Source organism: Canis lupus, chromosome 3 (assembly GCF_048164855.1).
Source record: "Canis lupus baileyi chromosome 3, mCanLup2.hap1, whole genome shotgun sequence".
Lineage (NCBI taxonomy): Eukaryota > Metazoa > Chordata > Mammalia > Carnivora > Canidae > Canis > Canis lupus.
Window position 1 is genome coordinate 61,683,746 of NC_132840.1, and position 72,089 is coordinate 61,755,834.

General features: G+C 39.1%; 1 long non-coding RNA gene across 13 annotated transcripts; it reads right to left on the reverse strand.

Annotated features, from left to right (window-relative positions):
• Positions 1 to 1,364: 1,364 nt before the first annotated feature.
• Positions 1,365 to 57,553, reverse strand: LOC140630868 (uncharacterized). Of its 13 annotated transcripts, none has more exons than XR_012028550.1 (10): positions 57,395 to 57,553; positions 52,647 to 52,808; positions 48,415 to 48,481; positions 27,005 to 27,149; positions 24,697 to 24,804; positions 23,974 to 24,182; positions 17,350 to 17,513; positions 4,305 to 4,421; positions 2,821 to 2,969; positions 1,365 to 1,901 (listed from the first exon to the last, which is right to left on the reverse strand). It is a non-coding gene; the product is annotated as an uncharacterized lncRNA (long non-coding RNA). The 13 variants fall into 13 exon arrangements; XR_012028556.1 differs by lacking the exon at positions 57,395 to 57,553 and adding an exon at positions 55,039 to 55,225; XR_012028555.1 differs by lacking the exon at positions 57,395 to 57,553 and adding an exon at positions 54,649 to 55,029.
• Between the last annotated feature and the right edge of the window lie 14,536 nt (positions 57,554 to 72,089).

Sequence of the window (72,089 nt, forward strand, 5' to 3'; positions counted from 1 at the left end):
GAGAGTCTTGACAAAGTTCTAGCTTATAGTGTGTCTCTCGGATCAGTGGATTCACCCAGTGGTCATTTTTTTGTTTCCCAAATGAGTAATTAAAATACTTAGCAGTTGGTAAAACCTATACTGTGATTTCTTAGCCTTTGAGGTAAAAGCTATGAAATGGAGAAGACAAAGTCAAAGACTCTGAATCTACCTCCATCTCTTCAACCAGAATAGTTAGTAGGAAACAATGTCCTGCTCTGGAGATGTCAGAAATGAGGTGCCTGGAGAAAAATTTGCCCGCACCCTTTTCCTAATTTACCCTGCTTCCCCGGCTTCCTGTCTCTTTCAGCTTGCTCCCTGTAGGGGTTTTTGCATCAGTCGTTTTTTTTTTTGTTTGTTTGTTTTGTTTTGTTTTTTATATCAGTCTTAACCCTCTTCACGATACAACTAGAGTGATCATTCTAACACAAATCTTATCCAGTCATTAGTCTTCTTCAAAACCCAAGCATGGTTTACTTCTGGATTAGGTCAGAACTATGTGACCTGGCACATTCCCACAGCATGCACTTCTGAGACCTCTCCACTCACACGTAGTTTGTACTGCATGGTGTACTCTTTCATATCTCTATAAAACTCGTCGTCATTGTGTACGGTAGCTTATCCATTCCCTCCGGCCTTCCTGCCCACACTACATGATACCCAGAGGCAAGGAGCTATGTCTTATTGACCTTTTTTCCGGTACCTTACCTAGTGACTGATACAAATCGAGGTGTTCAATACATGTATGAGCGAATCAATGTGAAAATACCCAGCACGCATTAGAAATAAGAGTCAACAATGACTAGTTAAATCTGTTAGTTGAGTGCTGCCAGGAGGCAGAGTTGAGGGAGCTACCAGAGTAATATTTGCTTCAGGGATGCGGGATTGGCTTGTTGTCTTTTTGCAGAATGTATTTGCTTTCATAATTAATTTTTAGCCTAGGCTAACATTAAAATTAGTTGTTATCCCTAAGGGCACAAAGAATGCCAGTAAATGATGTCAGAGTTTTCTCAGAGCAAAATCTACAATAATACTGCAGTTGATAATTCATATGCAGATACTGTAGAGCTGGCTGCCATAGCAATGCTGATCGATTATAAAAAGCATGTTAAGTTCTTTTGCTCTTCTGTGCAGATGATAGCTGCCCACAAATTCTTGCCAAGTCAGGATGCAGAGAACATGTTATAGCCCTACTCTAATTTCGAAGTCCAAAGGTTGGAAAATGACTACCCACCCCTCTGTTATGCAGTGGGATTTTCAGGACAGATAGATTGTTCTCAATCTATATCTGCAATCATAATTGAATTAATTCATATTTCTAGAGTCAAGTGTTAGAAATGGAAGGTTTTTTAATATTATTCTCATTTTACCCTGTCATTGCATAATCCAGTAAAGTTGGTCAACAGGTATTCTGTAACTCTACCCAGAAGCCTGCAACCAGGTAGTGTTCAGAGCCCTCAGGCATATTTTCCTTCACTGAATGATGCCACCGTGAGTGGTGTTGCCTTATAGGGTCTTCATGGGGTCTGATTTAGTGAAGCGCAGATAGCCACAATGTTGTCAGAGTGGGTCACAGAGGTAAACTCCAACAAGTGGCCCAGTTCAAGTATGTTCATTTGTGTGCCTCAATTCAGCCAGACATCATGTAAAACTAGACATTATAAATTGTTCTTTGGAACATTTTCCCCTTTAATTCTATAGTGTTTTTCTTTTCTTCCTGAGAGTAGAATCTGATGCTCCTTTACAGGGCTTGGTTATAAATTTTTAATATGTTGAGATTTCAGGGAAAGATTATTCATTCTTCTAATATGCTTCTGTGGGTAAATGAAAGCAATTCCATTCCCAAAGTATACTAAAAATATCATTCAACGGCATGTTTTAATCTAGGGAAAGCAAAATAAGTTCAATTAGAATTATAAAATAATGATAAAATTTCAGTACTAAAAACTGGTTTCTTAGGGCACCAGGATGGCTCAGTCTGTTAAGTATCTGCCTTCAGCTTGGGTCATGATCCCAGGGTCCTGGAATCAAGACCCCTGTTGGCCTTCCTGCTCAGTGGGGAATCTGCTTCTCCCTTGCCCTCCTCCCACTCCTGCTTATGGTCTCTCTCTCTCTCAAATAAATAAACAAAATCTTTAAAAATAATTTTTAAAATATGTAAAAACTGGTTTATTGTCAATGAGTATTTAAAGGTCCACTATATTTTTAATCTATAAATTAATATAAAAGGATGTTTTAATTCCAGTAATATTCAGTTTACATAAAATTAATGAAATATCAAAGAAAATTTTATTAAAGAATTTGTAAAATAATCCTCTTATCTATGAATAAACAATTTGACAATTGTAGTGTGAAACGGAGGACCTTAGAATTCATCTCCTCCAGCTTACATTCCCTCCTCTGTTACTTCTCTAGACATACTGATCTGAGATACAGCAACTACCAGGAACTACTCTCTCCATACAATTGCAAACAAGCAAAATTCTAAGAATGCACTGGTTCATTAAAATTTAATTTTCTCTCTCCATCTTCTATCTGAAACTGGCCAGAGCAGTGTGTTAGGTTTCTAGGTTTATTTCTAGGGAGACTCTAAAATTCTGGGAACTAGACAATATTTTGGAGGCCCAACACTTGTATTTTTCAAAGTTTGTCTTTCAAACATAGAGAATAATATCTTTATATATATATTGAAAAACTACTCTTCTTGCCCTCCAAACATTGTAGGACCCACATAGTCAACTATAGTCCATGGCATTTCATGTGAAAAAAAGATTCATAAATAAGAATATAAAATATCTATACCCTCAGGATTCTGGCTCCCTGCCCCTTCCCATTGTCATGGAAGACGGCAGCTTTACTGCCCAGAGAGCTTGAGGACACCAAGTGCAGCTGAGTGCAAGACAGATGTGCCTTACCAAGACAGGGCACCACCTCCAAGTTCATAGGTAAGACTGGAAAAGAGGGAAAATAGAATTTAAGGTCAGTTGTGCTGTTAATGAGCTACTGCACCAGCTACTTTCTGATTTCCCATACATCCAAAATCATTACATGTCTCCAATGCTCAGTCTCCTCTTTTCTTTCATTTCTGAACTTCCAGAAACACAGTCTAGCAGGTGTTTGTTACCCTAATCAGGACAATAAAGAACTGTTCTTTGGGAAATCCATTCAATAGAAAATTCATTGGTGCTCTGCCTCTCTACCTGCCCTCCCTCTCTGCACCCCCACCCAGTCCTGGCAACCACTGGTCTTTTTCCTTCTGTATAGTTTTACCTTTTCCAGAATGCCATGTAGCTGGAATCACAAAGTCTTGAGCCATTTCACATGGACTTATTTTACTTAATAATGTGCATTTAAGGCTCCTTCATGTTTTCCCATGGCTTGATAGCACATTTCTTTTTAGTGCAGAATAATATTCTGTTGTCTAGAGGCTTTACCTCTGGTGGAAGGGACTATAAAGTGGCAATGTTAAATGCATGGATGCAAGAAAGGGAATCACTGGACTATTTTCTTTCTAAAATTTCGAGCCAACCCAGTTAATTTATCTTTGTCACTCATTGCTTTTCTTTTTTAAAGGTATGATTGACATACAATAAACTATTTAGAAAGTGTACAATTTTATAAGTTTAGACATATTTATATACTCACGAAACCATCATCACAATCAGGATATTGAATATGCCATCAGCTCCATAAGGTTCCTTTTGCCCCTTACAATCCTTCCTTCTTATATACCCCACACCCGTACCTTTTCCCAGGTAACATCTGACCCACTTTCTATCACTGTGGATTAGTTTGAATATTTTAGGATTTTATGTAATCATAAAACATGCATTCATTTGTCTCTTGCATATTTCACCAAGCATGGTTATTTTGAGACTCCTCCATGTTATTTTGTTTATCATCAGTTTATGGTTTTTGTTGTTGACCAGTAATTCATCCTACTACAGGTTGTTCATTCACTGGCCTGTTGATGGAAATCTGGGTTGTTTCCTGGTTTTGTCTGATATATATATAACATCACTATGAACAGCCTTTTCTGTGGGCATACTCTTTCGTTTACATTGTGTGAATACTTATAGGTGAAATGGATGACTCCATATCCTTCATAACATTTGGTTGAGTTTGGTGGGGTTTTTTTTTTTTTTTTCAATTTTAAATATTCTGACTGCCATGTGGACATAGGTCATTGCAGTTTGCATTTCCCTAATGACTAGTAATCTGAGTACCTTTTCCTGTACTTTGTGTCCAAATACTTTTTTTTCCCTTATATAATAGAAATATCTTACCATTCTAGAGGCTGAGAAGTCCAAGATGAAGGTGATGGCAGGATAGGGCTCATTCTGAAAACTCTTCTCTGGACCTGTAGGTGCTTACCATCTCCCCATGTGCTTCACACAAGCTCTCTGTGTGTAAGGGGCAGAGGGAGTGAGCTCATTCATACATGTTTTGTAAAGAATCTATTCAAAATTTTTGCCCAAGATTCAGTGTGATTTTTGTTCTTTTTTAAAAAGATTTTATTTATTTATTCATGAGAGACACAGAGAGAGAGAGAGAGAGAGGCAGAGACAGAGACAGAAGGAGAAGCAGATTCCCAGCAAGGAACCCAATGTGGGACTCAATCCTGAACCCCAGGATCACACCCTGAGCGGAAGGCAGATGCTCAACCACTGAGCCACCCAGGCATACAGGGTTTTTGTTTCTTACTTTCTTTTTTTTATATAAATTTATTTTTTATTGGTGTTCAATTTGCCAACATATAGAATAACACCCAGGGCTCATCCCGTCAAGTGCCCACCTCAGTGCCCGTCACCGTCACTCCCACCCCCTGCCCACCTCCCCTTCCACTACCCCTACTTCGTTTCCCAGAGTTAGGAGTCTTTCATGTTCTGTCTCCCTTTCTGATATTTTCCACTCATTTTTTCTCCTTTCCCCTTTATTCCCTTTCACTATTTTTTATATTCCCCAAATGAATGAGAACATATAATGTTTGTCCTTCTCCGATTGACTTATTTCACTCAGCATAATACCCTCCAGGTCCATCCACGGTGAAGCAAATGGTGGGTATTTGTCGTTTCTAATGGCTGAGGAATATTCCATTGTATACATAAACCACATCTTCTTTATCCACTCATCTTTCGATGGACACCGAGGCTCCTTCCACAGTTTGGCTATTGTGGACATTGCTGCTAGAAACATCGGGGGGCAGGTGTCCCGGCGTTTCATTGCATCTGAATCTTTGGGGTAAATCCCCAATAGTGCAATTGCTGGGTTTCAATGTTCCTTATGTATTCTAAATACAAGTTTTTTTGGCAACTACGCATTGGAAATGTTTTCAACTGGTCTGTGATTTTCCTTTTCATTCTCTCCACAGAAAATTTTAAGAGCAAATGTACTTAATTTTGATGATATGGGATTCATCACTTTTTTCTTGTATACATTTGTGCTTTTAAATTTTACATAAGAAATCCTTCCTAACTCAAGATAACAAAGACTATCTCCATTTTCCGCTAGGAATTTAAGTGTGTTTTAAGTTTATACTTCCATCTATGATCCATTTTGAGTTAACTTCTGTACATGATATGAGGTATGGATTATAGTTCACCAATTTTTGCATATGTACATCCAATTGTTTCAGCATTTTATTTTGAAAAGACTATTCGTTTTTCACTGAATTGTCTTTGCATTTTTGCTAAAAATCAAGCCTTTTATTCTTTAATCTGTTCCATGAATTTGCCTAATTTGTTGCATTGATCTGCTTTGATGCCAACATTACAATCTTCACTACTGTAGCTTCTATAATCTGTATTGAAGTCAGGTTTTGTAATAATCACCCAACTATTTTTTTTCAGGTTGTTTTAACTTTTCTAGATCCCTTGAATTTCCATATGAAAAATTAGAATTTTACTGCCAATTTTTGTATAACAGTCTGCTGTTTTGACAAAAATTGTTTTGACTAAAATTGAACTGTGGATCAATCTGTGAACAATTAACATCTTAACTCTATTGAGTCTTCTGATCTATGAACGTGGACTGACTTTATTTCCATTTATTTATCTTTTCTTTAATTTCTCTTATCAGTGCTTTGTAATTTTCAGTATTAAGGTCTTCATATCTTCCATCACATTTATTCATAAGCACTTTGTATTTTTTATATTATTACAAATGCTACTTTTTATTTCTGATTGTTCACTGCTAGTATGTAGAAATACAACATATTTATTCTGTATTGATCTTGCATCTTGCAAATTTCCTAAATTCACTTATTATTTCTAGTAGCTTTTTTGTTGTTCTTTAGATGCCAGTGAATTTTCTACATAAATGATCAATGTCATTTGCAATCAGAGTTCAACTTCTATCTTTCAATCTGAGTATAGGTTATTATTTTTCTTGCCTTAGTATATAGGCTAGAACCTCTGGGACAATGTTGAACAGATGTATTGAGATTTCCTTGTTCTTTAACTTAAGAGAAAAGCAATCAATATGTTACAACTGAAAGCATGATATTTTATAGTTCAGGTGGGTTTTTTTATATATATATATTTTTAACAGGAATGGACGTTGGATTTCATCAAGTGTTTGTGGGGTTTTTTTTTTGTATTTATTGAGATTATCATATGGTTGTTCTTTTTTCATCTGTTACTATGGTAAATTATACTGGTGAATGTTCAGATGTTAAACCAGCCTTGCATTTGCTGGGATAATCTCTGTATAATAATGATGCACGGTTTCTTTTATACATATATTGGATTCCATTTATTTATTATACCTGTGTTCATGAAAATTATTGATCTCTAGTTTGTTTTTTTAATAAAGTATTTTTTCTAGTTTTGTTGTTAGGGTAATGCTATCATATTGAGTATTTGGGAAGGGTTTCCTCCTCTTTAGTTTTTAGAAGTCTGTATAGAATTGACATTACTTCTTCCATCAATTATTTAGAGTAGGATGTTGAAATCTCCAAATATATTTGTAACTTTATCTATTTCCCTGGCAGTTATATCTTTTTTTATCTTTGTGTATTTTGAAGGTCTGGTACTGTATACAAAAATATTTAGGATTGCTGTATCTTCTTGATGAAGTGACCCTTCTGAATGGTGGGAATGGGCAGTATTCCAGGCTCTGTATGAACTATAAATATCTCCTTCATCCTTCCCAGTGGCCCTTTCTTCAGCTTCAGGAAAATTTCTCACACACATGTACAGGTCAGTCCTCTCCTGCAGAACCTGAGACAGACCTTCTACATATTGTCAGGGGTTCACCTTCTGGTACTGGCTAAGTGGACTTTGGCTGCTTTGGCCTCAGACCTCTCAACTGTCCTCAGCTCTACTGGAATGCCACACACTATACTTATTCTCACTCACCTAGGTTGGAAGCTAGAGCTGATTGCATAATGTTCTACTTAAATTATGCTATTTTGTACTAAGGTCTGAAATTTCATTTTGAATCATCCTTATAGTCTTTATTTAAGGAACAAGATGTCATAATTCTTTTTCAACAAATTATGTAAAATAGAAGGATAGAAAAACTAAAAAAAATGATAGAGAACATAGGAAATATGAGTAACACCATTGAACAAATTCACTTTTCTGGTGTCAGGGAGAAAAACTTTTCACAAGCACTTTTGCCATCTAACTGCTCTTCTTACAGTGTGATGTATTGTCACCATGTTATAAAGAGAAGCAAGTATGAATAATCATTTTGTGGAAGATTATTACAGATGCATGTGCCTTAAATAGAACAAGGCTAAAGAACATTTTGTTCTTGTTACTGCTTCTCCAAAAGTCTGGTGGTTTCATTTTAGTTCAGACAAACCCTTTTGATAGCTGGCTCCTCAACCAAGCTCATACCAAGGATGTTCAGATGCCTTGAAAACCTCCTGTTCCTACCCTCTTCTTGTCACCTCCTGTGTTCCCTTCCCTGACCTCCCTCCACATCTGATAGGCTTTCAGTAAGGACTGAACATGAGAGGGCCAGACTTCTGGGCTACAGTTTTCTCTCTCCAGACATTTCAATTAACATTCCACAGTGTTCTGATTTCACCAAGTCAGTAAAACTCCCTAATGTTACATTCTTTAATATGTCCCTGCTGCTAGTCCCTACATCTTTTTGGGACTTTTGACACCCTCTTGATGTTTAAAACAAAATGTGGAAACAACACCATTTCTTATTTTGTCCCAAGATGACCTCAAAATAAGATATTGCTGTAAAGATTTGGATGGACAAATATAGGCATTTATTCCAAATTAAATGAATGGTCTTTGAATTGAGTGTCAAACTGTGAACCTCAAAGGATAGTTAATTATAAAGATCAGCAAAATTCCTTTATGAGAACAGTTACATTGTCATGAATACGAGCTTTTATATCCTGAGAAATCAGAAATAAGTTCTATGTTTAACCTTTCTTAACCAAGATATCTGTGAACCACCATTACAGGCAAGAAATTTTTCTTAAGATCTTAAAGCAGAATGTGCTCAGAAAACAAGGGTGGCATAAATGCCTCAACTCCTGTGTATGCTGTGCCTATGGATATTGATTCTGTAGTGATAGATTAATATTATTTAATCTTTCTCATCAAAAAAAATGTATTCCAAATATTTAAACTCAACCTTTATCTTAGAGATAGTGAACTAAGTAAAACGGTGAGCACCAGAGAGAGACAAACATCATAACTCTAACTCAGCTATGATAGTGAGATGGAAAAATAATGTTCACCATTACTTTATTGGGTCTGGGAAATGTTACTTTTGTCCTAAGGAGCACACAGGGAGGCTGTAAATGGTAGATATGGTGAAAGAAGATACTGACAGCATTTCTGGGAAAAAAAAAAATAGCTTGGGTCCAAACAAAAGGGGTCCTGTTGAAGATGCATTTAAGACCCTGTTCTCTTATTGTTAGAGCTCCATTAGGACTTTTTTTTTTTTTTTTCCTACCATCCCAGGACTGTGGCTGTTTAGCTTGGTTTCTATTATAACTTTTTTGGCGCCTTTTAGGACCACTAGTACATCTCATAGGACACTGGCGAAAGACAAAGACAACACAAAAATGGTATGGCATTCCTCAGACTGCGACTGTTTAGAAAGACTGTTTAGACTACCCAAGTCTTTGGAAGAATATGCCAGAATAAGGGCACAGAGGGAAACAGATGATTGCAAGGATGTCCCACGTACAAAGAGCAAAGCACTTCATTGCATTGTTATATAAATATTAAGAGGGTCAATATATCAGTCCTTTGAGGGGGAAGAAGTGTTCTTAATTCATTTGCCTCTTATACCTCTCTCCTACTTAGGCCAGTAGACACAACCCGTTGGCACTACAGAGATGGCCTATGGAAAAGAAAGCAGTACATTCCTTGGTGGGTCAGTAGATGGCAGTGTGTCTGAGTCTAGTATTGTAGTGGGGGAAAGCTTTGCAGCATTTTCCAAGAAAATGAACATTTTGAAAGCTGTGAGGCAGCATGGGGCTAGTGCATGGGCCAGAAGACTTGATCTTTATTTCTGGCTCCACTCCTGAATAAATTTATTTGAATAAAAGGGGACCAGCCACTTAACTTTTGTATTCCTTACTTTCCTGAACTTGAAATTGGAAAACCTATTCTGCTCCTCCCCATCTCCCTTACTAGGACACTGTGAGTTCAATCAGACTTCAGGATCATTTCCGTCCTTTGAAGAAAGACTCTTTATGAATTTGCTGTGCTATTTATAACGTGGGTGGCAAAACTGATCTGTGTTGTTTATTGGGAGTTGAAGTAAATAAACACAGAGACAATTGGCAAGAAGGGTCTTCTGTATTTCCGTGCCATAAATGTGGGCATATTTTGGTTTTACGTAGCAGCATTGAATCTCAGGATGCAAAATGACTCCTGTTACTTGGAATTAAAACAACTTCCTCAATGCCATGAAACTTGACAATTATGGAATGAAGCCAAAGGCCCTTGGCAACTTCCCAATTTAAATGTCAGCTGTTCACTGCAAGTACAGATTCAGTCAGATACAATAATTTTCGCTTGTGCCTCCTATTGAACATGAGAATTTTCACTTTGGCATTTTAATCCAAAGCTGGCAGTATGATATATGTGAGATGAAATTATAAATTTGAAACAGCACTGAATGATTAAATGATGATCATTTCCCCCACTGTGACTTGGCTGTGCATGGGGGTGCCACTTGCACCTGAGGTTAGAACCCGCAACCAAAACACACCTGCAGTCACATGGCACCTAAATGGGTCATAATGAGATCATGTTAGGGCAGAACAGACTATGACATCTGTTCTACCAAACTGGCTCTGGCTGTGTTCACAGATAAACTTCTCTGCGGGAGCCCTGCCATTTTGAAGCCGACAACATGGGTGAAAAGGGGATAAAGTCTGTAATACTTTTCAGGACAGGTGGATTCTGATAGGGAGGGGTAGGATGTACCTAGCACAGACTCCTATTCCATCCAGTCTTCCAGGAAGCAAGAAATTATATTGTGTGATTTAGCCAGAAACTTATTTGCCATACAAAAAGTAAAATCATACAACTAAATGGATATCATGACTTGAATATGCACCATACCATCATTTCTAGCTGGCAGCCATTTCATATATAGACAAATATTGGAAATTAATTATTTCTGTATAAGAAGCTGTCAGAAAAGCTGTGCTAATATCAGAATCCACTATCAAAATGTGAGCAGACAACTAGGCTTTTTAGAAATCTCTCGTGCCATACGTATGGATTCAAGACAGGTGATTTTTGCTCTGCGTCATCTTATTTGTCAGACATGTCTCTCTAGTTGCATGCTGGGTGGCTTGTTGGTTTGAATGTCAGGAGTTAAAATTTTAATTTAAATATGCATAAGCATTAAAATGTATTCAAGAGAATGTCACATCAACCTCAACCTCAAAGTACCAATTATGTTGTTTGGGTTCCACATTTGACACTGTTCTGACTAAACTGGTATCCCCAGCTCGGAATTTCTAAAAATGCTTAGATCTCACTTTCATAATACATTCTATTTAAAGTAGAAACATTAAGAAGAACGGATTTATAGGAGCATTATTTCATCGTTTCAAGGACACGAAAGTCAAAGCCAGCAGCTTGCAGCTAATGAGCAATTCTAGAGACATACAAGCCTGACACTGTCTATTAGCGTGAAGATAGTGGAAATACACCTGAACAATCTGTACCCACTCAGCAGGATAGATCCCACACAAAGACAGTTTTAAGGTGGGAGTTTCATTAGAAACACTGATTTGTAAGTTGGATGAGAACATGTAACTGTTTTTAATCTTTAGCCAGTAAGTTTCATTTTCCCCTTGAAGCCACTTATTGAAGGAACACCTAATGCAGAAGAAAGAAGAGAAATCACTGTTAACTGACATTCTGTGTATATTTATAGAGAGAGCTTAAGTGGGAAGAACTGGATGGTAGCTCCATCATTGAAATAAGATAAAACTTAATCCACTAGGCAGTCAACCAGAATTCTCCATTAGGAATCTCGTTATAAAATTAACAGTAAAAGTCTGATACATGTTTGCTGATGCTCTGAAACACTTATCAATTCAAAATAAATAAATAAATCAGAAATTGAAGTGCATACAAAATGCTTTTAATATTATGTATGCTTTATTATATTTTATACTTTTGAATATTGATTATTCATACCCAACTTGTGGTAATCGTATGAATGTTATTTTTGGTAAGTTGTAATACTCCTTTTCAGATCATTATTTGTTTCATTATATTCTGTATTAAAATAGTTTTAGACTTTGGTACAATGTTTATAGATAGTTGCTCTGACGAACCCTGAATCAGTTTAGTAGTTACGTAGAGTCAGGGAATATACGGATGTGTTTCTGCATGCTAGCTGCACACATCCATAAAATAAATGTAAAACAAAGTGAAACTAATAAGGTGGCCTAGGAACCTGAGGGGCTGAAAGCCCATGGAGATGGACTTCCCAAACCCCAGAAGGAAAGTAATAAAATAAAGGGAAAAAAACAAAGCAGTGACAGGTAAGTGTCAGAAATCCTTGAACTTAAGTTCTCTCAGGTGTATGGTTCCTAGATTGTGCCGATAAACTGGGTAGACAGTTGATAAAACTACTGATTTCAGGTACCTGGGTGGCTCAGTCCGTGCAGCATCTGCCTTGGACTCAGGTCATTATCCCAGGGTCCTGGGATGGAGCCCCGCTTCGCTGCTCCCTTTCCCTCTGCCACCTGCTTGTGTGCTTCTTCTCTCTCAAATGAATAAATAAAATCTTTAAAAAAAAATAGACTGATCTCTGCAAACAAGGGATCTGAAAATTTGGGAAGTGAAATTTCACAACCTCGTGCTAATAAAGAATTGCAAGTAGTTGACAAAAAAGGTGATAGTATCAGTCAGGGTCCTTCCTGCTCAAAATGATCAATGATTATACTTAAATGAAATTAATACATCTGGGGTATTGCTGGCTAATGTCAATGAACAGTGTAGTTTACTTAGGAGCTAGGATTGTAATAAGCAGCATTTCCCTTCTGCGCTCCTCTTGCCCCTGGGTTGGCTCAGCTCTCATGGGAGGGCTTCTGCACCCCGAAGCTGGCAGCAGCCATCACATCCTCCTGTCGCCTATTGCGGAGACGGCGTTGTTGTCCAGCAGGCCTGGCACATGGGACACATGGGACATATGTCTACAGAACATGCATATGGGACTGCATGAAATTACTGGGCAGGGCCTGAAACAGCCTGATGGCCAGGGAAATAGAATGTGGCTGCTGGCTGAAGTCTGTATTCATCTGCTAATCTGTGAACTCATCCAATCAATTAATCAATATGTTAAAACCCTTCCTTGACCTCGGTCACTATGGTCCAAGGGAATGAGCCATGCCAGTAACACCCTAGGCCATACCACCAGAATTGCATAATTGGTAATGGGGAAGTGGTAGTTCCCCAAACTACTCAGAGCAGATGGGATATTGTTATCGGAAGGGAGGACAGTGGACTTGAGAAACATGTGCCTCCAGGGGACCTAAAGCCTGCTTCCAGGACCCAGAGCCCAGGGGGAGCGGGGGAGCTTCTGTATTCCCAGGGCTGGCTCAGGAAAACAGGATATATAAGAGTGATGGCCAGTCAGGTGCACTGGTTTTACGAGTCCAGGTCAGAGCTACATTTGTGAGTTCGTTTACCCTCACTGTGTCCATTTACCTACTCTGCATCACTGACGTGTCATTAAGCTTCCTTGTGTAACGGAGTCAGTCCTGCCTTTCAGACAACATGTGTAAACGGTCACTTGTCTCTGGAGAACCTTCCTCATCCTATAAGAGCCAGGCAAATATCCCTGTTCCTGTGAAGGCTGAACTGAAACACCTTTGGGGCAGCCACAAGTGTGCCCGGAGCCCACACCATCTGCTGGACGTCCTTGTCTTGCTTCCTGTCTCCTCTACTCAGCTCTGAGCTGTTGGATGATACATCACCCGCTTTGTCTCCGGGGTGAGGCACGACAGGACAGAGTACTTAGCAAAGGCTTGGTTAAAACATACATGCATAATTTAATGTCCTCATTCATCATCTCAAATCTCAGCAATTTTAGGTAGGAGATATCTCAAGATATGGTGCCTAATACATAGAAGCTGTGGAAATAATAAATAACTTGGATTTATTGCATCCCGGTTAGATAGTTTTATATGTTTTCCATGCACAACATCATCCCATCCTCCCTACCCATGTGCTGGGTGGGCACTGCTGCCTCTGCGTAGAGGTTCAACAACCTGCAGCAGGCTGCCAGTTAGTCATTGGTGGGAGTCAGATTCTGCTCACACCCTCTCTGACTCAAATGCCCGCACATTGTCTCTAGCTCCTCAAACTTCCACTGGCAAGGATGGGGGAATTCCCTAGCAAAGAAGAGAAACATTTTAATCCAATACCAAGAAGGAAAGTGAAAAACTCATGTAAATGAAAAATCAGCTGTGAATCTGGAAACTAATCATATATAAAAGGAGCTTTAAAAACCCAAGTAACCCTGAAAGCGTGTTTGTCACACGTTATGACGGGTTTATTATTTTTCTTTGAGGTCCTGTGTGTGTGAGCTGTTGACTTCTCATGTTCACATGGGTCATGCTTTGCTCAGGAGAGCTGGTCTGTTGCTTCAAGGTATGAAAACTTGAACATGTCCAGAGGATAAGCCCTAAAGAAAATCATGAAGGGATTGTTTGTGAGCTGCTTCACATGGGTATTCACAATGCTTTAGTGTCTATGGACCTGGATTGATACAAATGTGGGGTCACCTAAGGTATGTGTCCAAAACCCAGGCAGCCAGACTCCTCAAAGGTCAGCGTGAGAAGCAAAGCTGCTTCATGTCGCTTTTCTCTAGAAATCATGTTGATGTCTTAGGATTTGTTTCAAAAGTGACTTTATGAGAAAAAAGTGGGGGGAGGAGGATTTTATGTGTTTAGACCATGGGCGGGAAGGCTGCCTGTGCCCAGTGGTAAAGGGCAGCTCTGTAGGTTGCTGGACCGCCTGGGGTCCCGCAGAGCCCGGCCAGGGTGCCTTCTCAGGACAAGCCCCCACTGACTGCGGCCTGAACCCCCTCTGTGCTTGCACTTCCTCCAGACAAGCTTGTGGGCACCTGCGTCTCCCAGCGGGCATGGCCCAGCCCTTAGTCAGCCTGGGGCCTCTCAAGGCATGTGTCCCCCGACTCCCAGTTAACTTCATACGTTCCGATCTTCCTAACTGCTTTTCCCCCCTGAAAAAAAAATGGCAAAACCATTTAAACTTCTTACTGACTTGTTGACTTTATTTTCAATACTCTGACAAAGCAACTTTATTTCTTGTGTTCTGTAAAGCCAATCTAGCACGAGGGAATCAAGAGAGCCACCACGTCCTAGGAACTGTTAGGAAGGTTCTTCCTGGCATAGTTTTGGGACCTTGGACCTGGTCACACTCTGGGAGTGTTGGTGGGAAAGAAAGGAGACCTGACGGGCCAGCGAGCAGCCTGGGAGCGCCTCACGGCCGGAGCTTCTAGCTGTGCGGACGCAGCTGCCTGACCCCTGCGGAGGCCCGCCCGGCCTGGTCACCGGCTTCGGCTCTCAGTGCTCACTGCTCCTCGACTGGCGGGTTAGCTGCGGCCCGAGACCCCGGTGAGACTCTGGGGTGCACTGGGTGGTGGGGGGAGCCCGGGGAGGGAAGACAGAAGTCCAGTTGTGAGGATGGAGGCACATGCAGGGGTAAAGACAGCAAGGGCTAACTTGCGGGGAAGAAGGGACACTGTGACCCACAGAAAGACGCCCCAGCTCAGCGGCAGGTGGGCGGCCTCGCGCCAGCTCACCCACTCACCTCTTCACGGCGGTGAGACCTTATGACACTGAAAACTGGCTAAAGGATGAAGAACCGGAGAAGGCACAGCCAACAAGGAACAGGAACTTGTACATGCTGGAGATACAGAGTCAGGACTCGGTCCTTTGGGGCAGGAAAGAGCAGGCTCCAGTGGGAGGTACCGCCAGAGAAAGGGTCGGTCTCAACAGAGAGCAAGGCCAGCAGCCCTGTCTCCTAAGCCTTAGGGGTGAAGTTGGCCGAGAGTAGAAGGTGAAGGCCCCTAGAACGTCTTTATTTCCCACAGAGATGAGAGGCTCCGTGTGGGCTCGGACACAGAGCATCTGACACTAAGGAAATTGGGTGGGAGTGGGTCCGTGCAAATACATCACTGCTGCAGCCACTTACAAGTCGGGAGGAAAGTGTGGCTAGAATTACATCTGTAAGCGTGTTCTCAGAGACTTGTACTGGCATGTGAGAGTGGCCTACAAAACTTTTGTAGAACGTCCAGCACACACGAGGTGTGAGGGGAGGCGCGAGGGCTCATTCTTTTCCATGGTGGGTCTGCAGGAGGACAGCTGGCCGGGAAACTGCTGCACCACGGGGTGTTTACACCTCGTCGTAGAGCAGATTCTTCCCTGAGTGGGGAAAGGGGTCACTTGGCTGGTGCTCGGTCTCACTCAGGGGAGAGGTGGCTTGCCTGCCAGGGCATCAGCCCTCGGAAACACTTCGTGCAAATGCTCACCTGTCCCGGGATGTCCCCTGTGCTGAGTAGGGAGAAGAGGCTGAGGGCACAACACCCGCCGCACACCTGCAGACTCGCCCAGGTGCCAGAGCAAGAAACCAGCAGGAGCAGGATGGGAGGATGAGGACAAGTGTTTGCAGAAAGAGGGGAGGAAGAACTGTCCTGCATCTGGTGTGCGGGAAGGCTCTGTCACAGCGTCGGGGGCAGCCTTTGTCCAGAATGGTTCAAATACAGAAAATAGACTAAATGCTGGCTCTCAAAGCAAGCTCCCCAGTCCGTACCGGATGTCTGTGAATATCTCAAAAGACACTATTCATTTCCTCTTGGCAGCAGCCTATGAAAAGAGGGGGTAAACAAGTTTCCACAGGCCTTTTTTTTTTTCTATTGCAATCTAAAAAGTTATTTTCATAAATTGTAAAGAAGAATGTTTGTTCCATATCCTTCCTGTTATTTTCAGGGCCTACCATTTAAGGGGAAATAGTGCAATTTTGTAGTTGTAAGAGACGTATTAAATATATTTTTTTATTTTTTTAAAGATTTTATTTATTTATTCATGAGAGACACAGAAAGAGAGAGGCAGAGACACAGGCAGAGGGAGAAGCAGGCTCCATGCAGGGAGCCTGACGTGGGACTCCATCCCAGGTCTCCAGGATCACGCCCTGGGCCGAAGGTAGGTGCTAAACTGCTGAGTCACCCAGGGATCCCCTACATTTTTTTGATCCCCTATATTTTAAAACCATAAAAGACTTCATGTTGTCAGTCCTAAAATCTACCAGGTGGCTCTACTGTCATTGCATTAGTTTCCATAACTAAATGTTGTGTTAGTGTTCTTCATAGATATCTGGTGAGATACATCTCATTTCACTATGGATTTGGGGCCCTGCTGCCTTCTGAGGACAATGTGTTTTTACCAAGGAGTGTCTTCAATCTCTGTGGCCTTTCATTAGTCTTTGTAATATTTTATTCTCTATCAGGGGATGCAAATGCATGGATCAAGAGGCCCGTCAGAGTCTAGGGCTAGATTAAGTCTATGAAAATGTTATCCCAAGATGATTTTATGCTTACAGACAAGTGGTGCTAAAAGTATGAAACGCTAAAAATTCAGCATGGCATTATTCGGTGAGTTTTCTGAGTGAATAAGCTAGCCTAGTCGCCAGAGCTAACCAACCACATTTTTCTCATACAACCAAATATTTGTCTGAGCTACCAAGGCAGATTATAAGATGTTCCTCTAAGCAGTGTTAGCTCAGAGAGAAGGGAATTGGGTACCACTGTCTACTGTGCATCAATCAGCACAGTCTCTCTGAAGCTCATACTGACCTATTGCAGTGCATCTTGCAGACGATGGCCAGATCTATGTCTCAGAAACTTTGCTCGGAAGCTGCCACTCATCCAACCAACAGCTTTTAATGGAAGATTCTCAGCCAAGATGAAGCCTCTTAGGGACATTGTTGGAGACTTGCAGTAAAGAATCTCCAGTGGCTCTGCAGAACCAAATAGTCACATTTTGAGGGTCAAGACTAACGGTCAAATGATTCTCATATTTTGAAAGGAATGTCTGCCTGCTTCCAGGACAGTGCAGTTAGATGGAGACACACCCGGGGCCTGGCCTGTGTTCACTGTAAGGGATGAGCAGCAGACACCATCTCCAGGTCTGCCCCTGACCCGGAGGGTCTGTAGCTCTGCGGGCTTGCCTCACAGCAGAGCTGCCAGTGTGTGAGGCTGGGTGGCAAGCACACGGACGTGGGGACAGAGCTGTGACCGAGGACCTCCGCCCTGCCCTTAAGCCCTTGTGGACAGCTGCTGAACAGGAGGCAGGCTGGCATGCGGGGAGAGACCCAGGCCTGTGCCCTGACCCCTCTACCCTCCAGCTCCAGGACCTAGGGCTTCTGTGGGTCAGTCACTGCCTCAAAAATGTGAATCCTAGGAGTGACAGTAGTATTTCCTGGGGCTTTTGAGAATGAAATGAGTTAATTTTATCATAAAAGCAGTTTTAATGTTTTGGGGTTTTTTTTATGGGGGGGTGTTTTTTGTTTGTTTGTTTGTTTTTTGTTTTGTTTTGTTTTTTTTGTAGTGCTTTAAAGATTTTCTAAAGCCAGCTTAATCTTGAAGTACTTCCCTTCACCCTACCCTCTTCCAAAGGTTAGAGCAATTTAAATAACCCCAGTTGTGCTGTGTCAGGGGGAAGGACTGAGCGGCTCTCGCAGCTGTGGCCGGGGTTTGGGCAGCAGACAGGCTGGAGGGGAGTTCACAGCCGTGAGTCCTGCTCTCTAGACACGGATGTGGGCAAAAGCGAGTCCACACACATAGCTGGAAAGATGGAAACACGGCTCTTGCAGAGAGTACTTCAAAGTCTGCACTCGAGCCACTGCAGATGGAGAGGCCAAACATGCTTCTCTTTCATATTCACTCTGAAACAGCATGTGGCCAGGTCCTGGAGAGATGTGGGCCACGAGGGCCGTGTGCAGCCAGAAGCAGAAAGCAGCACGCCGACATCAGGAAGGCGAGGAGCAGAGTATTTTTGGGTACTAGAAAGTCATACTGTTGGGGTAACATACACGCTTGAGAAGACTATATTTTGTATGTGTTATAAGGGGATTACCAAAAAGAAATCTTCCCTTTCAGATTATTTACCTTGTTTAAAGGCAGACATTCACTGAGGAAAAGGAAATAGATGACACAATAATAATCTTGTAACCTAGTTTAAAACACGAATGATCTCTCCTATATATACTTATTTACTCTTTAGCTCTTCCATTTTATAGTAACAGTGATAAATGAATATTTGAGATACTTTGAGGATCACTAGCCATAAGTCTAATATAGTCCATACTTGATTTTAAAAATTTTGAAGATTATTTTAGAGAGAGAGAGTGAGAAAGCAAGAGAGAGTGCCTGCAAGTCAGGGGGGCAGAGGGAGAGAACCACAAGCTGACTCCCCTCTGAGCACAGAGCCTGGCACGGGGCTCTATCCTACCACCTGGAGATCACGACTAAGCGTAAACCAAGAGTCAGATGCTTAACCAACTGAGCCAGCCTATCAACCCTTAATTAAAAATTTTCTAAGCAGTGTGTTATTAATTATGATTTATAAGATTTATACAGCAAGAGGAAAAAGAAAGTAGTTTGCAAAAGCCAAAAATATGGTTGAAACATCAAGCTGCCTATTTTAATTAGCAACCTGAATTTAATAAGCTAATAAAATTCTTAAAAGCACCAGCATCATTGTAGACATGCTCACACATCTGAACATTCTTTCTCTTGGTTCTCCCCTTACTCTTTGTCCTTTTCCTCCTACATTTCCATCAGATTTTCCATTCATCCTGGGTCCCTCCAACCTCTTAGGAACAAGGGTTCCATCCTTCACCTGCTGACTTTCTTAACCTCATGCTGTCCTTGGGAAATCTCATCTACTATGAAATAATGAATTATTGTCTACAATTCTACTTTTCCAAACCCAACCTTGGCCTTTCTCTACACTTAGGACTCCTGTGTTGCCTGGGACATTTCCGGGTAGCTTAGACTTATGGTGGCTTAGCAGCGCACAGTGGTGTTTCCATCCAGCTTTCTCATCCTTCCCTGTTTCCCAGTCCATGGAGCCACTATATGGTTTCTGAACTTAAACTAAGTATCTTGCATTTACTCCCTAGTATTTGCTGGCCTGTTTATCTTTTTTGCTTCTCTTTAAATGATTATGAGTGTATTCTTACCTCGCACCCATTCCTCCTTCCAGTTTGAATGACATTGGATTAACACACAGCTCTCTTCTTGACACTAAGATCTATTCAGTTTTTCAAGGCAACTGGGTCCCAAAATTTGGTTTTTCTCAGGCCTTTTTTCAAGAAGACTAATTAGGAAATGAATAATCTGAAACATACTCTTCAGATGTCTTCAGTTCCCTTAATCCACATGGCCCCAGCCTCACCTGTTCTTTGGATCTTCAATTTAGAATCATGCCTGGACATTAAACCTACCTGATAATAACATAAATATGGTTATTGGATTCATTGAAGAGTAAAATTTCTCAATACAGATGGATCTTTAAAGTGCCCAGTATTCATTTTATGTGTCATTCTTCTCTCTTTCCTAGTGCTTACTATAAACTTTTACTTCCTAACTGAAGCTGGCCATTTCCAACCCCAGGATAATCTTGACTTTTATTTACCACAGAAACAAAATATAATGCCTACCAACTTTTTGATGTCTTCTTTCTGCCTCAAAAACCTCTGACTTGACTCGTCCTTATGGAAAGGATACTATGTTCTGTGTGGAATTTTTCTCTTGTCCAAAAATTGATGCTAAGGTCCAAAGTCAAGACCAGAAGTTCCTAAACATTCCACATTCTAAACTCAAGATCCAAAGTCAAGACCAGAAGTTCCTAAACATTCCACATTCTAAACTCAGAAATCTATCATCTGTTGGTCAGACCATCTTCCACAGGACTTACTGCAAGGGGCATCAGAGAACCCATCCCACAACCATTGCCTCATATAACCCAGCTCATCATGTAAGAAAATTGAGGAGAGAGTTTTTGGGCCTTTGGGCCTTTTTGTAGAGTGTGATGTTCTGTAAAAGAAACTATGCTTCCTTCATTCTCTTCCCTACGGAGAGGCTTTTCATCTCCAAATTGAGAAAGGATACAAGAAAAATCACTCATAAAATGCAGAGTTCTGCAAAAATACGACACTAGCATTTTGTTCCCCATTGAAAATTCATTTAACCTTTGGACAAGTTAATATACCCTTTGATGCTAGAGCAGGAGCAAAAGCCCTGGAGAGAGAGGGCATGAGGAAGAATGAGGAGAACAGGAATGCTTCCTATATATCCTGGCTTTCCAGAGATCTAAGGTTGTGTGCCAAACTTGTCTTTAGGTCCTGGAGTTGGAAGTCTTGGAAGGAAGGTGAAGTTGTGGATGTGATAATAACGTGGATTAAGGTGAGTTCTGGACAGATTAGAAGAGAATTGAACCTTGTCCATGGTGGTACAAGCCAATGGATAAGGAATCTTTGTGTCTTCAACCCCTCCTCCCCAGGGAAAGCTCAGGAAGAGAAAAGAGAGGTAGTCAGAGTAAACCACACCCCAGTTCCAAGCTTATAGAGCTGCCTACTTTCTGTAGGGGATCTTTCTGTTGCAGAGGGAATAAAAACCAAATAAGAAACAACAAAAAAACTTAAAGAAATTAGATCAATGATTTTGAATGATCAAGATTAAAAACTTAGTAACACTTAAGAGAGTGCTAGAATTGAGCTAAAATTTTTAAGAGGGCTACCACCAAGCAGAAAGATATCACTGAAAGCAGGAATCAAAAAAATTTAAAACTATCTGAAGTTTGTGTGATTATTAATTTAAAAATAAATCATAAATAGCACAAGGGTCGGCAGGTATGTATTTTAACATTCTCCTTAAACCTTAGTTATTTAATTTCTTTGAACAAAGATCTGAATTGGAGATTTAAAAAATACGTAGAAAAAATAATCTATTAATCAGTACTTGGTGTTTTTATGTCAAATAATAGACTTGATTTTCCGTTTTAATCAATGCAAATTATTATTACCCACAATGTCTCCATCTTTTCTTCTTCTTTACAGAGTTATACATGTGGCAGGATTTAAGTCAAATCTCTTAAACCCTCTTTACTCTTTAAATTCCTATTTGTTGTATTCATTATTTATTTATTTTTTTTAAATATTTTTTTTAATTTTTATTTATTTATGATAGTCACACACAGAGAGAGAGAGAGGCAGAGACACAGGCAGAGGGAGAGGCAGAGACACAGGCAGAGGGAGAAGCAGGCTCCATGCACCGGGAGCCTGACGTGGGATTCGATCCCGGGTCTCCAGGATCGCGCCCTGGGCCAAAGGCAGGCGCTAAACCGCTGCGCCACCCAGGGATCCCGTATTCATTATTTAAACATTAAATTCAATGCTTAGTGGTTGTTCTCCACTATTTTATGAGGGTCTGCTGTAGCATTCAAGTCTTGGATGTGATAAATGTAATTTACATATGCCTCCAGACAAATCTGAATGAACGCAGTAGGTACTCTGAAAGCATATGGCTATATGCTGCAAATAAGATCTCCCTTACTTTTCCAGCATCATTTAGTGTTATTTCACGGACCCTTTCTGGAAGGTTGGGAAACTACCCTTGAAGAGTTACTAGCTATACCAACAAAGCCATAAGATTTGTTCAAAACTGTAGTGGTCACCACATAATGAATGATCCTGTCAGGGTGTATCTGACTGACCCACTGACCCATTCTGCATTCATAGTCTGCTGCAACATTTCTGAAGTGCCAGAGAGCCCCGACGGGTTGTCGTGGGGCCCACAGGCAGAAATCACCCAGCTCATTCTGGAGTAGGCGTGTTGATAGAGAGCTCCCTCCTTCACTTGTACAATTATCTGCACGATTGAAAACTAAATTTAAATATTTTCCGGCGGGGGGGCAGGGATGCCAGTTTGATGTTCTGTTACCAAAAAAATATATATATATATATATTTACATGTGATATGAGAAAATTGTATTGCTGGGTACAGTAATTTAGCATGTGTTAAAATTAAGTATCTCAAATATCTACAGAGCCTGAAAAGGTGGATGGAAATGAGCTGCTTTCCAAGCTAATGGCACAGGAAATGACAGCTACACTGCTCTCTTTTCCTCACACTTATAATGATCTGTTTCTCTCAGGGTTTGAAAGAACGTAAGATCTCGCTGCTTTCCACTCTGGGGTATAGAAGATTCAGAGAAATGAGTCTCGGGCTCTGGTGTGAGCTCAGAAGTGCCTAGTAGCTTCACTTGTGATGCTCAGTCTCCACATGTGGTGCGTAAGCAACCAGGCAGACCTAGCTGCCCCTCCGGCCTCTCCACTTTCTGCCCTGCTTTGATAAGGCAAAAATTTTTACAATTTTTATATCTTTTCCTTCTCTAGAAAGATCCTCTGTGAACCTGTATGATGTCTAATCTATACAGGCCAAATTGTTCTACATGTTCCTTTTTCCTATACAGACTTTCTTGAGGATCCCTTCAATCTGCATTTCAGAAGATGGGAAGGGAAGTCCACTAAAGTGCTCCCCACAGAATGGGGTTCCCAGAGCAACGCTGTAGGACGTCATCCCCCCAAATCCTGACCCAACTGCGGCCATGACCAAATGGGTTTTGCTGCTTTAAAACACTGTTAGTGTTTTGTTACACAGCCTTGAATTGCTAGAACAAGAGACAATCATGTCGCTGTCAGGATGTTGGTGTGCAGTGAACATCGTGGGAAGAAAATACATGGGGATGTTGTGTGCTTGAAGATTAAAAAAAAACGTGTTTTCAGAGGTGATGAGAAAGATGTGATTTTATATCTGAAGTTAACTGTAGACATATTCTAAACCATGTTTTATCTCTGAGAAAATTGATTATGAGGGAGGTGAAGAAGCTGGCTCTATGTCAGCAGGTTACATTGTGCCACAATTGCTGCTTTCTGAATTCCTGAAAATGTTCAATATGGAGGAAGATGAGAATTAAAGTCTCTTAGTGACAACATAAAGGTTAATAAAATTTAAAAGGACAGGAGGCTTCAAATATGACTTTCTATTAAGTCTGTCATAAACACATAGGAATAGACCCTGGCTTTTAAAAGGAAAAAGGCTAAAAAAAAAAAATAAATAAATAATAAATAAATAAATAAATAAAAGGAAAAAGGCTGATAAAAACGTCTTTCCGCAGTATGTCTGTATATTGACACTTGTGATATATTTTAAGTGTATTCTCCTTGTGTGAGCTGAATATACTCGTGGTAATCACAGAGGGGAAAAAGGAGAGTCCGGGATTCATAGCCTCTTGTATTATGTGTACATGTTTATACACATGAAAATATATGGACATGCATTCCTATTTTACATCTGTATTGAGCATCACAAAATCAAGAACTTTTAACATCATAGCCAGCAAAAACAGCTTACATGTAGGTGTAATTAGCAATGTGAAGCTGCTGTGGAAGCCCCATCACGTCCCTCATGTTGGATTAAATGTTGAACTGTAGGAACAGATTCTCCATTCTCAACATCATCTCAGTTATAATCTATAAAACATCATTTACTACACATAATGTCAAAAGCCGTGGCTTCATTGATAAAGGTACATTATGAAGAGGCATATGTAAGCATTAATCCTATAAAGGAAAAAAACACAACAAAAAAGTTTTAGCTATAGGAAGCTTTAATGTAAGGATGGAGAAAGGACCCCATGCATAGGTGGTGTCATTTTGAGGACAATTCTACATCCTATGGAGCCAAAGCTGACCTGTACAAAATCCTAACTTCTCTCATTAATCACTCTGAACTGTTTCTATCTCCCACACATGATAATAACATAAATATGGTTATTGGATTCATTGAAGAGTAAAATTTCTCAACACAGATGGATCTTTAAAGTGCCCAGTATTCATTTTATGTGTCATTCTTCTCTCTTTCCTAGTGCTTCTCTCTTTCCTAGTGATGTTACTTCTCCATTGCCCGTTTCAAACCTCAGACACAACCCAGGTGGCAGGAAGAGGTGAAGGTATGGTTACTCTGAAGGCCGTGCCGATAAAACATGTAGGGTTTTTGGCGTTGGGCTCATGTCTAGGTGACTCAATGCATGGAACTCACATCCAGAAAAGAAGGTTACTGAGACCAGAAACTCACCAGAGATGACTCTTGCATGAACAGCGTTGTAGAGAGGTCATATAGCACAGGTGATGTGGGTACCCATGGTACCATATTAATCCCAGCTCAGTCGTCCAATAGTTTTGTCTTTAACAATTTCAACAATATTTACACCAATTTAATGGAATTCACAAAATAATTAAATGAGTAAATTAATATAAGTACTTAGAGTTTCAGAATATAAATTCTTAATTGATGGTAAATACTGCTAGCTATTTTTCATGATAACTTGTTCTCATGCACAAGTAAATCTTTAATAAGATTAATAAAGTTAATGTCAAGTTAATTCGTGATGGGTACAATTTCAATTTACTGTTATATTTTAGTATAAAATATATTAATCATGTGGAAAATACAGAGAGTCATGTAAAAACAGCAGCATACCCATCACTCAGCTTTTAAAAAATCTTGATACTCTTTCATTTTAACTTTAGAGTTTGTTTTGTTCAAAAAATAAAACTATGTACATACTGGTAGCCCTTGGTACACAAGAACCAATCCCATTTTCTTTCCTTGCAATCCAAAGAGAATCTTGTTAGTACATGTAGAATGTCATCCTTATGTTTTCCTACCTTTAAAAGTATATTACTGTAAGCTTTTCAAAAATTGTTTTTTTAGATTTGTGCATCTCTCTCTCTGTCTCTAAGTATCTCTGTCTCTCTACACATATGTATACATACAATGTATGCTCATTTTGTATATATATATATAACTATAACTGTACAACTGTATAACTGTTGTTAACTGTATAACTATAACTGCCGTATAACTGTATAACTGTTATAAGCTTCCCATGTATGAATATATTAGGCTTAAAATCTATTGTCTTGTTAATGAGCGTTTAGGCAGCTTATTTTTTTAAGATTTTATTTATTTACTTTAGAGAGAGAGAAAGAGAGCACAAACAGAGGGAGCAGAGCAGAGGGAGAAGCAGACTCCCCTCTGAGCAGGAAGCTTGATGTGGAACTTGATCCCAGGACCCTGAGGTCATGCCCAAGGCAGATGCTTTACCTACTGAGCCACCCGGGTGCCCCAGCATTTACATAGTTTAAATATTTGCCACGTTATACACATCTCCTTGTGCCTCATCTTCATTTTTAAATTGGAAATATTAATAGTAACCCCCCCATAGGATTGTTGTGAAGAACAAAATACATAATAAATATAAGAATTTTACTTGGTGCTACATAAATACTATGCATCTCCTAGTGTTGTAAATACTGTTTCAAAGATCCTCCTGCACTCAGCAATCTGACTCCAAGTGTCAGGTGGAGAGATAACACCCAGAAGTGGAAATATATGGTCTTCCAGTGTGTGCTTCGTCAACTTGACTATAATTTTCCAGTCGGCTCTCAAAAGTAATTGTACTATTTTATGTTCTCAGGATTATATGGAATCTAGAGTCAGAATCCCTAAGAACCAGCTGTGTGACCTTGACAAGATAATTCTCTGTGACTAGGTTTTCTCATCTGTCAAGTGACTGTAACAATAATGTCTATCTTACTGGGTTGCAGTAGGGATGAAATAAGTTACATGTACAAAACATTTGGAACAACGTGTCCCACACCTCGACTGGACTGTAAATACTAGCTCTCAAAACTGTCACCAGCAGCTTAAGAAATTCCCATTTTTCCATGGGTAGCTGTAATTGCCTAATTTATTTTGTTGTTCCCTCCCTCCCTCGCTCCCTTCCTTCTCTGTCTCTTTCTTTCTTTCTTTGCCAAATTGATGTGTGTGAAATAATGCTCCATGTTTGCTTTGATTTTCTCTGATAAATAGACAGGTTACGTCTTGGAGGAGTCCCACCTTGCTGACAGTGGTGATGTTAGTCTTTGAGCTGTTTCTGAAACCAATCCCTGGCTCTCCCTCCTGCTTTCTTTGGGTCAGGGGCTTCAACCTGATTCTCCTCCCTCTTCTACCCCATGCAGATATTTATTTATTTATTTATTGAATCACTGGATATTCTTTTAATTTTTTTCTTTTTGTATATCCTATTTTCATATGACCCATTTCCATAGTCATCTCACTGCTTTGTGTTGGGAGCAGAGGGCTTGTCTCCTTTATAAATTTACAGACCAACTTGACTTAAAAATATTTTTTTCCTGAAAATAATTTATGTTCACTGTGGACAACATAGAAATAGATGAGAAGCATTAATACAATAAATAAAAACCACCTATACTTCTAGTTAGGAAACATTTTTTCTGCCTTACAGATATGGTGGCTTTGGTGATTATTCCAGTAGCCAAAACGATCCCTCAGCAAAGCTCATAGGGTGAGCACCTACCTGAGCATGAAAACACAGTCTGAGGGAAGGGATGTCTTCCTTTCAAATGATCTGCTAATTCTTTGCAGCCCATAGTTCTTTGATTTCTATGAATCCACAGAAGCAGGCCCACCAAACAGGGTTTTGTCTGCTAACCTGGAAAAGTCTTAATATGAACGAGTCACTGGCAATGGGATCATTTTTAAGTCTGCTCCATTAAGAAACATTTTTTATTAAAGATTTTATTTATTTATTCATGAGAGACACAGCACAAGAGGGAGAGGCAGAGACACGGGCAGAGGGAGAAGCAGGTTCCATGCAGGGAGCCAGATGCCGGACTCGATCCTGATCCCAGATCTCCAGGAACACAAGCTGGGCCAAAGGCAGCGCTAAACCGCTGAGCCACCCGGGCTGCCCAGGAAACATTTTTAACACTGTTTTATATTTCCATAAAATGAAATCTAAATGAGATTATATATTAATGCCACTGCATAGGAAACTATACAAATTGTGAAAAATCATATCAAAATGTTCTCCATCACAGTTTGATTACATAATGATATAGTATTAAAATAAATTGAATCAAAAGTCAAATCTAAAATTTGAAAGATAATGTAAGAAAAAGCAGTTACATGGACTTAAAAAAGTAAAGTGTATAATAATTTAAGCAGGAAACAGGGTAAAGGTTTGTATTGTTAAATAAAGTCATGGGATGGTTCCTTTTAAAGAATAAAATACATAAACCAGTTGGTAATGTAAAGATGAAAAGATATAGGGGATTGTACAAAATTTGGCATGAACAAAGAGATATAATGACACTTTGTATTTTATAATTAAAATAATAAAATATGTTTGAAATTATTTTCTAGGAAATACAGATTGCCAAAATGACCACAAAATCAAGTCAGTAAGCTAATAGACAAAAAGCCTTGGAAATTTTTTATGATACTTATCAAAAAACTACTAACAAAAAAGATGCTCCCAGAAGGTTTTATAGTTAAATTTATTGTAAATTCAAACACATATTTCTGGGGCTATTTAACCCATTAGGAACAGAAAAAAAAAAAGGATAATTTCCCAGTAATAGTAATTTCCCAGTAATTGAAAACATGTACCATAACCCTGATACAAAAAATAGTACATATAAAGCGCATAAAACTTGAAATAGATCTCACTTATAAGATGCAAAAATCTCGAATAAAGTTTTAGCAAGTCAAGTGCAAGAGAATATCAGTTGAATGGTGAGCTATAACTCATAAGTTGAAAAGGAAATAATGCTTAAATATTTTAAAAATCAAAATCTTCATGTTAATAAGTCAAAAAAACTCTGCTCATCTTAGCGACAAAAGTACATGTAGTAAATTTCCACATTTTTACATAATTTGTTAAAATCAAAGAATCTACAAGTAGTTTGTTACTCTTATAAAAAGTAATTCTCAATTTCATCTGGTGTACTTGTATACATGTATATCTATATCTATGCTGAATTTGAAATAAAACTTTTCTTCTTTACTTTAAAACTTCTTTAGATTTTGAGTAACATTAAATCATTAAAAATTAAAATTTTTTTTTGAATTTTTATTTAAATAACTGGAGTTTTTTAAGATTTTATTTATTTATTCATGAGAGATACACAGAGAGAGAGAGGCAGAGACACAGGCAGAGGGAGAAGCAGGCTCCATGCAGGGAGACTGACGTGGGACTCCATCCCGGGTCTCCAGGATCACACCCTGAAGACAGGCGCCAAACCGCTGAGCCACCCGGGCTGTCCCATAACTGGAGTTATTTAAACTCCGGTGAGTTAACATAGTGTGATATTAGTTTCAAGTATGCAATATAGTGACTCAGCACTTCCATACATCACCTGGTGCTCATCAGGACAGGTGTGCTCCTTCATCCCCATCACCTGCTCCCCCCATCCCATCCCCTCCCCTCTGGTGACCAGCAGTGTATTCTCTGTAGTTCAGAGTCTGTTTCTTTTCTCTTCTTTTTCTTTCTTCCCTTTGCTCGTTTATTTTGTTTTTTACATTCCACATATGAGCGACATGATATGGTGTTCCTCTCTCTCTGATTGACATTAAATCTATAAGTTATTTTAGAGAAGAGTTGTAATTATGCTATATCATTACATTTCCTAAAACTATATTTTTCAGAATGCTTGCTCTACCGATATGAATAAACGTCCCTTGAAGGAAAGATTCCATCAAGAAATAAGTTTGAGGTACACAGGTCAACATAATCTTTTGTTTTAAGACTATTTGAGAGAGAGAGAAATTGAGTATGGTTTCTAAAATGTATTTGGCCATTAACCACCCCACTTTCCTTTCCTATTTCTTCAATGTCCATTGGTAAAATGTACAAGTAAAGGTTTCTTACTAAGAGGAACCAGATCCTGACTCTTGATCTCTTAGTTTTAAGACTGTTTGCCAGTGAAATCGAATATGATTGTATATGAAAAGTTGTACCACCAACTTTCTTTATTATTTTCCTAAACTGGATATTATAATTGTATCTATTTAATAGTCTTTTGCCTTAAAGAATCTCATTAAATTTCCATTCAAAAGAAAACATCAACAATATTGGTTTCATGAATTATAACTTTCCTTCATTGAATGAACTTTCATGAGATGCTTCATAAGAGCCAGATGTCTTCTAAAACAAGAGTATTCAAATTAAATAAAACAGGCAGAAAAAGGCCTAACCCACAATCACTGTCAAGCAGTAATTGCTTAATTTGTCAGAATACATTCCCCCTTCAGCACACTTTTTGAGTATGTAACTTCAAAATACACACATTGCCTTATTCATAAAGTTATATGCATTTACTGTTGTGCCTATATATTGAGTAGATTATAAAACTTACTTTTTTAAAAAGTTGAAACTGTACAATATTTAGAACCATTTTTGACACATGGTCCAATACCTACAGTGTCTTTTTAGGGGTAAAATTCTGGAAGTCATAATTTCATGCTCAGAATAAGAGCAAAATTAGATTTTATAGCAGCTCTGAAGTCACTCTGACCCACCACATTGGCCATTATCACTGACGTTTGCTGAGTCCTGGGAAGAAAAGAGCCTGTACTGGACAAGAAGGTACAATATAAAGATATCAGATGGAATCCTTGGTGGTTTTCTAACCACCTGCACAGGATACAAGTAATTTACCTTCACTCCTTAGTGAAGAAATAATACTTTTTCCACTTGTATCTTTTTTTTTTTAAGGTTTTATTTTTAAGTGATCTCTATACTAAATGTGGGCTCAAACGTGTGTTCAGTCCTGAGATGGAGAGTTCCATGCTCAATCCCCCAAGCCAGTCAGGTGCCCCTCTTCTTGTATCTTTTATATGGAAAATCTTAGAAACAGAGAGTATACTCTATAAGAATAATAGATCTCTGCTTGTCACCCATTTTATTCACGGATAACAAAGTTACCCAATATGGTTTTTCTCCAGGGTTAACTAAATTAAATGACATACTAAGCTTATATTAAATTATTTTACCATTTCTCGTCCTGGAATGGAAAAATAAAATGTATTAACAGAGGGAAGTATTTTAGTCATTTTTGTAACTGTGCCACATGGGCCACTGCATATACAGATGGGAGTCTGAGGACTCCTAAACCAAAAGCAATTAGTGGGGAAAACCTTTCAGTGATGACCTCCCATTTGGAAATATACAATGGGCAAGGCTGCAATTTTATACTAAATATAATAAAAATTCATGGAAGCAGACCTGGATCTTTCCCATTCACAGGAGGATGTGGAGGCCTTTCTTTTAGCCATTGATCCCCTGAGGAAAAACCAGCCCTAGACTTTGATTCCCTGGTCCCTGCAAGTGAGGCACAACTGCAGAGGCTTCAAGAGGCAACACAGTGCACTCTGGCTCCAGTTACTGCTGCAATGTCTACTTTATTCCTATCCATTTGGAATAATATATTAAAAATAAAATAATGTCTTTTAATATATTAAAAATAATAGACTAAAATGTTTTCACTTCCTTAAGTGAATGCAGAGTCTTGTTTTGCAAAGCCAAAAATAAACTGTACTGAGGGATTTTTCATCCCACTTCTCACCTTTTGCCCAGAAAAACAGTGACCAATGATGGCCATGTATTTTTTTCAGAGGCAGCATGATCTCAAAGAATTCTTATTTTGGGACCAGATTTCAGTCTTGATGCATATTTAAAACCATACTTAGAGATGAGGTCGTCAAGAGTGCTTTCTTTGGAATGAATTCCTGATGTTGAAATTTTTTTATGAAGCCATTTTCTGATTTGACATTACATCTTAGATGCAGAGTTGAGCATGGTTGAACAGTTTGGTTTCTTGGAAATCCTCAAAGTAAATTAGGATTCAGCAGCAGCAAGTCAGTTTTCAGCTGCTCTAAGCATTTCGTTATTACATATTATTACATATTATTATAATATTTGACCACGAATGATGCAAGTGGATGGCAAACATAGCAATACTATAAAGAAATACACAAGACAAGTGCCTTAAAGTAGTAAAATGTAGTTTCTAGGCGCTAAATTTGCAAATTGGAAATTTTGAAGCTGTTCAATTTGACATGGAAAAAACTAGACCTAATAAATTAGCACAATAATATTAGTATCTAGCTGCATAAAGAAAAAGGTGAAGTCAGGAAAAAAGCAATGTGTTTGTATTTCAAAATGAATGCATAGCTCTCTGCAATTTCTCTTTGCTTGAAATCGGTGACAATACATCCTGCAACTGTTGTAAATTGAATGTATTTCCTTTATTGAGATACATTGCTTTCTTTTATATAAATATTTAATTAGCTACAAGGGGAAAGCTACTAGAATATTTCCTTCATTGCAGTGAGGTTAGTAAGTGATTCAGGGTTTACTGCAACTAGCTAAAAAGCTCATACCTTTTTAGCCCTCCCTCAGAAAATGGAACTAAAAATTTGTCCTCTGTAAGCCAACGGAAGAGAAAAAAAATGGAGCAAAGAATTGACAGATCAGGTTCTAAATATGAAGCAATTATTTATATTTTTTCTACTACTGTCATTTAGATTTTCTTCTACCATTATCTTATTAAAAGATCTCAGTGGTGGTTCTATTTCTCTGGAGAACCTTGACTAATAAAGTCATTTAAAGCAACATAAATGCCCATCAATGTAATGAGCACTAGGTGTTATATGCAACTGATGTTTCACTAAATTCTACCCCTGAAACTAATAATATGCTCTGTGTTAACTAAGTTGAATTTAAATAAAAAATTAAAAAATAAAGCTTAAAGAAACAAAATTAATCCCAGAATATCCTGTTCTTTAACTCTTCAGTGATCCTCTTGTGTGCCTGTATCAAAATGACATGTGATTACAAAATACTTCTTTAGGAAAAGACAAAAGGTGATGTGAAGGCCACATGTTTGTGTTCTTTCCTTCTTCCCTAACTAATGTCATTTTAATAGTCACCCCTCACAGTCAGGGAATAATGAAATTTAGCTTACCTTCTTCTGACTATCCAATTCAATTCCATGACCCACACAGGTCTATCATGACGGTCATCTTTTCAGCACACTGATTCTGAGTCGGTTTCCCTTTATTATGGCTCCCTGAGGAAATCCAATCAGCCCAACTCTTTTTGCATTCATTTCTATGAATTGGTTAGATTGTTTCAAATTTTTTCATCTTCGAGGTAAAGGAGGTCTGGAACAATACAATCTGTATTTTCCCCTGCTGGAACTTTTATGAACTTAACTTTCCTTTCATTTGGGCAGATGCATGTATGTATCTATATGCACCTGGATCCATAGTTCTACTGCTCCTTTTTTTTTAATTTTTTTTAATTTTTTTTTAGTTCTACTGCTCCTTTGCACAAGTCACCGTTTGTGGTCAGCTGTCTACCACCTTTCCCAACAATTCCAATGCCTTGCTGTTCTGGCTTATAGCTGAAAAATCTATCCCACTGTTTAACCAGCGGCCTCTGTTATCCTGTCATCCTCGGTTCTTCTGCACATCTGGGGCATCCAGCCTGCTGACAGAGCAGCCAAGAATGGTGGTAACACCACAAGGGCCTATGGTACAGAGTTCTGTCCAGCCGACACTACATGTCCTGTGTTTTCTGAATCATTAGCTTCTACTTGTGTCTCAATCTCTACAAAGCTGGCTTCTCAAAAATCCAAATGTTCTTATTTCTCAATAACATTCTTTCTTTGAAGAAGTTGGTTTAAAATATTTTAGCAGAAAATATTGTTCCAATTTATACTAACACTCAGTTCCTAGATATTTTGTAAGCTCATCATAAAATGATATAAATGTATCTTAAATCAGTGACTTGACTAATAGGAGTATTCTGGTTTGTCCCAGTATATTTGCTGTGTCATCCCTGGTGTACCATAAGCTTTTTGAGATAAAATACTGCATTTTCTATTTCTTTGTCAACCTCAGACACGCTGCAAGCATTAAAACCACAAAATAAGGGGAAGAGCTACAGGCAAGGTTGTATCTTTGTCTAATTAAGTTTTGTGTGTGTATGTGTCAGTGTATGTGTATGAAGAGAAATCTTCATACACGCTGTAAATCTTGGTTAAAATAGCTGTGTGAAAAATATTTAATACCAATTAGAAGGATTTTAAATTTTCTGATTAATAACTATAATTGATTTATTTTTTTAAGATTTTGTTTATTCATTCATGAGAGACAGAGAGAGAGAGAGAGAGTGAGAGAGAGAGAGACAGAAACACAGGCAGAGGGAGAAGCAAGCTTCATGCAGGGAGCCTGACATGGGACTCGATCCCGGGTCTCCAGGATCACACCCTGGGCTGAAGGCAGGCGCCAAACCGCTGAGCCATGCAGGGATCCCCTATAATTGATTTCACATATGGGAAAAATTAATTCTGTGATTCACATGTACTTAAAGACTACTTATTAACCAGTTATATCAGGCACGTCATTAGCCACAGTTCTTCATGGATGGCTGGGATATAATAAACATCTACTCATTTAAAAGTTTACTAATTTTTCTTATCTATTAATCATACATTAGTCTAAGTCGGGTCTTTGATACAAGACCTAGGTTATGCAGAATATCAAAGGCCAGAAGATTAGAACCTGCATTCTCTTGCCTCTTTGTACCAGCAAACTGCAATGCCAGTGCCTTCATTGGTGCTTTCATCCCAAAGGCAGAACCTGACATGGAATCCTAACTTCTACTTAGTATGCTTTTCCTAATGAAGGATAATGAGATTCTCTAATGCAGCAAGTATTATTTATGAATTGGCATCAAATAAAGCTTTGAAAGCAAACCTAAGACAAATATCAGCAAGTTAGCTATTCATAGCCTGCCTGAGGAATTAAATCAAAAGCAACGAATAGACTAACATCTAAAGATTATGGGCCAACTGTCTTTTACAGCTGACAAGATGCTTGGCACTACCATCCAAATCAAAAATTATTTCATTATTTATCATTTGCATTGGTCTCGCAAGATTGTGGATCACAGTTTAAGAGGAACATCCATAGGACCCTACAGGGGAGTATTTTAAGAGAACGATAACTCCTTGTATTGTCAGATGTTTATGTTGCTTTTTAAAATGTGTAATTCAAATAAATAAATAATTAAAATAGACTTTAAGTCATTGATATAAATGATAGTCTTGAATTTTTCATGAAACTCCATGGAAGTTAGTAATGCACTAATCCTAACATTTACTGTATATTTTTTCCTATATGTGACAAACTGAATCCATGATCTTCCTACACCCCCAAACCTGCTCATTATTCAGAATTTGGTGTTCCTAGTTTCCTCTTTCACACCTGTCAGCTCAGAGTACCCCATAATTAAGAGACCACTAAGCAAAGATAATTCTACTTCCTAAATATACCACTAAACTCTCCTCTTTCCTTGATTCACTATATCATTACTTCATTTATTCCTCTCTCGTCTCCTACCTGTACCAAGGGAAGAGCCCATGCATAGGAAGGAAGGTACAGGACAATGTCAGGACAGCTGCAATAAAAAGATACCAGTGGAGGACCCAGGACCCAGGCAAGTTAAGGATGGACATGGACATTTACTGAGCTGGGTATCGCTTGGCAAGGTCTTGGATTTTGTCCTAAAATTGATGGGGAAGCACTGTGGGATATTAAGAAGTGAATGCTTCAAAATTATTTTGGTGTAAAGGATTGTTTAGAAGGAAGGCATGGTAGACAGAACTATGGTCACTCCAAGATGTCAGTATCCCAATCTCTGAACCCTCTGAGTATATTACGTTAGAGATTAAGGACTTTGTGATGGAGACATTATCCTGGGTTATCCAGGAGGGTCAGTGTAATCACAGGGCCCTCATCAGGGAAACAGTCAGGCAGGAATCCGAGAGAGGTATGTGTGCACACACACAAAGACTGGGAGAAAGAGAGGTTTGTAGATGTCACCCTGCTGGCTTTGAAGATGGGGAGAGGCCATGAGCCAGGGAATCTGAGTGGCTTCCAGAAATTGTTAAGGAAATAGATTTTCCTCTCCAGCCTCCAGAAGGAGTCTTGTCCTACTGACACCTTGATTTTAAAGCAGTGAGACCCATTTTGGACTTCTGATTTCCACAACTATAAGAATATATTTGTATTATTTTAAACCACTAAGTTTATGGTAATTGGTTTGCATAAGAAAGGAACACAGAAGGAAAAAAAATGAAGGAAAGCGAAGAAGGCAGTTTCTCTGGCTTAGCATGACAGCGCATCTCTAGTAATCGTAGTGGTTCCAAAAAGCCAGGTTTAGAAGGTAAAGAACGGGTTAAGCCTCATGCTTCAATAAAAGGACAGTACGTTACAGAGCTGAAACAACTGTGCAGTTAGGCTAAGACCCAGATTATTTGCAGGAGCCCCTGTTCTTTACCAGACTGCGTTCCTGGTTAGTGGGAGGACTGGACACATGGTGGAAAGACAATTCAATGCTATTACTAAATGACTGGGTGCATTGGGAATTTTCATCCTTATTTTCTGAATCTCTTCTTGTTAAATCCAGTACACTAATTTGCATAATCCACAATGATAATACAGTTGAAATGACTTTTTGCTTTCATTCTAGCTCCCACATGTATGGCAAAACATAAGGAAATGCAGCGAGTTCGAGGACAGCCTCGTGGCTTCATAACTTAGTAGCTCCATACTGCAAACTAGCGACAAAGGAAAGGAGATGCGTGTGTTTGGGTGTTGAGGGTATGAGTGGTTGCTTCTTCATCTAACATTGAAATAAAAATCTTCCATAACATAGTAGGCACTGAAAGGCATTTTATTGGGCAAACCATTTTGCACTTGGAGAAGCTTAGTCCCAGAAATACTGAACAGCTCTTCTAGATGAAGTAGCCCCAAGTAATGCTGCCAGCAAGGCCAATTCTCATTCTTAACCTCTAGGCTGCATCATCTACGTTCTGGGATATATATCACTGGTGCATCTCTTCTTTTGCATTTGTGAATAGCTACCCAAGTGAATAAACATAAATCTACTCAGTATCTTCATGGCTGCAGAGTATGCCATGCACTGTTATTATTGAATATTTGGCTTCTTGCAATTTTCTTTTCTAATGAGCAATTCTGTAATAACCATCTCTCTAAGCAAGTCTTTATACTCAGCTTTATTTATTGACCTTCAGTTCCTAGAAATGGAATTGATAAATCAAGTGTTTGCATGGTTAAGACTTTTCATTAAGCAGTCCTTAATTGACCTAGTGATAGGATTTATTTATTATGCCTATATTTAAATTTTTCTCCCAGTAATGATTCTCTAATAAGGGATAGCTTTGTAATTCCTTGTACTAATGGTTTGCAATGACACAGACCCATGTCCATCCTATCTCTGATCATGTGGAGGCTTTTCTGACATTCCTAAATATATCAGTGGATACTCTCTGGGAACATTGAGCTTGAAATGGATGAGTAACATCTGATATTTCACTAAACTCAGAGAAACCCTTAAGTTACAAAGAGGGGAACTTTCTGATATTCCCAAGGTAATTATTAAAATGCCTAACATGTTAAGGTCAGAGCCCACTCAAATTAATGAGGTGTTAACATGCTCTAAGAATAGTCTAATTACAAGTCCCATTGGGTTAAGGTTTTCCTGCCTTCTGGGATCTGGGTCCACACTGATTCAAGTCATTTCCCCTCTTCTCATCAGAAAGTCACTCAGAACAGTCTCTCATCTGTTACTCCCTTCCCTTCCTGTTTCCATCCAGTTTTGCCTGAGACTCAGATGCTGGACATGAGTGCATCTGAGTAAGGACGCCCGTGCATGACTCTAGCGATAGTCACGGTTCCCATTGTCCTTTCAGGTCTGTGTTTTTAAAAGATGTGGAATAATTCATTGCTTTTAGTTATTAAACATGATTTAACTCTGTTAGTTATTCTGCAATTACTTTATTTATATGATAGACTTAACTGGAATCCTCAATACATTAGGTATTAAAAAAAAAGACTCAGGAAATGTAAGAGTGTCCGTGATTAAGTTATAGCCATCACCATGGTGTACATGCACACATGCACGCACACTGACCAGTCAGCCATTATTCATTCATTAATTCATTTTTCTCACACAACAAATATAGTGATCTGCTACAATGTGTGAGATATTATGCGAGACAAAAATTAATAGCATATATAGTCCTCCCTTTCAATTAATCCAATAGAGAAGTAAGAAATCACCCTAAAAGTAGAATGCACAGTGAAATAAAATGAGATATTACTGGATGGCCTTTGTTCTTTCCTAAGTGCAAATTCCATATTTTTAAATATATTTTTAAAGATGTTAATTATTCATGAGAGACACAGAGAGAGAGAGAGAGAGAGAGAGAGAGAGGCAGAGACACAGGCAGAGGGAGAAGCAGGTTCCATGCAGGGAGCCTGATGTGGGACTTGATTCCGGGTCTCCAGGTTTGCACCCTGGGCTGAAGGCGGCGCTAAACTGCTGAGCCACCCGGGCTGCCCCAAATTCCATACTTTTAAATAAGGAACAATACTAACTACATAAGGGATGCATGCTCAAAGATGTGAAGACAGATGGGCAGGGATGTGTGGAAAAGAGGGAGTGGTGGTTTCTCCCTGATTGAGGTACACAATATCTAAAAAAGGAGCTTTTCAAATAAGGTAGGAAATGAACTCCTGGAAGAGACATCTGTAGGTCACTCATTTGACAACAAGGAGTATTGGAAAATTTCCGAAATGGAAGTAAAATGATGAGTTATTTTCTCGAGATTGTTATGAAGTCAGAGAGAAGGGAGAGAATGAAAAGGAAGAGCTGTCTTGAAAACAGTTGTCATTATTATAAACTGTTAACTCATTTTACAAACATTTAGTGAGTTTCTTACTATATTCCAGTCAGTACTAAACACAAAGCTTTATAGAATATTAAGGCACAAGGAGCATAATCATGTAGAAAGACCACCAACAATCAAAGTGCAGCGAGTAGAAGTGAAGATAATGGTGAGCTTGGATGCTAACAACACAAGGGAAAATGTGCTTCCTTGGAATCATTCAGGGAGGGGAGGTGATGGTAAGCTGCAAAACCAGGGCCCAGACAGAACAGGTTCTAAGAACTCATAGAAGGTAACATGTTTGAAATGTTGAATATGCACAAATGGAAGAAAATTCTGTACAGTAGTGTAAAGGATGGCAGTTTCAAAGAGCAGGTTGTAGTCACAGCCAGGAACAGGTGTGGAGGCGTCAGAGCTAGGGAAAGGAAAGGGAGGAAAGGATTGCTGGGGGGTGATGCCATCAGACATCTAGCAAACCCAGCTAAGAGATGCAGATATTCTCCTGGAGGCAGTGAGGAGGAGGGAATGTCACGATCATGTAATTGCTTAGATGGGTCGTTCTCACACAGAGTGTAGAATGGACAGGGCGAGGTCACGTCTGGAATAATGGAGAAAAATTATTTATTGCTGCAGCAGTCTACAGGAGACACCATACGGGCCCACCTCAGTGCAGGGGTATAGGGAAGGAGTATTAGGATGGAATCAATAGTTCAGTAGCTCTTGGAAACCAGGTGGATTTAAAGGTAGTTTTGAGAAAATGGCAACATGCAAAAGTAAAAAAAAAAATATATCTTGCATAACAGAAATAAGTTATTGCCAATGGGTTCCTAGTTGGTGCTTCAGGTAAGGCGTTAGTGTGAAGAATGGGTCTCCCTTTGGCAGTGGACTACAGGGACCCTGATTCCAGTATTCAGATTTCTACATCAAAGTTTAACAGAGGAAACTGTGTAACTGTGAGATCATCAATAACCTGCTTGTGTTGTTGGTAGCCATGTTTTCTGTGTGAATTGCATCTCACCCAGGATATTGAGAACACAGGTTCACCCTCAGCAGACCCCACAAAATGCTCGTCGCTAACCTTGATGATGATGATAATTTCCTAATGGGCTGGGGATGCAAGGCACAAACCAATGTCAGATTTCTTACCTACTTTCTTTCCTTCGCCAGCAACAAAGTTTATTTACTTTTCAACACAGAGCATCTTTAATTAAAAAAAAAATATTAACCAAGTTGCAAAAAGTTGAGTAGTTTTATTCCACAATAAACACAAATAGTCTGACCTTATGAGATTCTGATTCCAACGTGTGACATTCTTCCTCCTATGGAGCAGCATAGGCTCCATGCAGGTGGCTCTGGTTGACAGAAATTTTGAAAACAAATTGTTGATGATGCTGCCAGTTTACTGATTACTTTGGGTTTATTCATTTGTTCTCTGTTATGTTAGGGGAATATTGTATAATTGCTGCAAATTCATCATGATTATCATTGTTCTGATATTCTTTAGAATCTGATAATAAACTTTTTCAGTGTCTATTTCCCTTTTAAGTTCTTAGTTGGAGCTTGGAAAAGAGTTCGAAATCCAGGATTTTAGATCTAGCATACAGTTGTTGTTGAGTAAATAAACAGTGAATACCTGAGTGAAAGGGCTTTATTTTCTCATGACAGGTCGGCCACTAAAATTACACTTATAATTTTAATGTCATAGGCAAATATGAAATATTAAGGAAAACTTTGAGCAGGTGCATATGGAAGAGGCAGGGTGCTAGGAAATATCACGTATCCATCACAGAACTTGATTAATTATCTACCCATGGCCAGTCCTACTTCCTCTGTATCCCTGCCTACTTCTGTCCCTTTCCCCTGCAGGTGTTCCAGACAGAAAGAGCAGGGTTTTTTTCTGAATATTCTGAATATTGTTTAGCAACCATGAAACCTTACCACCTTGCCAATATATAATAATAATTAAGTCACTGGAGTGAATTTAGTGCACTGAACTTTGCATTTCATGGCTCCTGTTTCTTCCTTATTCTGAGTTCAAACCTCTCTAATTTAGCTCTTCTTTCACTGTCTCTGTCTTTCCCTCTAAGTATGTCATTTCCCTTTCTATATCCTGCAGCTGCCAAGCCATTCATGGAAGTTCCAGTTCCAGTGGCTCTTGTTCTGCTATTTTTTTTCTTTGAAACATTTCTACAGTTATTGAGATAACACTCACCTTTGGAATAAATTGCTCATATTAACCTTGTCAGATATTATTTTTCCAACTTGTCAACAAGACTTTTGTCACTGAAAGAGATATAGCCAAGGCCTTTGGTTTCTCTTTGTTTTGTATTTGGAGAAAACTTTTATTTACAGGGGAAAAAAATTATTTTCCTTAGGAATTTAGAAATTCAGATTTTTTTTTTTCTTCAAGAAAATGAAAGAATCTGTTTAATTGATGTGGGTTTAGGTATGAATACTACAATTTTATAAAAATAACTGGTTTTTAAAATTATGATTGTTTAACTACAAAATCAGCTGTCACCTATTTCTGCAGATGTCACCTAACATATCCTAGAAATGTTTTCCAATTAAAAGAAATGATCATACATTGTCACTCAGAATGTTATAACTATTTAATAGTCATATCTTTATTACTAATTCAATAAAGATGTTATTTATTTATTTATTTTAAGATTTTATTTATTTATTTATGAGAGACACACAGAGAGAGAAGCAGAGACATAGGCAGAGAGAGAAGCAGGCTCCATGCAGGGACCCTGATGTAGGACTTGATCCTGGGACTCCAGAATAATCATGCTCTGGGCCAAAGGCAGACAGACAGATGCTCAGCTGCTGAGCCACCCAGGAGTCCCTCGATAAAGGTTTTAAATCAAAACAATCCAATCATGTGCTAGATCACAATCTTCAGACTTGGTTTTTTCTTGGCCTTTTAGCTGACCTTGTGGTTTTCCATTGAAAGCCATGTGTAATGTGTCAGAGAACAGGAACTAAGCAGGTCTTCCGTGGAAGCCCTGTGACAATTCTGCTAGGAGCTGGCTTGCATGTCATAGTTGCTGGAGTGAGTGTCTCAGACTCAGCTCCTTCTCGTGTCTTTGTGTTTGTGTTTGTTTCTCCTTCTTAAGTACAGTCTTTGTTTTGAAGCTCTTTGAGCTGTAATCCACCGTCATTGTACTGAAGCCCTTGTGATGTGCTGGTGAAGTGTGGAGGACAAGAAGTATTCTACAATTTTACAATTGCATCTCAGTTTTTTTAGTTCTGGGGCCTCAGGACTGCCACCCTCACAAGTTTTTGGTAGCCTTTTTTTCTCACCTTAGGTGAGTCAAGGGCGCTAGATCGGGATGATCACTCTTCCTCAGGGTGAATAATAAAAATGCTTCATTTTTTTTTCTCTTCCTGCCAGAGACTCAGGGGATTTTGGTTTTGGAGGAGCTGGTGGCTTTCCTGGAGGTAAAACCCATGACTATGTGGTTGTCCCCTCAGACTTGGCCCCCATAGCATCTCATTGGAAGGTAGTCCACACTCCGCTTCTAGCAAGTCATCAGAATCACCATTCCAGGGTTCTACTAGTTTATGGTTCTAGTAGCTTCTGTCCCAGATAAGCAATCTGTGGCTCGATTCTGTGTGTTTGTCTCTCCAGATTTAGTGGCTCCAATTTTCCCCTGTAACCTTAATTCTCTGATAAATCCAAAAAAAGTTGTCGACTTTTAGTTTATTCAGCTTTTTTCTTGTTAAGAGGACAAGAGTGATGACTTTCAAGCTCTTTCCATGACAGAGCTAAAACCATAGCTATCATTTTAAGCATTGATTATGAAAATTTTCAAACAGAGGAATTATAAAGACTAGCATGCAGAATTTTTATATGCCTGTCACTCGGTTGATTAGAAATAATAGCAGTGGCTGACCTTGTTTCATCTGTGCCTGCCATGTGTTTATATCTCTGAGTATTTTAAAGCAAATATTAAATATCATAAATTCATTTCACTTATATTTTAGGATATCTCCAATAAATGAGGCTATTTCAAAGACAAAACTGCAATAAAACCCAACAAAACTAATGACAATTCCTTAATATTATTTAACACTCTGTCCATGTTCGATTTTCCTTCATTGTTTCAAAATATCTTTTTACAGATCGTTAAAATTAGTATCCAAACAAAGTTTAGACACCATGCTTAATATATCTTTTATACCTTTTGACCTAAGATTCTCCCCTCTTTTCCCCCATTTTCTTCAGGATATTAGTTCATTGAAGGAAGTAGGTCATGTGTCCTGTAGGATTCCCCATGGTCTTTTTTTTTTTTTTTCCTTTTTTTTTCTTTCCCCATGGTCTTGATTTGCACTTTGTATCCTCATGGTTTAAAGAACAAACAACCAGGATGCCTGGGTGGCTGAGTCATTCAAGCATCTGCCTTTGGCTCAGGTCATGATTCCTGGGTCCTGGGATCAAGTCCTGCATCAGGCTCCCTGCTCAGCAGGAGAGTCTGCTCCTCCCTCTGCCTCTGCCCCTCCCCACCTCCTGCTTGCGCTCTCTCTCTAAATAAATAAATAAATAAATAAATAAATAAATAAATAAATAGAATCTTTTTTAAAAATTAAAAAACAAAAATTTATTCTTCCAGTTTCTCTATTTTTTCTATAAAGGGTGTAGTTGGAGCTAGAGGCCTGGCTAGATTCAGATTCAGCTTTGTTAGTCTGTGTTTGGTGAGAGTACCACATAGGTAGTGGTGTATGCTCCCTGTTGTTACACCAAGTGTTTTTGTTTTTTTTTTCTTTTTACTGCCCACCTTTTCTTACTCTTGTGATAAAATGGATCAGTTTGGGTAGTGGCAGTTTGATCCATCCATTACAAATAACAGACAAACCAATCTGAACTCTGGTAAGGACACACTGTTGGGAAAGGCCATTGCAACCGCCGGTGCTGCTCTGTTGTAGAAAGTGATAGGGACTGTTGCGGCAGAGAAAACCCTGCCTGTGAGCTCCACAGACATCGCAGCGACCAGACAGCAAGGCTGTTCTTTTATCAAGAGAATAAAGGAAGCTAGAAATGACTATGTGTGTGGTAGAATTCAACAGCTGGGCAGGAGACATTTCTCCTTCTGGTCTTCGTTTCCTTCCTTCCTTCCTTCCTTCCTTCCTTCCTTCCTTCCTTCCTTCCTTCCTTCCTTCCTTCCTTCTCCCCCCACTCCCTACCTCACTCTCTTTTTTGCAGTGGTTTAGGTTTTCTCTCTGTCTCTCTCTCTGTCTCTCTGTCTCTTTCCTTTAGCTTGGAAAGGGCCACTGAGAGGATTGTTCTGGGTCCTGGTGATGACCCCAATTGGCAGGGAATCAGAGTCCAAATGGCAGCATGACAATGAAGCCTGACTCAAGGCTGGTCAAGTGCAGAGGTCAACTGCATCTTCCAGACTGGTAGGTGGGGATAGACTATTCTGTTCATCGTTTGTGAGGCAAAGAAGGGGGATGTGGAGGGTCTATGTATGGCCTTGTCATAGGTTGGATCATGTGTGAGTCTTTTTTAGGTCATACTGTCATTGTTTTCCCTGCTGAGTGCAGGACTCAGCTGGAGGTCAGTGTTGTCATGAAGTTCTCAAAAAATTTCACGTGGGATTTTAGCAGTACTGATGGGCATTTCCTGGATGCATTATTTCATTAAGAAGTGTAACTATTAACACTGTCTACATTACTTTTAGGTGAATGTTCTATTCTTCACTACTTAATTTTTCGATCTTTGAGTTTGTGTCTACAGAGACTATTTGAATGTTAGATGGCTCCAAAAAATGAGTTTGTTTTCTAATCAATAAACATTGAAGATCTTCAGAATCTTTTCTTCACAGAAAATTCTGATTTTGCATTAGACACAAAGAAGATGGTTTAGAATGTTAATAATGAAACAGGATGAATCATGGTTTGAGAGTTTCTGTGTGTTTTGAGTTTTTGTTATTGCTTAATACTTATATTTTAAAAGGCATGATTAGAAGATTTAAAAAATATTCAATTTCTGATCTTCCCACATACCTGAAATTTTTCTTACCACTGAAACAAAAGGCACAATATGTGCATTTTCCTCCACTACTGTTTACCTAACTGCTTAATAAAAATAACCTCTACTCTTTCCTATTCTAATGAAAATTGTGCTTTATTTTTCCCCCAAGATAGTTTTTCTTCTGCAATTATGTCAGAAAGCACTCAAATAATGTTGAATAGAATGCTAATTTCATGTGAGACACCAGAGTGAGGGAGGGGTTGTCACTCTAAGAGGATGCTAGTAGACCACCTAGATATTTGGAAATCAAGGAAGAATTTATGTTGGCAGTCTTGTACAAGAGCACCTCAAGTTGACTAAGGAATTTACACTTTATGCTAATATTCATAATAATCAATGAGGAAAGAATAATATAATTAAGATAGTACCATATTGGTAATATGGTATTATCCTAATTAAATATCCATATACCATAATTAGGATATTACAATATCTTTCAGGCATTTAGGGATTTAGACAACAGTCATCAATGACTGAGGACAGCACAAAACCAGATAGGTGAACATTAGGAAAGATGCTCAATGTTGGTTTGTGGCTTGAGATGTACAGATAGGTATAGATGCGGAGGTTAGGTATGGATAAGGATTCAGACCTAGGTAACATAGTTTGCTGTATGTACTATAAATCAGCGGTGAGATTTAAAAGCTTGGTCAGGGGAATCCCTGGGTGGCTCAGCAGTTTGGTGCCTGCCTTAGGCCCATGGGTATGATCCTGGAGTCTCAGGATCAAGTCCCACATAGGGCTCCATGCATGGAGCCTGCTTCTGCCTCTGCCTGTGTCTCTGCCTCTCTCTCTCTCTCTCTCTCTCTTGCTGTGTCCCTCATGAATAAATAAATAAAATCTTAAAAAAAAAAGCTTGGTCAGGTATACCCTGTCCTCCATCTCTCTCTCTCTCACACACACACATACACACACACACACACACTCACACACACACACATACATTCTAGTATTTCTGACATAACCTAAGGAATAATATCAGTTTATTGTTTTTGTTTATGGTAATTGACTTTATTGATTATGTATTCTTATTCTCTTCTTATACTGAAAAATACAACTTTAAAGTATATTTTAAGGCGTATTATAATTAATTTTACCTGAACTGGACCAATCATATATGAATATAAACTTGAAAATACTTTTTATAACTAATCCCATTCACAATCACACTGTTATAATTTCCACCAGCCACTAGAATAGGCACACACACAGACACACACACACACAGTGTTTTTAAGGAGCATCTTTGTAGGAATTGTCAAATATTTGTAATCATAATATCTAACATGAATAGTGAGCCTGATTCTACTATTCCATTTATACACATATTCTCACATTGGTGTTCGCATCATGTAGATGTGGATCAGGAAACTAGAGGTAAAGAAACTAGGTGGCCTTCCCAACATTACATAATTAGTAAAGTACCAAAATGTAGTTCTGTTTGACCCCCATGCACATAGTTTTAGTCCCCAAAATCAATTTATCCTGATAGTGCCCAGGTTAATTTTAGTGACAGTCACATATGACAACAGTCTTGGATATTGACAGTAATGTTTTCCTCTCTTTGGCACACAGTATGTTTTAAGGTGATCTGGTTGATTGAAATAATACTGTATATGTTCTATGTGACTCAGCCATTCTTCTCTGACATATGTATCCACAAAAATGAAAATATCTCTCCACGCCCAAACATGGACAGACCAGAATCTGTACTAGTACTGTTGCTACTATAACAAATCATCGCAAACTGGTGACTTAAGACAGCACAGTTTGGTTTTCACAGTCCTAAGGCACAGAGTTGATAGGGCTGCATCCCAGTAGGGGCTCCCAAGAAGAATTGACTTCCTTGCCATTTCTAGCTTCCAAAGGCTACCTGCCTTCCTTGGCTCACGATCCTTCTTTATATCATTCTTATCATTCTTTCCTTCATACCTTCCCCTATTAGACCATGACAGCATTATTCACAGTAGCCAAGTCCTTTTAAAAAGTCAAACATCTATCATTTAGTGAGTGGATAAAGAAGTAATGGGACCTCCATACTGTGGAATATGACTCAGCAGTAGATGCATCCACAGTGGTGATCCATCTTGAATATATAATATAAATTAGATAAATCAAATACAAAAGCTTCAGCTGTGTGGTTTCACTTATATAACATTATGGAAAACTCAAACTATCATGACAAAAAGTCTATCATTGTTTGCCTAGGACGGGGACTTTAATGAAGAGACCAATGCAAATCAACAAGAGAAATATGCAGGATGAGGGAAATGTTCTCTATCCAAATTATGGTACTATTTACCCAACATTATAAAGTATTCACAGCTCAACAGCTGTATACTTAAAATGGATGGATCTGAGTCAATGTAAATTACACCTCAGTAAAATTGGAAAATTTCTGATAGACTATCTGGTTATTTTAAAATTTCTTGTGTGTATGTCACATAATTAATTTCCCAGTGATTGGATTTGCCAATGATACAAACCTTGTCAACATAGTCACTAGAACAGTGAGTTTCACCTTTTTCATGATATAATACCAATAGGATTAGTTTGTGGTCGTCGGAAATAAATACAGAGGCGCCTGGGTGGCTCAGGGGCTGAGCATCTGCCTTCAGCTCAGGGCGTGATCCTGGGGTTCTGGGATCGAGTTCTGCATTGAACTCCCCGCAGGGAGCCTCCTTCTCCCTCTGCCAATGTCTCTGACTCTCTCTGTGTGTCTCTCATGAATAAATAAAATCTTAAAATGGAAATAATAATGATAAATACAATAGTAGATGAGACATCTTTCTTTTAAAAAATCTGAGATTGAGCATGCAGAGGTAGAAAAAATGGTATTGATAAAATTCCCCAAACTTCTTGAATCATTTTCTTCCTAGCATTTAAGTTCCCCAGCCAAGAACTAGCCTGGGAAAGTTATGCAAAAGAGTTAAAGCAGGAGCCAGGACCTTGTTTTCTATAAAGCTCCTCTGATGGGATAAGCAGTGAGAGGCGAACTGTAAAATAAACTTTGATGCCAATGTCTCACTGAAAGACATATCAGCAAAGATGAGCCTCATTCTTTATCATTTCTTTACTTGTAAAATCATCTAAGGAGATTGTTTCGATGTGAGAGAGTTAATTTTGTGGGGTGCTGTTTGCCAAAACATCCAAGGGACCTTTTCCTAATTATTATTACGATAACCATAAATGTACATATATGTCCTGTTTTGCGTAAGTTAATAGGAAGCCCAATTTCCCTCAGTTCTGCCAAACAAAACATAGGGCAACTTTAATTCGATTCATCCTTCTGCAGAATTATCTGAACAACAGAAGCAATTAATTTGTAAGTTATTTACAAATGCTCAGTGAAGCACACAGACTACTGATTTATATGGCAGCTAAAGGCCTATGAAGAAGGCGATGTTCACTAATCACGGGCACCTGGCACATGATCACCATAAAGTAAGTGAGACATTCTGAGCATCTTAAAATGTAGACAGAGAAGAGTCTACATTCATCAGGGGCACCTCACAGTCCTTCTGAGACTCCTGAGCTGAGCGCAGTGGCTAAAACCATCCCTTCTAGCCAGGGGTAAAGCATTCCAGGAATATCAATATCAATTAAATCACCGTGTGACCCTTGGCGAGCGTTTATCTTCAGCTCATGCATTAACTCCATGTCCCAAAAACTCACCTTGGAATTCTACCTCCTGTGTGTGTAGCAGTTGTGCACTTCCATTGTGTGAGTCCGAACCCTCATGGTCACTTTCTGTGTAACTGCCCTGTACTTACCCTGGCCCTACTCCACACATTCCACTACTTGATCCCTCTAAGACTACATCCCACTTAATTCTCTGCCCCACCTCTCAATGCTTCCAGTAGGAGGCTGGATGTGTTGGCACAATATGTGAGAACTCAGATGGCCCCGCCCCACTCACCTCTCCATCTGTCAGCCTTCCCTATGAGCTGTGGGTGCACACAGGTGTGTTATGATTCGGAAGGACTAAAGCACTTTGCCTAAACACAGCATTCCACTTTATGCTTCAGATAGATTTCACATAGATCAAAAAACTTCAGTATTATGATGACAGATACTCATGTGTCTTCCTGGCAAACTCTTGCAATACTTAGACACACCTACCTTGTCCTGATGCATCTCCAAGCAACATGTCACAATTATTCACTCCCTCCTCTGTGTTCTTGCTGTACTGATGAAACAAATTATTTTGTATAATTTGTATAGGGCATACTGTTGTGTATTACCTACAAACTATTTCCCAGCTATTTTTTTTTATTTCTCTACTATAATTTCCTGAAGATAGGAAACACGTCTTCTTCACCTTTGCAAACCCGGTGCCTGGCACATAGTTAGTGCTTGTTTTATACTTTGCTATAGACCATGTGGAGGAAAGTCTGTATTAATGCTAGATTAGATGATTTTCAATGTACTTTCCACAAAAAGAATTATTTATATCTCTTGCTTTCTCATTTTTTCCCCTAGAACCTGAACTTGACAAAACTAGTCCCTTTATAGTTTCATTCTCTTTGTTAGATGTTTGTCCATAATATCCCTGAGGTAGAGCAAATAAAACTTTCTTTTCTATTTCGTTAAAGCATACAAATAATGTATAATGTCCTTCTTTTCCAATATTTCCAGCTCTCTTAGGACATTCAGGATACAAAGACAAATATTAATTTAATTTCACTCTCTTTCCTTGTATTTATTTTTCATCTTATTTATTAAAAAATTCAGAAAGTGTAACAAAACACAGAGAAATGACTCTGGTGTAAACTTACATACTTTCTATGCTGCAGTTTTGCAGTATTACTGAATCAATTACCTTTTGAGAAAAGTACATTTCTGATGGTTTTTAAGTGAAGTATTAAAAAAGTCTTTCCCTCAAGTTCTTTGTAAAGGTTAAATATACACATTCATTGTGTGGTGTGAATCTTAGTAATATATTTTGGGAACACTGATTCATCCAATTTTCTCTGTGGATAGCAGACTGAGGATCCTTGCCCCCATAAAAACCATCAAAAAGGCATTATGCTAAAAAAAGGTTTCAACACCTCTTCTATTCAGTGAGATGAAAGTTTAGGGTTCTGTTTAAACCAGCTGATTTTTCATGACACTACCACTCATCAGATCAACACGTCACATTCTTCCCATTGATATTTATGACTCTTTTCCTAACTAACTCTGTGGTTCAAAAATGAACTTTATGGATACTGTCAAATGTTGTAGATAAAATCCTTAAAACAGATTCTTACCCTTAAAGATAGAACTATCAGTTGTTATCAAGATATTCTGAAATCAACTAGAAATAATAACTTAAAAAAAAAACAACTCTTCTATTTTAAAATATCTAGCTTTTCACTATTCTAGTAATTAAATGGTGGATTCTAACAAATAGTCTGTTCTATGTCACATCACCTTCTGGAGGTGGTCCTTGTTCCTCTTGTCTGAGAATTTATGCTAGCAATGCTTTGTTTTCTCTTATGTCTCCCCTCTCCATCTCTCTCTCTCCCTTCCTTTGTCCCTCCCTCCCTCTCTCTCATCCTTTAATCTTTCCTTCATGACTAGCTTTTCCCTTCCCTACACATCCTTTTTTCTTTTCTTTTCTTTTCTTTTCTTTTCTTTTCTTTTCTTTTCTTTTCTTTCTTCTTTTCTTTTTTTTTTTTTTTTTTTTTTACCTCTCTCTTTAAAAAGTTCTTTCTTTGACCTGGGTGACGGATCATTCCCTTTCCTTTATTTGTCAAAATTAATGAAAAAAACATTTATTCTCACTGTCTTCCTCTTCCTTTCGCTCCCACCTTAACCACTGACAAAGTGGCTTCACATTTCATTTCTACAAGGACTTTTCTTAGTCCCCGCTGTCCTTGAATTCTGTTGGCTTTCCTACATTGAAATCATAAATCCCTTTCTCTTTTCTTCTTGGAAATACTTCCTCCCCTTAATTGCATGCAGCTGTACTCTTTTGGTTTTCTTCTTACATGATTAAAATCTTGGACAGCCAGGATTCTGCCTGCTTAGGTCAAATTCTTACCCCATCACTACCTGCTGTGTGACCTAGCAAAGTTATTGCCCCTCCTCATGCTTAAATCCTCTCATCCAAGACAAAGTCTTATCTTTAGACCAGGTGATCTGTCACCATCATTATTGAAATAAACAATTTGCATTAAACTAATGGGTCTTCTCAAATCAAGACAAAAATTCTCAAAAAGAAAATTCTCAAGGAATAAAGTTGAATATACAGCAACTTTTGAAAATCAATATTGTACCATAGATAATGTGCTGCATTAAGCCTCACAAAGTTTTTGATGACCAAAATAGATAATATGAAACTAAAATTTAATAACTAGGCTTGTTTTTAGTCATTACTTAACAAACATTTGTTCATCCATTAAGCACCAGAGACTGTACTGGGTGCCTGGATTTGCAGTAGTGAGGAAAAGTCACATATAGATACTGACATTACACTAATTTATTCTGTAATTTAACTAATACCACCATTATTTAAATGTTTGAAACTTCCACTTGAAAACTGTGAATAAGCATTTTATTAAGGCACAGAGATGCCTGTTGCAATACAGAAATCCTTGCAGATCCCTGGTTTATTAGTCCCAGAGTCAGACATCCACGTTGACAATTATTTTATATCATTTAACCCATTTGCCCCAGGGTCTCTGAAATGACTTCTGCAGTATGTGAAAACTTCTATAATATAAGCTCAAACCAAATATATATATATATATATAAGCTCAAACCTAAACTTCGTACTTCCATTTTCAAGAATTATTTAGTGACTTAGAGCCATATCATAGACAGAAAATCTCGTGTCATGCACTTTCCTGAGAGCACCCTTTGAGGGAGAGAGGGTCCGAAGTATCATCAGCATCTAGTGCAGGGAATGCTGACGTGTTTGCTGTTAATCTCATTAGTGAAAATATGTACACATGTGGAACTGGGAAATTCTGGTTGAAGAGCAGGGAGCTGTGGTTGCTAACAACAAGAAGATGACAGGAAAGGGGAATGAAGTCTCTTATCAAGTGAGCTAATCCATAATGCATTTATGCATTTATGTGTAGTCATTTTGATGACAATGTAAATCTATATTTTAATATACAGAATACGCTCTGGGAAACACATTGCAGTAAATGCTATTGCTTTTATAAGATTACCCTATTCTTTATATGGAAAGTCATATTCTCTTGTCTAATATCAGTTCAAAATATTTATTAGTCTGCTTAAAATGGTCTGCTGGCTGGCATATTGGGATGTTCTACATGGTTTATGATATAATTTTCCTTTTCCTCTGTATTTTCTACATTTAGTCACTACCCACAAAACTCATTACATTTTTGCCAGAATTTTATCATGATTCCTGAGAACTGGGGGGAGCATCAGACAAACTTTGTATTGTGTTGATATGGACATTTTTTAATGTTATATTTTATTTATTAAATATTATTTTATTAATATACTTTTCTTCTGCTCTTTTCTTATGCTATTTAATTCAGTATCTCTACTTTTAGATGAGGCAAACCTGTCAGAAACAAAGTTTCTGAGAAAACCTTGACAAATCTAAAATTTTCCAAAAAACATTAATAAGGTTTATTCTGTATATGGCAACTTTAGTGGAGGTTCACTCCTGACAGTTTAAGGCACATAGTTAACATGCATACATAAGGAAAAGACAATACTGTTTCTATTTTAGTTACAATTATAGTGTATACCAACAAAAACTTTTTTCATTACTGGCAACTATATCTGACTAGCACTGTTGTTGTTTCTGAAAATACAAGATGATGAAATGTAGTTAATAGTGAAAAGCCTATAGTCCATCCAAACCAAGGGTCCCACCTTGTTTCTCCTTTCCAAGTTAAAGAAAGAGAGACCTAACAGGTGCACTCTGTTTGTAGGCCTGGCTCTCTATCAGTAAAGTTTCATCAACAGCTATATAACTTAGGCAATATTTTCTCTTCTAATTTTAAAATAAAATTAAAGTGTCTCGATTAAAGACACCAAGTTTCGAAGTAGTAAACCACAAAGAAACATCTGTGTATATGGTTCATGAATTTTCTTTAACACCAAAACTAATGATGATTAAGTAACCAGAACAATAAAAGGTCAAAAAGGAATTAGGGTTTAATACATGAGAAATTATAGGAGAATTCATAGATGGTCTGAATGAACCCAGCATTCCAAGTCCAAAAGTGTGAATTTCTGTTCTTAGAAAATTCAGAGACAGCGTTAGAAACAAATGTTCCAAAGTTAGGAATATGAAAAATTACAACATGAAAACTAAGGAACTGTTTCCCCAACCTTTAAGAGTTAAATAAAGTTGATTGTATGTATTAGAGAATACAGACCTGAAATACAGTGGCTTGCTTCCCTAGAAAGACCTTCATTGATCAGCACTATTTGCCGTAGAGAACATCTATGCTTGCTTCTTTATTGAAAGGATTCTCGTGTTCAGGAATTGGGAAATGCTGCTCAGGTGCTATGTCTGAATTTTCACAAGCCATTAATCTCTGAAAATTATTTGTCAGGCAGAGTCACAATTGATTAAAAACAAAAATAAAAAAACTTGTATCTTACAGGCATTAAATATCAGTGTTTCCCTGGAGGCAAGTTACTTCTGGTGAACTGGGGATAGTCCATGCTTTCTTCCATTCAGGGATCTAGGCCGGGCATCAGGAGGGGAGGGCTTGGGGAAGCATGCGTCCCTGAGAGGAACCCCAGTAGATATGAACTGGAGACCAACAGGGAAGATTGTTTATGTGATGGCCAGGCAGAAGGAGGACGCTGAGATTAATAAACCAAGTAACAGAGGTGGGGTCAGAGGTCCAAAATGAACAGATTAGACATTCCGTCTGGAAAAACTAAGTATATACAGGTTTTTCACAGCCCAAGACACAGAGGGAATAGAGGGAGGCACACGCGTCTCCATGTGGTAGTGCTGTGTGGCACTGGCTGTCGGGTTGGCTGCTTCTCTAGGGGTTTCTAACATGAGGATGAGCATGTTGGGCTGGTGATATACACCAGCAGGGCTCAGATCTGATGATATCCTCTTCCCCTATTGCAGAATCTCCCTGGAACTTCGTTTGGGTCCTGGGCCAGACAGTGTCAGGTGTGCATGGAAATCATTCAAGGACTCCTCAAGGTCACAATGATTGTTATAATAACACGAAGACACTAGGTCTTTTTTACTGTGCTGACATTTTCACTGACTGTGTAAGAACAGTTGGGTAAATCTGCTGGCAACTTCTCACAAATCAAGGTAGGGGTCACACACTACTTATAGTCATTGTACTTCTCATTGCCGTGTAATACACACACACACACACACACACACACGCCAATTTTATTTATGAGTGACCCTGATAAAGCAATAAAAATTACTAGTTTTATTAAATGTTGACCCTTGAGTATATGATCTGTCATTTTAATATTCTGTGTGACAAAGTGAGAACGTGCATAAAGCTCTTCTGTAGCCTGCCAGAGCATGGTGCTTGTCTCTGAGTAAAACCCTAGTGTGATTATTTCAGTTGCTCTCTGAATGAGCCCCTTTATTTATGAAGCATCATTTACTTAAAACTCCAACAGACTGACAAACTATGATTATTCACACTTGAATATTTTGCAGATATTTTCTTTAAAAAATAGAAAAGAAAACCTAACAAAATGAAAGATGAAGTAAACTTGTCCCTTTAAGAAGACAACTGCCAAGGATAAAATCCCAGCTTTTTAAGCAAAAATTAGGTTTTTGGAAAAATGATATCTGCCACCAAGGTCTTGAGAGCCTCTCACTACTTAAAGATGTTTCTCTTGAGATTCATGGCAATATTAACAAATGTATGCTTCAAAATATTGTATAATGAAATGTATCAGCATACGGAAGATCTTTTTAACTCAGTAAGGCATTATTTTTCGAATGGCTTATGCGTGTGGCTACAAAATCAACGGAGGTAAAAGATCCATTCAAAGTGTACAATAGAAAGTAGTTTGCATAATAAGCATCTGATAGATATGAGTTCCTCTTTCCTTTTGTCCTACAAAAATAAACACCCACCCACACGCAGACACATACAATATGCAAATCACAATAACCAGCAATATCATATCCTCCTAGTTATTCTAAAGCTTGCCATGCTCCCATAATACTCACAGCCCCTGTTGTGTGGATAATCTCACAGAAACTATGCCTGTGAGTTTGTTTGCCATATATTACTGATGTGCTCACTCTGCCCCTTTCTGATGTCAGGGGCGGTTGTCAAGGGGGTGGGACCACCAGTTCACCAGTGATCTGGACCTGAGCAGTCAGAGGCTCCTCACCCCCTCCCCTGTCCTTGGAATATCTATTCTTCTTACCTCCCCAGCTTCCTGAAGCTTGTCCCAAGCATTGGGACCATCTGAATGATGTACATGACTGACCCAGTTAAGGCCTCCAAATAAACTTTTAAGATCTGGCAGACAGGTGCAGAGATCTTGTAGATCTACTTGTGGCCGTCCGACACAAGCCTCCTCATCAGAAAGACTCGCTGCCACCTGCCATCCTAGAACGGTCTGCCTGATTTCTTCATCTCTTCCTGTGCTCCACGTAAGGGGCCCATTTTAGATAATACCTGGGAAGCTCCCAAAAAGGCTGCAGACTGGCATGTGGGACCTTCTATCACCGTCCTTCTCTGGCAGTCCAAATAACCAGAGTTCAGAATAATTTGTAAAGGGGGAGATTTACTTTCCTTGACCTTTCCCTCGTACCTTCCAGCAGACACCAGACGCTAGCTACTTCTTGACTTTCAACAGGGCGCTCTCTTTGGATTTAAATCTAAAGTATTCTGTGCCCACAGAGAGAAAATACATAGGTCACTGTTAGAGTAAACCACTTGTTTGCTTTCATGATGCCATAATGTAGACAACTTCGAAATCCCTAACTCCTGCTTAGAAGTGCCATGAGGAAGTGAACTACAATCTGAGAGTGTTGGCTGTTGTATCTCTAGGTTTTTATCATCATTGTTTATACTAATTCATTTATCAAATTATTAATGGCTCAATCTTTCATTTCACTTTGGCTTTGGGAATCTGGTATCTGATCCAAATCCTCTTCTTTAAAAAAAAAAAAAAAAAATCTCCTAAAACATGAAAGCCATTGGAGTGCATTGCAAAGCGTCTTTCCCTAGGTGAATAAACATCTAATCTATCCATTAAAGCAATTTTGAAAAGTATCAGGCAAAATGTGTCTAAACATATATATTTTGTGTATTTAACAAGTAAAAATTATAGTAATTAAACATATTCAAAAAAATTAAACATATTCAACTTTTATCTAAGAAAATTCTTAGAGGAATTTATTTTTCGTTTTCATTTTGTGATATTCAAATAAAGCTCAGTTGCTCAGTGTTCTCATTTAATAAACAACCTTTAATATACTTTTAGACAGTTAATGTCACCCTGGGTCTTTTTGTTGTTGTTTTTCTAATAAGTACCTCTTACTCTATTAACCCTTTTTCACATGGGCTTAATTCTATTCATTTAATCATTTTTGTTGCTTGTTGCTAGATCTATTTCAAATTTGTTCTGTTTTCAGATATCATTTTAAAACATAAGAGAAAGTCTGCACTGTGCAGATTAAGTCAGGTCCTTCACAGAGGCCAGATACCAGCCAGCCCATCCAAGCCATGCAGCACCATTGTTCTGCCATGGGGCAGTTGGCTCCCATTTGTACTATATTCAAAAATTCCTTCTTCCAGGATACTTTAAGAATAAAGTAAATCAAGTCCCCATGCAGTGCTAAAAATAATGTTAAGGAAAAAAATGAGAATTAGGTCATGACAAAGTGGTCATTCTAGTATTTATTCATTTTAATTTATCATTTTTGGAAGCACGTTCTAAAAGATTACTAAAGACAAGTGTTCTTTATCCTGAGAGGTGCTTGATTGGGTGTTGGTCTTTTGAAACAACACTTCTATCTAATACCACTTCTCATCCCATCTTTTAGACTAGTTCATCTGATTCTGATTGCATGCTACCAAAGGCCCATTTGTGAGACACCTGCTGTGGCTAACAGACTCAGGTCTGCACATGACCTGGAAAGCTCACCATTTATTGTCAGGCATTAGAGACAATTGCTCCAATGTGGGTCAGACCTATAGAAGAAGAAACAGTACCATGGCAGCACTGATATGGGAACGATTATATCTAGGAAGTCACAGAAGAAGCTGGGCATTGAAGAATAAGATGAATCAAGGCATAAAAAGCTATGGGGTCAGAGCTAATAGGGAGTTGAAAACATGAGATATATCTGGGAAAGGAAGAAAAACTCAGGGAATAGAATTCAGTTTGCATAGAAGTAGCAGAGGAATGATAAAATATAGAGACAGAAAAATATGTCAAATATGTCCTTTTTGTATCTATTGCTTGTGAAAAGATGTGAAAATGCAGCTGTACTAGAAACAAAAGAAGAATGGGAAAAAAAAAAGTGGAAAAAAATCCTGGAGAGTTTTTGAGCCACATTGCAAAACTTTGAATGAAATAATAAAGAGATAATAAAGAATTGATGGTAAATTAAAACTCTCTGAGAACACAAGTAACATAGTTAGTGAAGGAGGGAAGAAGACAATGGAGTCGGGGAACAGGATTATCAATTGGGGGAGGCCAGAGGAGGTCTGAGTCTGGAGCAGGTGAAGTTCAAGCAGCCAACAGCCCGGATGGAACAGAACCGACATGATGAGTATACTGTAGTGAAGCAAATAAGAATGAATGGTCACAGCAGATGCTACAAGTGACCTTCCTCTTCTCTCCTCAGCATGCACCCTGGGCCAACTTCCAAATGCCGGCACCTCTGATTTTACCTCGGAGTTGTCCCTGAGCACCAAAGCCTGTTCTGCTTACTTGGTGGGTGGACTAGAAACATCGATGTGTGGTAGCCCTCAGGATCAACCATCCCTCAGCCCATGGCTGATGGGAATGTTTGGATCATTAGTTTGTCTCCCCACCTCTTGGGTGGAATAATTCTCAAGTGCTTGTTTCTCCTCTGTCTTCAATAGGATAAAGGTCCAAGAGTCCACAGTGGTCGTGCATGTTCCATTGGGTCCCTTCCATTCCTTGTATTACTTACCTTTCTCCATTGGTGTCTCCTGGGATCACTTCCCAAATATTCTAGTCATGTTCCAATTATTGGTTTTTAGGATCTGTTTTAAGGAGAACCCAAATTAAAAGAGTTAGGCTGGAAGTAGTCCTACAGATCCACAGATTGATGTGCTAACAATGACCCTGTTTCTAGGAGTAGGTCACTAATAATTCCATTGGAATTGCTGGAGATAATTCCTGGCATTCTTCTACATCATAATTACTAATGCTTTCTCCTGAGCAGAATTAAGATGAAGGGGCCTGAAATGGGGATATACGCTGTATTAGTTTTTTTACTGCATCCATAACAAATCACTACAAACTTCATGACTTAACACAACACACATTTGTTATTTTTTATTTCTACAGGTTAGAAGTATAATATGGATATCACTAGGCTATCAGGTGTCAAGAGCTCTGTGTCCCCTCTGGAGGCTGTCAGCGAGCATCCATTTCCATGCCTTTTTTAGATTTTAAGAGGCCACTTTCATTCCTTGGCTTCCTTCTACCTTCAGAACCTGTAATATGGCCTGTTTCTGACCCTTCTTCCAATAACCATATTACCTCTGACGCCAGCTAGTTAAAGTTCTCTGCTTTTAGGGACACAGGTAATTAGATTGATTCCAACCTGATAATCTAAAATAATCTCTCTACCTTAAGGTCCTTAACTTAATCACATATGTAGATCCCCCTTCTGCCATGTTAACAATTTCTGGAATTCTGGGGACTAAGATGGGCACATCTTGAAGGGGCATTATTTTCACCTAGCTCACTGGCTCATGGGAAAAAGAAAGTATGTAAGAGATGTGAAGACAATAGTACTTAAAAAGCTTGTGTGGTTTGTTTGTTTGAGTTAACTGCCATCAAAGCATAGGAGGGAAAAATTACAGACTCAGGTCAGGCAATTAACAACTAAGGGTAAGCTGTGAAGAAAGAAGACATCTATGATAATATTTAGATATACCCTGTTTCCTGCAGGCAGAATATGAGGCTGGAATCTGATCATGATAGAAGCAGGGTTGAATTCATAGCCCCAACAAGTATTATAGGAATAAGAGTGTGATAGAGGAGCATAAGTGTGTATGCACCTTAAAACCTTGAACATCCAAATTCCCTTAAAATTTCTGGGTCTACAGGAATGAGTGGACCATGTGGCTGTTGGAAGGCATCAGGTACCTGCTGGCTCTGGGCGGGGACATCCGTTCCTTGCCACATGGGCCTCTCAATAGGAAAAGTTACAACATGGCAGCTTATTTACCCACATAAACTCTGAGACAGTAAACGTTCTTTTAAGCTGCTAAGTTTTGGGATAATTTGTGATTCAACACTATATAACTAATAGAATGCTCAAAAGAAAGCAAATTTTATAGATAAAGCACTGAACAACAAATAAGTATAATAAGACCTCCACCGACAGGCAGGCAGTCTTTGTCCTTGGCACTTCATGGCTCTTGAACCAGTCCAGTGAACTAGTCTGTGGGATGGTTACAGTGCCAGCGATGAAGACTACACACTGGGATGACAGCACAGCCTCCTCTCATCTAGACTGACAAGGCTGTTGTCAATGATGACTGTAGGAGCAGGCAAGATCAGAGACAGCCTTCAGTGCACCACAGCTGCTTGTGGCCACTAACCAGCTACTTAGTGGCATATTGTTCACATCGGATCACGTGTGCTTTATCTTTACTGAGACTGATGTGTTTTCTTGGAATGAGTTTGTCTTCACCTATTCAGGCGTCACTATCTCAGGCTCACATAATATCTGTTTTATGATCATGGATTTTCCTAATGTGGTCTTGGGCTAATGGACCTATTTGACAGTAGAAGAGATATAAAAAATAGGACAATGAGATTTGTTGGTCCTATGTCATACTGTATCACTTAGAAACGGTTTTCTAATAGAACATTAGAATGACTTCATAAAAGCTCATTTGAATTGAGCTCTTTGGGTGAATCTTTGTAGGACTGGAGTTGAAGCCAGTAGCTATTATATGGTGCTGTATCCTCAGTAGTAGAATAGATACCTCTGAGATTAGAAGTACGAGTACAGGCTTTGTGCTCAGCGGGGAGTCGGCTTGAGGATTCTCCCTCTCGGTCAGTCCCTCCCCCTACTCATGTGCGTGTACACATTCTCTCAAATAAATAAATAAATAAATAAATAAATCAATCAATCAATCTTTAAAAAAAAAGAAGTAGGAGTACATCTATCTCTTTTGCCATCACTGTCAGTCATTGACTCACTTGGGTGATTTTTACCTCCTTTTCTCTGAATAACTCTCTAGAATTCTGGTTTTGGAGGGAGGATGCTCATACTAGGGACCCACTACAGTTCCATCAAACCTAGAGATCTAGAGGTTCTATCAGAAGTGATTGACTTATTAAATTAAATTATATTGAATATTATTATATTGAAGTGAAAGATTGCTGCTCTGCTACTGGATTGGAGAGGAGTGTGTCTAGATCATGTAACTTTGTGAGATGGCTGAAATCAGGGATGCTGAGTTTCTCTCATGCCTGGTGATAAATATAAATGGGCAGCTGCAGCAAGCCTGGTCTGAAAAGGCATGGTAACCAGGATGAAGATGTGAGTTTCCTGTCAAGGATGAAGATCTGGCCTCCTCAAACAGCAGAATTGTTGGCCAAGGATTAGTAGTATCTACAACAGTCAGTAGAAGAAGGAGATAATGAATGTCAGTTATACCCTTGGGACCCATTGGTGCAACAGAGACAGTAATAGTGAATATAAGAAAATAAAAAGAACTTTATCTTTTTAAATTTAATTTTATTTTTTTATTCATGAGAGACACAGAGACAGAGAGAGAGGCAGAGACACAGGCAGAGGCAGAAGCAGGCTCCATGCAGGGGCCTGATGTGGGACTCGATCCCAAGACTCCAGGGCTACGCCCCAGGCCGAAGGCAGTCACTAAACCACTGAGCCATCCAGAGATCCCCTGAAAAGAACTTTAGATAGAATCTGAGTAATGTCTAAGCAAGATTCCCAAAGCTATCACCGGCAGACATCTTGGACATTAAATTTTGGCAGTGATAATAGTGTTCTCTATCAAATACTGTTTTATTTTCCTTTTTCTGAACCCACTCTTGGTACCCCTGGCAGAGTGACTGGGTTATGACAGTGGGATGGCAGTGAGAGTTATATAGGCTGGTTATGAATAATCTTCCATGGACTCATTCAGTCTCTTCTCCCCTGCCATTATGAGCAGGAAGGTACCCGTGTCTGATTTTATGCCCCACAATGGAGGCCCTTCCCTGACTGGCATAATTTCATTGAGTCAACAACAAATTATTAATATGTTAAGCCATTAAAATTTCAGGAATGATTTGTTATCACAACATAGCATACCCTAACCTGACTATTATTACTGAAAGAAGAAAACAGCAGGAGGAGGAAGAGGGAAAAGAGAAGAGGAGAAGGGAGAGGAGGAGAAGCAGCTCCTCAGTAGATGGACATACCAGGATGGACACAGAAGAAAATTTAATGAGGCATCAAACATTGACCTCAATTCTCTCACAGGGAAAGGCAAAGTATGGATAAAGACATGATGTAAGAGGACATTTACAGAGAACTCCGGAGTTTCCAACAACACCTAATGTGTGTTCAGGAGAAAGAGTGGAGATAAAAAATCTACAACAACTATAGAAGAGAGAAAGAAACGTCTGTGCGGAGGCCTGCCTCCGGGCTCACATGGACAAGGACCGCCGAATGGCCAACAGACCACAGTTGACAGGAAACAAAGGAGGTGAGGAGAAAGAGCCACCAGCTGGTTGGAGCTGAGATAAAGTTCATTTTGATTTCAGAATTGAGTTACTCATTTTAAGAACATGTGAAAACATTGATGGCGATGCAAAGGGAGAGTGTCTATCAAGAAAAAGAAAGAGAATAATGAGATAAACAGGGAAAGAAGCAGAGGGAGGGGCCCTCGGTCACCTGGATCCTTGGGAGGTTTCTGGTACGTGCATGTCCTGGTTGTGCTGGGTTTTCTGTGCCTGCAGACCTTCCACACTGTGTCTTTCCAGGCCGTGTGTGCCCTGCAGTCAAAAAGCAGCATCTAGAATTCCCCTGCACGTTTCTCAATTGCACCCCTACCTGCCTCCTCAGCTGTGTGTCCTGTCGCTTTCGTCAGCACAATCCTCTTCACTCATTCCTAATACTTCGCCCCTTCCTCACAGAGGAAGCCCACACTTGCCCAATGCCGTTCTGTCTCTGCTTCTGCTTCTGCCTGAAATGCCTCTTTCCCTTCATCCACCCAGCAAATTCACACTTACTCTTTAAGGATCAGATGAACTGTATTCAACCTGCCTGAGAACTTTTCCTGTGCTTTGAAGGAGACTTCCTTGCCCTTACCATGTGAGGTCTGGTGTTGACACATGATGAAAGTGCACTGGGCAGGGAGGCCTCCCCTTGGCTGCCTGTGTGCGGTGCTCCCTGGGCTGGCCGTACCTGATGCAGGCTCAGCCCGCTCCTTGTTCTCTGCTCCTCTCTCACTGCCTGTCTCACAGTGCGCAGCCCGACTGGCCCACAAACCCCGACTGAGGCCATGAAGCAGCAAGATGGGTTGTTTGCCCTCAGTCACACGCCATCAAGTCTGGGCATGGTCACCGTGTAATTTCATGAGATGACTGAAATCATAAAACGATTTTAACTTTATTTCATTTTCTTTCATTTATTCATTTAGCTTGATCATCTACACAATCTAAAAGTATTTGGGGTCAGGAGAGCTGAGAGGACGATTAATTCAACAACCATCAAGGCATATGACAGCCCTCAAGGCAGCTCGGAGCCGCTCCACTCACCAGCTGCTTCTGGACGCGTTTGCCAAGTTGCCAGACATTGTGGAAAGAGCAGTTGCTTCCCATATGACATCTGTGATATCAGGTGGGTCTCACCACGTCCTTGTGCTAGGCCAGGCACTCCTAGGCTCTCCTACCATTTTCTTCAGTTTGTGAACTAAAAGCACATTATATTTTTTTCTCTCTCCCGTAACAGTCCTGGTTGCTTGGCCTTCTTGCAAATAAGATTCAAGAGAAAATTATACATGGCATATGTCTATTTTGAGGAGGCCAAGGGCACTGCCTATTTTGGCATTTTACAGCAAATTTAATCTGTAGTAAAGGTATTGTCCCAGTTAGGAGTTTATAAAAATGTAAGCTAATCTCACACTCACATGCTCACACACACATACTCATAAACACAGGCACACACGCTTACACACACACATACACAACCTTTTTGGCCTGAATTTTACATTATTTTACTGGAGTGAAAATACATTTCTAAAATCGTATGATAGTAGGTAACACTTGTTCAAGGCCTTTATTTTGCCTTAGAAATAGCAGGCCGATTAAAACCAGTAAAGGAATATTTCTTTTGTTATAAATATGCAGCATTTTGTTCAGAGTATTTTGTATTTTGTTCAGAGCATTGCTCCAAATTTAAACATATAGGCCTAAATTGCATTCCCAACCAATTCAGCTTGTTTTGAATTGAGCTTTCCAAATAGACTGTTCAACCATCAGCAGCTCAGTTTTAAGAAAAGAGCAGAATTGCAAGGCACGCTAACACATGGGTATTTGGTTGACCGCTGAAGCTGAAATTGCTTTCATGCTTCTCTTCTCACTCATCAAGGCAGCAACAAGCACTCGGTTTGTGAAAGCGGAGGAGACTTTATTACGTTATTCTACTTTTTTAATGGCATCATTTACATACAGCGAAATTCATCCTCTTTAACAGATAGTTCTACGTTGTGACAAATGCATGAGCAAAGTCACATTCCCATCAGGGCATCCGAAGTGCAGAAAAGTTTCCTGCATCCCGTGGAAAGCACTGGTGTGCTTTCTGTTCCTCTGCCTGTCTCTTCAGAATGTAACGTAAATGACATTGTGTTAGGATGTAGCTTTTCCACTCTGCCTTCTGGGACTTAGTATAGTGGATCTGAGTCTGTGCATGTTACGGAGTCTCTCCATAGTGTATTTTCTTTCTGTTGCTGACCAGTATTTCATTATGTGGATGTGTTACACTTTGTTTATTCCCTATTTGACAGATATCCCAGGTTGGATAGTCATGAATAAAGCCTCTCCAAAAATCCACCTCCAGGATATTGTATGAATAAAAGAGATTCTCTCTCTTGGGTAGATAGGAGTGGGCCTGTTCTCTTGCATTGTAAGTTTATGTTTATAAGAAACTGCCAAACGGCCTCTTGCCTGATTCCAGTCTTGCTGGTGAGCACCCAGTGGAGGTTCATGAAGAGGAGCTTTAGAGCCATGATGAAGAACCTGTGTATCTGTGGCTGCGGGGGGCTCGTCCTGTGGAGCTTACACTCACCCGCACTCTGCCTTTAGAAATGTGTAAACCAATGTAGCTGAATTCTTCATGCTTTTAATGGCACCTGCTGTCTTTTCCTCCCATGTTCTACCACAGATAATCCTGGGCTCATGTCCCGTCCCATCCAGGGAACTTCTGTCTCTCTTTAGATTTCAGTCTACTTTTTTGCCATGTAACCCCAGCTTTCTGGTAGATTCAAGAAAACATGTGATTCTGTAGTCTGTTCTTTTCTTGTTGTTAATGGGGAAGCAATGTTCCTTCCAGTTTTCTCCATCCCAAATGGAAGCTTAGCTAAGCGGAGGTTTTTTAATGAGGCCAAATTATCATTTCTGATGCTCTTAAGCATATTTAAATGAACAATCTTTAGGTAAGTGAGCTGCCCAGTGAAGGCGAGCCTTGGCAGAAATGCCTTGAATATTTTAAATGCAAATTAATCTCTCCAGTTTAGTTGTCTTGGAAACCTAAGGAGATATTCTCCAGAGTTGACTTGGAGTTTTGCAAAATATACTGATATAATAAATAAAGAACCACTGTGTTGATCATTGTATATTCACATCATGAAGACAGAGCTGCATATAAAAATGGAGACATTTTGACATAAATTAGCCACTAAGACTTGCTTCAAAAGCTTGTGAGGAAAAGCCATCCTCTTACTGGACTTGTCACCTTCTTGTCATGTTGTCAGTTGTGTGTGATTCCTTGTTTTCTCTTTTCTTTGTGTAGTTCCCCTAATTCAACATCCATGCCCTGATGGTGAACTTCTGCAAATTTTTTAAGGCCCAAACTATCTTGTAAAAATTCCTGCCCCTCCTCTCACCAGAGGCAATGGTGGTTTTGCTTTGGACTGCAATCCACTTTGCACAGATATGTTCCAGTGAAGTGGCAGATATTCTTTATTATTCTCTCTGCCCTTCTTTCTTCATCACAGAACTCTGGTTTTATGTAGGTTTTAATTTTCTCCAGATGTATGACATCTTTGACAAATTCCACTCTCTTTAATTGGGAATAAAAGGGACTCCACAGTCGAATTCCAGCTAAACACTGCATTTTCCAGGTTTGTCGTTCCTTGCCTCAAACACCAAAAGGCTTCAGGTGCACTTCACAGACCATTGGATTTCCCTCCTCCTTGCCTTGCCTCAGAGCACTGCCTTCTTCTGCAGTCACTTCCTCCCCCACTAACACACTTGAAATCAGCTCTGGAAGCCCTTCCTTCAACAAGCCTTGACTGATTCTCTCTCTGGTTTGTGACGTTGGCCCCAAATATGTCCCCTTTATCATCCCCACCATAACGTGCATGATGGAATTATCATCTGCTCATCTGTTTTCTCTCTCTCCTTGCGTTCGGGGCCTCATGAATGCAAAGACTGTCTTCCTCAGCATTATTTCCTCTGCACAATGCCTGCCACATTCAATGAATATTTCTGTTTGATGGTTCATTTAGAGGACAGTACTTTTCCTGAATTAAAATTCATTGTATCAGGAGATTAAAAATATAAGCTGCAGACAGGAAGAAAATATTTGCAAAGATGCAGCTGATGAAAGACTGTTATCCAAAATATACAAAGAACTCTTAAAACTCATTGATGAGACAAGCAGCCTAGGTAAAAACTGGTCAAAATACCCTAACAGACACCCCAACAAAGAAGATGTCCAAATGGCAAACGGGTCTATGAACAGACACTCAACATCATGTGTCATTAGGAGATTGAAAACTAAACTACAGTGACAAACCACTACACACCTATTAGAATGGTTTAAATCTAAATCACTGACAACACCAAATGCCAGCAAGGATGTAGAGCACAGAGAACTATAATTACTCATTAATCAAGGGAATAGTACAACCACTTGAGAAGATAGTTTGGCAGTTTCTTACAGAGCTAAGCATAGCTTTACTACAAGAGCCCATCGTCATATTTCTTGATATTTATCCAGTATTTTATAAATATATGCCTACAGGGCATATCTCTCATAAATAAACAAAAAAAATCACACAAATAAATAGGTAAATAAAATCTTTTTTAAAAAAGATAAAAATATATATGTCTACAAAAACCTGCACATGAAGATTTATAGCAGCTTGATTTATTCATAATTGCCCCAAATAAGAAGCAACCAAGATTTCTTCAATAGGTGAATGGATAAACAAACTGTTATAGACATAGATTAGAATTTTATTCATTGTTAAAAAGAAATCATGTAGTAAGGCACGAGAAGACATAGAGGAGGGGGGATCCCTGGGTGGCTCAGCAGTTTGGCACCTGCCTTCAGCCCAGGGTATGATCCTGGAGTCCCGGGATTGAATTCCACGTCGGGCTCCCTGCATGGAGCCTGCTTCTGCCTCTGCCTGTGTCTCTGCCTCTCTCTCTCTCTCTCATGAATAAATAAATAAAATCTTTAAAAAAATGGAGGAAACTTAGATGCATTACTGCTAAGTGGAAAAAACAATCTGAGGAAGTTACATACAGTTTAATCCCAACTATGTGACTTTCTGGAAAAGGCAAAAATATGGAAACAATTAAAAAAAAAGTGGTTATAGAAGAAGAAGGAGGAAGAGGGAGAGAGGAGTGCAGAGGTGAAGCACAGAGGGTTAATGAGGCATGGAGGTATTTTGTGTGATCCTGTAATGCTGGTTACGTGTTGTTGTACAGTTTCCAAACTCCATAGGGTATACATCACAATGAGTGAACACTTATGTAAATTTGAACCTAACTACCTAATAATATGTCAAAGTTGGTTCACGAATTACAACAAACATATTACACTAATACAAGGTATTCATAATAGGGGAAGCTGTTGGGGATATGGGAGAACTCTAATTTTTGCTTAATTTTTCTATAAGCCTATAACTCTAAAAATAAAATGTATTAATTTTCTTAAATCAGTGCACAGCAATTTACAAAATATAAGCTCTTTTCTCCCTGAGGACCATGAAAATGGTTTGAAAATGAATAGTGGGTACAGTTTGCAGACCACTGTGTCGTGTACGGGAGAGAGGTAGCTGGTTTAGAACAGCTGCAGCATAGACACGTGAGTTGTGAGAACAAGATCATGGTTAAAGTCAGGTATGTTGCCCAGACACAGTCTTGCTTTTCATAAAACTTGATTCTCCATGCCTGTCAACATGAGATGGATCACGAGAGACAGAAAACCAAACATCTGGCTCACTGGGCCCCTCATGACTTTGCAGTCACAAGGGCTTTCCTTACTCAATTTCTCTCTCCCTTTAAACATTACCTCAGGGTGATTGGATGACACATATCATTAATACCACTTTACACATGAAAAGACGCAGGCTTGGGGTACCCGGGTGGCTCAGTCAGTTAAGTGTCTGCCTTCAGCTCAGGTCATGATCTTAGGGTCCTGGGATTGAGCCCCACATCAGACTACTTGCTCAGTGGGGTGGCTGCTTCTCCCTTTCACTTTGCTGCTTCCCCTGCTCGTGCTCTCTCTTTCTCTTAAATAAATTAAATGTTAAAAAATAAAATAGAGGAAAAGACACAGACTCAGAAAAGTTGAAGTTGCAGCAGGACTTGAAACAAGTGTCCGGTCTCTACAGCCTCTAGCTGACCCACGTCCACCCTGTTATCATCATGATAGGTGTAAATCTATGTCTCTTTCTCTCTCACCAGCTACAACATTTTTGGCAAACAATAGACTGTTATATTTTTGCACTGGTCTGGTGTCATGATTTATCTTCCCATGTACGATCTTGTTCCAGTATAAACAAGTTCCCTGTCATCTTCTTGCTGCTTCTTTTCTTCTCCTTCCTTCCTCTTCTCCTCTGCCTCCTCCTCCTTCTTCCTACTTTGATAAATTTATCTGAACCATTGCATTATGGATTTAAGTATGGCTTGCATATACTGGGGGATATTTAATTATGTAAGTGTTTTCTCCATATCAGGTTCCTTCACATATATAGGAGTTTCATTTAATTTCATTTTATATGAAATTTGGTAATAGGTGGAAACAAGTAATTAAGATTCATATTGGCTCATTTTAGAACTGATATAGGACATTGCCATATAAAGAACAACAAGGCATTTGACTAGGGCATATTCTCGTGCTGTCAACATAGGGGTACAGGGAAGTACTAGGAGACAATCTGAAACGAAACAGGTTAACTGTCCTTGGTAAGTGCCTTACATGTATAGCAGTAGTGTTGAAAAATGTTTTTTTAAGAACAATTTATTTATTTGAGAAAGAGAGAAGGAGTGCATTGGGGAAGGGCAGAGGGAGAAAGAGTCTTAAGCAGACTCCCCGCTGAGTATGGAGCTCAACTCAGGGCTCAATCCCACAACTTATGATATTATGACATGAGCTGAAACCAAGAGTCGGCACTAAACTGACTATGCCACCCAGGCACCCTGAAAATTTTGTAAACAAATGGAGAATTCCCATAGCTCAAACATTTTTTCCCCAAATATATCTTCCAGAGAAATTGGAAATCAAGTAGTTGATAAATGCATCCGTACAATGTATTTGTAAGGGTTGCTGTTTTAAACTCAAACTACTTATGTATACAAACCATTTATATTTGTAATGTAAGCTTTAATTATAGGTTGAGCTAAACTGTACGGTCTATACAGAATATAAAATTACACTAATGTGATCATTATTTTTATGTTGATTGTTAAAATTATTTCACACCAGAGATTTGTTACATTTAACAGGACTGAAATTAGAGTATATCAATTAAGTATATTACCCAGTAATTAAATTGAACTGATAATTGAGTTACTATGTTTATTGCTTTAGGGAAATGCTAAAACCAAGATAATATTCTACCTCGAAAATATAACAATGCACAGTGTGTACCTTTGTTGTGCATGGCCTTGAATTTACATCTCTTATCGCTTATAGTTTAGTATGTCTCCATATTTGTCCATAATGGCTCTCTTGTGTATTCAGTTATGAGTTAAATTAACTAGTACATATTTTTACAACATCATGGAAACAGTGAAACTCTAAGGTTCCACTCGACCAACTCTCAAATCCCTTTTCCTCCTTAAAATGATTCTTCTTACTGCAACCAGTGGCTTTGATAAAGAGAAAAACAAGAGTCTTGGATAATCCAAAATTAGCTCCACCACCAAACCTAGACTGATGGGCAAATCCTAGTCCCCAGAAATGAAAGTTCCCCATTATCCACTATTTCTCTTATGCCTCTGTTCAGTAAATATTTACTGAGCTGCTGTTATGGGTAAGGCATCGTTAGGAGCACGTGCATGAACCATAATCAAAACTGAGTCTCTGCCCTCATGGAACTTACCTATCAGTTGGAAGAAGATGGAAAGAAAAGGCAAATAAATGAAAACCATGGCATGGAGTGAGAAGCACGACTGGAAGAAATGTTGAGGCATAAGAGAGTTAGGTTGCTCAAGAATGGTGTCTCTGATGGAGCAGGGGATGGATAGAAGAGAGTGGGAGAGCATTGCATGCTGCGCAGGAAGAGTGCAGGAGTCAGAACAATGAACCGTGATCCTAAAGGCAACAAGTATTCTTGGTAAGAAAGAGGAAGAGCAAGAAAGGCCATGACCCTAGAAAAGAGTAGATGACGGGGAGAGTAGTGAAAATGATGTCAGAGCATCAGTGAGGTGACAGATCATCAGCCCTCATTGACAACTGTCAAGATGTGAAGAACTAAATAAAAATTTTAGGATTCACTGAAAATCCTCCTTATAGATGGGGGAAATGACTTTGTCACTAAAGACATATTCTGGAAGTATCCTTGTTTATTTGAGTGAAAAGGCTTTATAACTACAGAAGTGAAAGTTTGGGGGTGCTTAGTGGCTAAGGGTTCAGCCACACAGAATGGTGTCAATCAGGTGCGCTGAGCCAGAGAAACAGTATTCATTGGGACAATACATAAAATTAGAAGGTGCATGTCTGCAGACCACAGGGATAAAATATCTAGGACTGAAACATCCAGTAAGAGCTAGATAATTTGATGGATTGGAGCAGCAAGTGTTACTCAGTTAAGTACAATCATAGATCAGGACCACTGCAGAAAATGGGCCAGAGAAAAGTAATCTCATTGATTTCTCATTCTGCTGGCCCCCTTAGAAGATGACTGCGATAAAAATACAGTTCTGTTCTGTCTTTTCATCTTTAAAACAGAAATTCAGTTCTGTTCAAGTATCCCAGAATTAGAGAGTTTTATGGGACCCTGGAGACCATTTGATCCACTCATTCTTGGCCATGGTAGTATGTCAGATTCATCCGGGAGGGCTTTTTAAAAATACTGATGCCACCGACAGATCCTTCATCTATTAAATCAGAGTCTCTGTAGTATAGGGTCCTGACATTTGCACATTTGGTTAGTGTCCCGAATGCTGCTGGGGTGCGGGCAGATTTTAGAACCTCCAGTCCGTTTCCTACCTGTGTCTTTCAGCTCCACCAGCCAGGGATTCTCATGGAAGAAACCATCAGTTGACTACTTTTAGTTTTTACTTGTATCCAATCAACACTTGCCTCCTTGTAATATCTGTCCTTTGGTCATTTTCCCCTCCTCTGGGATTCCACAGAGCCCTCTCCTTCATCTTCCATGGAACTATCCTCAGATATTTGGGACTCTCCCAATCCTCGTCTCCATGTACAACATTCTGAGTTACCATGATGCTTCTTTAAGTCGTTGTTTTTAGACCTCTTGTCTGCCTGACCTTTAACTCTTTCTCATCTGTGCATATCTGCTGCTGAATATATTCTTCTGTCCTGGTAAATTAAAATAACTAAAGTATGTACCAGTTTCTTTTCTCGGTCCTATCAAGCTATCTCTATTCAGTTTGTACCGATGGTACCATATGTTGAAGCTTAAGGGTGGCACACAGAAGTGTTAGGCACGATGCTGACCATTCTGTCCTGCAGAATCATGTTGATTGGAAACCATATGAGATAGAGTCTGCTTGTACTCTCATTTAACACAGATAAAGTGCCTGATTTACAGTGATCAATGTTGGAATCACACAACTTAAGAAGTAGGAGAGCTGGGATTCAAACTCATTTCTTTCCTGATCTAGTAGTACAACTCTTAAACTAGTGGTATACTCTTCCTAAATGACACCAAGCCCTGGAGACACTGAGGAAAGCCCTGGTCAACTTCAGAGTCTGTTGGGTTCTCCATTACAAACAAGGGGAGGGAATCATGCAGCAGGCAATGGAAGAATTTAGGGTTGTAGAAAATAGACCAATGAACTTTAGAGTCAGAATTCCAGGTTCAAACCCACTCCTCTGCTGAGCAGCCCCATGACACTGAGTAAGTTAGTGAATTTCTTTGATTTTTCTATTTTCTATTTTAAAGTAGTATTGAACTCTGAGGTGTATGGTGACTCTTGAAGCAGTGACCTTTTCTTAGAACTTTTTGCCCATGTTAACATCCTGATACATAGTAAACAGTCACTCAAAAATCATTTCTTCGTGGTGAGAGATAGAATATGCAGAGCACTGAGGATTATTAGGATGGTGCAAATATTCATTTTATTATAATGATGGATATGTCACTATGCTTTTGTCCAGAGTCACAAAATGCGTAACACCAAGAGTGAACCCTAAGATACACTGCTGACTTGGGGTGAGTGTGATGTGTCAATGTAGGTTCACCCTTGCAGGAGTCTGTGCATGTGGAGGGGCATCAGGTACATGGAAAGTCTCCGTACCTCCCTCTGAGTTTTGTTATAAACCTAAAACTGCTCTAAAAATAAAGTCTTTAAAAAACTCCAAACGTGTTAGAGGTAGCAAGGTTACAGTGTGTAAAGGAGGAGATACAAAAGAAGATCATTCAGAGAGAAAACACGTTCAAGGGAATTTTTGGTTTGTGCACTGGTTATTTTTTATGGTAAGGAAATAGCATATATAGTTGCATGTATGTGTTTGTATATATAGCACACAAGTATATACTTTATATGTATATAAGGCAAAGAGAGGACTATATATACTCATACACACATACATATATGTGAACATATCGAAAATATATTAATACAGATTAAAGGTGCATTACAGGGATCCCTGGGTGGCACAGCGGTTTGGCGCCTGCCTTTGGCCCAGGGCATGATCCTGGAGACACGAGATCAAATCCCACGTCGGGCTCCCAGTGCATGGAGCCTGCTTCTCCCTCTGCCTGTGTCTCTGCCTCTCTCTCTCTCTGTGTGTGACTATCATAAATGATTAAAAAAAAAAAGGTGCATTACAGATGCAAACGGAAAGAGGAGGATTGGGAGCTTCTTGACAATGTGATAGAGTGAGGTCCTTATGTAGGAGGCCAGACAGAATGAGATCAACAGTTAAGGAAAAAGTTGTTTTGGAAAGAAAGAAGCTGAATTTGGAAAAAGGAAGTGCTTTGCTT